General features: G+C 37.6%; 1 protein-coding gene across 2 annotated transcripts; it reads right to left on the bottom strand.

Moving 5' to 3' along the window:
• Positions 1 to 3,618: 3,618 nt before the first annotated feature.
• Positions 3,619 to 43,751, bottom strand: LOC113993828 (regulator of G protein signaling 7 binding protein). Of its 2 annotated transcripts, XM_027732339.2 has the most exons (6): positions 43,135 to 43,745; positions 40,274 to 40,440; positions 18,655 to 18,785; positions 10,688 to 10,832; positions 9,122 to 9,192; positions 3,619 to 6,554 (listed from the first exon to the last, which is right to left on the bottom strand). In XM_027732339.2, exons 1-6 carry the CDS (start codon positions 43,291 to 43,293, stop codon positions 6,463 to 6,465), a joined length of 765 nt encoding a protein of 254 aa, XP_027588140.1. In that variant the 5' UTR covers positions 43,294 to 43,745; the 3' UTR covers positions 3,619 to 6,462. The 2 variants fall into 2 exon arrangements, with proteins under 2 accessions (XP_027588140.1, XP_039240328.1); XM_039384394.1 differs by lacking the exon at positions 3,619 to 6,554 and having other exon boundaries at positions 9,118 to 9,190; positions 43,135 to 43,751.
• Positions 43,752 to 64,139: the final 20,388 nt, after the last annotated feature.

The following is a 64,139-nucleotide window of genomic DNA, read 5'->3' as shown; positions in this document are numbered from 1 at the left end:
ATCTGCAGGAAATCAGCAGGGAATTGCCTTCCTCAGCAATTACCAAAAAACTATTAGTTGGTAGCAACAGAAATATCCCTTAATTCTCCAATACTTTTGTCTTTTGTTGGAAGTTGTATGAAGGTTAAGTCACAATCACAGAAATGCTTAAATTGTAATACAGAAATGAAAGATGGGAAACCAGCAATAAGGATTATAGTATCAGGTATTAACAACGACGGTTTGGGTGAGTTTTTTTGTGCTGTGGCTAGATATCACCATCCATTTGCACTGAAAGAAGAGAATTCATCTGTTTTTTGGTATTTTTTTTGTGCAAACACTGATGGAAAAATACTATTGCAGACTTAACATTAGATTTTGCTCTTGATAAATGACACGATCTTAGAAATCTGTTATATTTGACATTTCTTCACTAGGAAAGTAGTACAGCACTAGGGCAGGTTGTTCAGGAAAGCTGAAGAGTTTCTATCTTCAGAGGTTTTCGGGACTCAAAAACAGTCACTTGGATTGAGAGGGCATATTAAATGGTGAGGTGCTACAAACACCTAGCTGCAACCTTTAGATAGTCCCTCTTTCCATCTCTATAAGGCAGAAGCATTTGTGTTTCACAGGAATACTGGAAAAATATTGAGTGATGCCAATTTGAATAATCCTATTCAGATGGGAAGCTTTAGGACTAAGAGAGTAAAATTATGTTGCTCTTTTTTGTTTTGTTTTTAATTTAGCTATACTGAGATATTCATTTGGGTGGTATTCTGTTTGTAATGAAATCATACATCAGCAGCATACTCTGGCATCCAGTACTTACTGCAATATTAATAGACAGTTAAACTGTCTCTCCTAGTCAGTTAATCAAATACTTAGTAAAATTCAATGTGCTGCTTCACAGTCTGTCATGACCAGGAAAGACTGATATTATACTTCTACTTGGGACTAGTCAAAGAACTCAAATCTTTTGCAGCCACGTTTCCCAAGTAAGCTCAGTATGGGTTAAGAGGCTATCTTCTGGAGGTTTTTTTTTAAAATATCTTGATCAGCTTTGACTGGGATTTGGATAATCAGCTGAGCGCCGCTTAGAGGGGATGTCACTCTGGCCATTGCTTTGCAAATTATATCTAATTTAGTAGTGACTAGGAGTCCCAAATCGAACATAAACCATTTGGTCCATTCTCAGATGTCTAGACCAGATCTAAAATAAAATTTAGTGGGTCTTAGGCAAATTGAGGTGTCACAGACCAAAACTTTTAATTCTGAAAATTCAAGACCTTCACCCTTTTACATTCATGATACTTGTTCGTGTGTAAAGAAGCTGGTGCCTTATTGCAAGTTTAATTTTTCTTGTTTGCATATTGATGCATTAGACCTGGGGTCTAAAAAAGCATGATGTGGGTGCTTATATTAGGTGTACTTGGAAGGGTTTTGGTAGCAGGGGCGTTACAGGGATGGATTCTGTGAGAAGATGCCAGAAGTTACCCCTGTGTTGGACAACACCAGTTCCAGCTGGCTCCAAGATGGACGCTCCATCTTGACCATCAGTGATGGTGGTAGGACCTCTGGGATAATATATTTAAGAAAGAGTGAAGGCTGCTGTACAACGGCATCAAGGAGAGAGGACTGAGAATATGTAAGAGTAACAAATTGCAGACAGCAAGGTCAATGAAGAAGGAGGGGGAGAAGGTGTCCCATGGTGAGGCAGCTGCCCCCCTACGGTCCACGGAGGTCCACAGTGGAGTAGAGGTCCGCCTGCAGATCATGGAGGATCCTGTGTTAGAGCAGGTGGATGTGCCCAAAGGATGCTGTGACCCCGTGAAAAGATGGTGCTGGAGCAGGCTCCTGGTAGAACTTGTGGCCCCATGGAGAGAGGAGCCCAAGCTGGACAGTTCATGAAGAACTGCAGGCTGTGGGAAAGACTCGTGTAAGAGAATTTCATGGAGGACTGTGTCCCACGGGAAGATCCCATGTTGGAGCAGGGAAGGAGTGTGAGGAGGAAGGGATGGCACAGACAATGAATGCCTGATGAACTGACCACAACCTCCATTCTCCATCCCCCTGTGCAGCTTGGGGGAAAAAGCTAGAGAAACCAGGAGTGAAGTTGAGCCTGGGGAAAAGGGAGGGGTGAAGGAAAGGTGGGTTTAGGTCTGTTCTTATTTCTTCTTATCCTACTCCACTGTTAATTGGCAATAACTTAATTTTCCTGAGTCAACTTGGTTTTGCCCATGATGATAACCAAATTGTTGAGCGATCTCAGTGTCCTCAACCCACGAGCCTTTCATCATCCTTTTCTCCCCTTGTCCAGTTAAGGAGGGCAAAGTTGATATATCAGCTTTGGTGGGCATCTGGTGGGCAGCCAAGGTCAACCCACCACAGTGCTCTCAAAAATGTTCCATTAAGCTTGTTGTGTTTTCTATTATATTTCTCATATCTTTATATTTTTGTCTAGTTTACTGTATTCCCACTGATTTTCTGTCTTGATGTCTGTGGAGTCCCTATACCTGCTTCAAAGACAATAAATTTTAGGCTATGTAGTAAACATCTCTTATAGTAGTCCATTGCCACAGTCTAAACAGCTCTTCAAACTTGTCAAAGTCCTTTAATTTATACTCATCTGCTTACCTTATATTGAAAAATGAATGGCTCTATATTGTATCTCATCCAAAATAAGCCTGCTATGGGATGAACAGTTAACAGGTCACAGGGACAATCTTCTATGTATTGTATAAGTTAAGATGCAGATTTTGCATGCTAATTTTTCATATTGGGTTAGCATGCAGCCTGCAATATGTATTTGCTCTCTACTTCTGTATGCTTGTGTTTTGCTTCTACTGTGAAAAATTTAGACTTTACATTGAACATATATATTTGACTTCTTAGACTGGTATTTTTTATGACATGAAATATCTGAAAACCTGGAGCTGCACAGGGTTTTAGTAAAGAAAGACTTAGTGGAACTTGTCATATTTGGTAGGTATGGGAATTTTTGCTTCTTGTTTCCTACCCTGCAAAAGAATTATGGTGCCTTTAACCTATAACATTTTCAACTAAACTGTTCAAACCTTTAGAAAGCAATTACTGCTTTCCTCTGTATTCTCCCTAAATTGCTTGTTTCCATGCATTCAGGAGGTCACCAATGTGAAGTTGTCTTTTTTTTTTTTGGTAATACTTGGAAAATAAACAAATAAAAGAATGGTTGTAAATCATCTCTTAAGTGATTTGCATATCATTTTATTCTGGGAGCTTTTAAACTTTGATCCCACATTGCCATGTTCCATTAAACTAAATTGTAGTAATATCATTAACTTTCTTTTACCGTTCTGCGGCTTAAAAAGAGTTTGTTGCCTTTTGAATTTTGGTGCTCTGCATTCCTAACTAAAGCAACTTATCCCTTAACACCTCTTCAATTCAGATACTTACCAGGCCTTGGTTCGCCACTATCTGTTAAAAGGTAACTGAGGACATTCCATTCACCCTTGATCACCAGTGTTCCTGAAGTGGCCATAAAGCTTGGGAATTACAGCATGTGTCCATTAGGATTAGTAGAAGGTATAATAAAGACGAAAGGCTTGAGATGAGCTGCTAAATTGCTTAGAAGTATAGAAAGGCTTCAAAATGAGTAAAGACTGAAATTTTAATAGTCTTTAATTCAAGAAGAAAAGACACTGCTGAATTTTCCAGAATAACAAAAGGTACTAGGATGCACATATTACTGTACACTTCAATACAGTGCAATGCAAGTCTATCCATCACAGAATCTGCTCAAGTTGTGCAACTCATTGTGATATGACTGATGTCAAGATTTGTAAAATGAATTAAAATGTTTATACATTTGTCTAATTTATGTATATTCCATTCCAACAGGCATGGTTAAAATACAGAGATATAAGCTGTCACCTAATTTGTTATGTTAAATTCTGTGTGATGATGTGTGAGCAGGTACTCAGCTAGACACGTTACTGCTTACTCTGCCCATCTTCCTTTCAAATTAATTGTTGAAAAAAGGTATCACGCTGACCACCTATGGGTATTTCTCTCTGTGTACCAATATTGCAAGACTTCTAAGTCTTGTGTAAAACTTTCTTTCTCCCTTCCTCTCATGGTATCGCTGCATATTCAGTCTTGCATTCATACCCCTTTTTTTTTGGCATTAATGTCTTTTTCACTTATGAACAAAAGTTAATTGGTTAATTGTAACTACTGATTGTATTCCTAGACAATATTTTTAATATCCATTAGACATCAGGAGTTGTTTTTCCAAAGTTTTAACAGTTGCAAAACCTAGCGTACCTGTGGGGATGGAGTCATGGAGCATATCTTGGTTTGAGACTCCTAATGAAAACATGTCAGTGCTGCCTATTACAGAAAACAGCTCTGATTAACGAGGACAACGTTAATGAGAAATGTGGAGAAGACTTTAAAGAATTAACTTTGAAAAAATACTGTGCTATGGATTTTAATTCCATTCTTCTTAAAAATGCATTTGTTCTCACAAGCACACAGTTTCATGAGTGCGTAGGGATCTCCCCAGTTTAGGTGCTTAAGAATATGTATGCTTAAGAATAGTTCAGGACCTGAAATCTTCAAACACATTGCAGTTACCTGTTTCTGTGCTATTTAAAGAATTTAGCCATGCTAAATTCAGATGGAATTAATTTTGGAAACTCACAAGTTCCATAAGGGCATTTTAAATTTATTTGTCCTCATTGCATTTAAAATATTTATTTCTTGGCCTGATTATTCAAAAATGTATTTTCTCTCTGGGAGAGTGAAAGGTGAACAGACCAGTCCAACCTGGAAAAAACTAAAAGACTCTGCTTTATCTGACTGACAAGAAGAATATCCTTCCAGAGAAATGCTGGAAGCTCAGTTACATGAATGTGGTGTGGCTCTTCTGGAAGAAAAACTCCTGCCTTCTGTTCCTGGTAATTAGATCTGAATTTTTGGTCTTTGGTATAAAGAGTATGTTAATATTTCTGACAGTGTGGGCTTTTCCACCCTTTCTCAGCAAACAGCAGGAGAAAAACTTGGTAGAAAAATGGGTCACAGCAAACTTTTTAGTTGCCAGATACAGTTCAGTGAACAGCTATCCCTAACAAACTGCCTTAGGGGGTGTACTAATATCCTACCAAAAAACTGACAGTGAATTTAACTGTATGGGTGTTTCCTGTGGCAAGGACACAACAACCTCCTTACCAGCACTAAACCTTTGTTTTGGTTCTTTTGACATGCTGGGTCATGGTGGAATAAAGGGCTATGAGTCACTATTATTGCCTACAAGGGTATGCTGACGTGCACAGCATTGACAGATTGCTATGGGTTTCATAGTGTTGCAGTCTAGCACAAGTTTATTTCTGGTGTCTTGCCTATCATCTTGAAATATCAGTACATTGAGTCTACCTATTCATATCTACTGCTTCTACTAGCTGTCATTTTAGTATTTATATATGCTCCATATTTTTTATCTTTCTAAACATACTTCTTGAAATGGAAATATTATCAAAACTTTGTGTAGTACTCTGACAGCAAAATTAGCAAAACATAGTCCAGCAATACAACTAGAAACAAAACAATATTTAATTAAATAAAAAACTTTATTAACAATGTAAATTGTTTAATATCTTACAGTCTCAGATGATTCTGGCATGCCTTATAAGTTTTAGACTTAGTGATATGCAGACACCATGCTTTGAATTCTATTGGAAACAAAATGGGTTGGTGTTGTGTTTTACATTGTTTATTTTAATACCTCCTTTTAATAAATTATTTATTTTTTCCAAATGCTTGTAGATATACTATTGACTTAAAAGGAAATCTGTTGCTTCTATGCATTGTACAGTATGCAGTTATTATGATTTCTCTGTATTTACAGTCCTATTTTCATTTATGATTTGTGTATCATAAATTAAGATACTTTTCTATGAAGCTTTTAAATTGAGATATATTGGAAGACTAAATATAAATGTGAGCACAAAAAGCAACTGGAGATTTTGACAAATTCTGTTACAATATGGTTTGAATGTTTTAGAACTTTAATACTTTTGCTGTTAAATAGTTTTCTATGCTTAAAGACTGTTAAGAGTATGACCAAATATTTCATTATGATACTAAGAATACTGTACTATGCACAAACTTTTAGCAGCAATTCAAACAATTAAAAAAACCTCTAAAAATTATCTATGAACCATAATTCATGTGTCTTCTTTGAGTAATTAAAAGTAAGCATGCAAAACATACTTTAAAAAGCTTTAAATATGCTAGATCTATTCCACAGCTGTTTTTTGATCACCATAATTTTACACTGTGAAATCCCTTATTTGAAGATGAGGAGGGAGCAGAAGAGCAAAATGAATAGTGTAGTGTAGAAAATGTACTTTATAATCAAGAGGAGCAATGTTCATCTTTTCAGTGGTCAAATAACAGTGGTTTAATTAAAGTCATGATCTTCTTGGTGCTTCTGTGCTTCATCTTCTAACTTGAGACAAGACAACACAATCCAAAGAATCTTCGCTTCCGTCTTCTTACCAATGGATATGGAGTCAAGTTTAGGAGGCTGCTATCATCTGTGATGAAAAATCCCACATTATAACACAAGCATGTAAATGCACAAAAGAGATTATATCATTTATGTGTCCTAGCAGCACCTACATATCTCAGAATCACAGAATCATTTAGGTTGGAAAAGTCCTCTGAGATCGAGCCCAACCTTTGATCAATCACCACCTTGTCAATTAGCCCTAAGTGCCACGCACAGTCATTTCACCTCTAGGGATGGTGACTTCACCACCTCTATAGGCAGCCTATTCCAATCCTTGAGAACCCTTTCCATGATGTAATAGGTCCCATAGTTCAAGGCATAGAGCAAATAATAATAATCCAATATTTGTATTTAAGTCTTACAATGCTAATTAACGGGATCTCCATAATAATAATACAACAGACATTTTGGCAAGAAGAACACCAGTTCAGTGATGAAACCTAAATGAAATCACACCTCCACCGCTGGGATACCTGAGGCACAATATTCCTGCATGGATTAATAATGTATAAGTAGCTTGAGATCTTGCAGACATGCAAGTTTGGAAATGTCAATCCTAAAGTAAAATTCTGGCTTAATTTAAACATAAAAATCTCCACTATTGAGTGGCCATTTGTGCATATCTGAGAGAATTTCCATTTAAAACTGGAACACAGGAACTTCTTGGCACATCGAGATACAAAAACATTTGCCTGGGACAGTTACCACTTGTTAGCTTTCTACCTTTTATATTAATTCCTTCTAAATTAATACAAAATGTATGTATTAGTGCCTATACATTAACTCACACAGTGTCAGTGAGCCACCTCACAAATTTAGAGTTCACTTTGAATTTGAGCCATCTTCAAGCGTGGTTTCAGGCTAAGATCTATGCCTCATCATATTCCTATACTGGTTACATCAGTGATGTGGATTGATTGTAGAGTATAGACACTACTGTAACACGAATACTTCACTACAAGAACATAGCTAAGAGATCATTTAATATTGTGACTCAGTCTTACAAACTACAACAGTAATTTTCCTGCTGTCACTTCAGAGAATTTCATACATAAAAACCTGGTCTGTGAGCAGTCAGTAACATTACGCAAAACTTTTGTGAGCTTGCCATCTTAACTCCATTCTGGCTGTCACCGAAACCAACAGAAAAATACTCATTTACTGAGAGCAGGATTGGTCATTTGCAAAGATCAACACATTCAATGGCATTCATTCATCTCATAATCAATAGTTGTGATTCACATAAATATCAAAATTGCAGTCCAGACCATATTAATTATCTATAATGTTGTTTTTTTCTATTTACTTGTACTGTTATCTAGCTTTCATTAATTACAGGTCTTGGATTATTTCAAAAATTTTAAGTACTGTATGAATAATGAGTATGACTGTCCATTCCTGAGGCATCCATTCTCAGAGGTCATCTGTAAACTATCATCACAGTTGGAGACTGTGAGAGCTGCAAAAACACCATTTAGGATTACCTGATTCTGGGGCATGACTCAGAGCTTTTAAACTCTAGGATGTTTCCTATCCTGCTGCACAGGTGGTCAGTGATATTCTGATCAGTGTTGAGGGGCAGCCTGGACACCAGGCAGCAGAGAATTCTGTGTGCCTTTATCTCTGTTCTGAACTCAGGTTCTCTATGCTTTACATCCCCTCAATTTGTCTTTTCCTTCCTTATTTCCAGCACACTCCTTTCTTCTAGGATAGGCATAGACTTTTTGTCACTTTTCCAGTCTCTACAGTGGTAAATACCTATCATGTATCATAAGCAATTGCCTTTTTCCTTTCACATGGTTTTCCATCAAGCCATCCTGCCGTGAACTCCTATTTGTATAATGAACCCAATTATTTCATATTCATCTATTACTGTATTACGATGAATGCAAGACTGTTTAGTTACTTGGGACAAGATCTGGGACGCATTAGGCATACGTCACTGTCTGCCACTGTGCAAAACTACATGGACTTTAAGAAATACCCATTTATCAAGAAGAAATCAAAAAGGGAAACCATTATCTTTTTAATGTCATTCTCACGAACAAAGAGAGTTCCTGCAGATGTGAAGTATTTAACACTGCTGGACAACAACATGAAGGCCCATCGCTAAATACATGCATAGGCTGGAGATCCTTACAGCTGGCTACTGGGAAAAGCAACTGTTAACAATCTCAAAGCAAGTAGCTTTTCTGCATAGAGTCAGTGGCATGTCACAGAATCTACAAGCCTTGCAGGGGTGAGGCAAATGCCATCACTCAGTAGGATCCCTTTAGATCTTCATTACCTTTGAAAAAGAAGAACTCCTTACACGGGGAATTAGTTGTGCTTCTGCCTTCATGTCACCAGGAAATGTCTATTATTTTATGTATAGATGCTGTTTCTATAAAATTCCGGAATACGCATGTGAAACTCGAGAGGCCAAAGACCACATACTAAATTTGGGCTCCAATGAATCAGTAGGGAAGAGACTTTGCCTAGATTTTTCTTCTTGTTATTTCTATGAAAAACTCCTAGATTTTTTGTATTTAACGGAAGTCAAAACCTTTAATTATCGTAATTTTCCTTACATGAAGAAAATTCAAAACCTACCTTGATTTTTCAGTGGTAAAGGCATAGTCTCCCTGAGTTTGCTTAAAAGGTTTTTCATTTCTCTCATATCTCTGTGGATACAACAGTTAAAAGAGAGACAATAGAACGGCAGTTGAAGACTGAATGGGGAGTGGCTCACAGTATAGCTTTATATGCTGAAATAATGGAGCAATAAATACAACAATCTTATAACAAACGTGGATAGAGCCTTCCTAAATCTTCGTTCGCGAAGCCTAGCCATGATGATGAAATACAACAATCAGTTGGGCAAGCATTCGGGTTCCAAACATATATCAGAAGATGTATACCAAAAGAAAGGGCAATAGATTTAATAAGGGAGCACTTTCACACTACCCTGATACTAAACTAGTTGCTTCTGATTCAAATTTATGATCTATTCTGACACTTGAGTTATTAAATGACTTGGTGGGCATGATGTGATCCCAGTGACAAAATACACAATATTCCATAAAATTATCACAAGCTAGTACTAATGTCAACTTTGTACTCCTTGTCAGCATTTTGTAGCTTATGCCATGAACGTGTTTCACTGTTTAGAAGAAAATTATAATACATGTAGCTAATCCATGATACTTCAGTCCCCTGCACATTAAATGACAATTTAAAAAACAAGGCTGTCACTCCCACCTATCTTAGGAGGACTCTGGCATTAATTTTTCTGAAAGGCAGATGATGGAAAATATTATAACAAAATATTATCTCCAAAGCAACTACATAAGGATATGTTTTGAATGTGGCCAGAAATTTCAAAAAGGTTCTTGTTTTACTGGTAGACAGCAGACCAGCAATTTTGTGTGCAAGCTTGTAATGTCTTAATGCTTTCAGGATTTAAAACCAATGTGGTCTTGCTTCATTCATATACATATAAAATAGTTCTTAGAAATGAAGCCATGTGACTAGTAAAAAATTGCTCAGTTCTATTCTCCAAGTTATGTTCTCAGTAGAAAAGAACTTTGTTTTACGTAAATAAGCATGATAACCATTCAAATCTCAGCATCAGATTAATATGCAAAGCCCTCGAAATAGGAATTTTTGCAAAGAAATGTTGGCCATCAAGGTTACTCTCTACTAAAGGGTCTCATTTTTGTTTTTCAACTGCATAGTTAAGAGGGTAACCTACGGATTATGTTCCTCTCCCCTCCTAAAGCTTTTGCACTCAACATTATGGGCAGAAATGAACTAGATTCAGTGCTTTTGAATTAGGAATGCAGAACAGGAGTCCAGCAGATTTCAAGTACAAAATCAGAAACCACTCAAGATGAGGCAAAAGCTGCTTCTTTTAGAGAGCCTGGCCCACCAGCAATATAATTTTGCCCTCTTTTTTTGACAGTTACCTTCTGGCAATTAGCCTAATAAAGCATGTCACTCGTCTTAGCCTTTCTTTTAGAAGTTGCTCTGAATTATGTTAAATGTAACAGAAATGTTAAGAGGTTATTTGATTTACTTATACTTTTTATAGTAGCAACACTGGCTGTCAAATTAAAAAAGACTAAATAAACCCTAGATGGAATTTTATTTTGTTCAGGAATAAAGTGCCACACATACCTTTCAGTGTTTTCAATATCTGTGGAAACCTGCCATAGATGCTGTTGAACATCTGTTGGTGATGACATGTCTTCTAAAATAGGTACTTCAGAACTCTCTTCCACTTTAATATCTAGAATCTTGGGTGGGCCACAAGGTTCTTTTCCTTTAAAATATTTAAATAAACATATATCCCCATTATTAATTGATTAAAATGGATACTCAGATTATATCATTGATGCCTTGAGGTTGATTTTGCACAATAAAAATGGAGAGAAAGAGTACTGAATGCAAGAACCGTTCAGAAAGAGAACAGACCACACCAGAATGCTGCCATATGTTACTCTTACCGATTTCAAGGGGTTCAGTTAAACTCCAGTGGCTCACATGCAACACAAACTAAGAGCCAGAGGACAAAACAGAACAAAGTAAAAGTAAGGAAACTACAACACACATTCTGGAAACAACTTCAGAAACTTTGACACTAAAGAACACTGCAATCCATGTCTCCTAGTACTACAGCAATACTGAGGGAAAACAAAAGACAAAAATGTGAAATTTTGTACTTTGTCATTTAAAATGACTACACAGCTGCCACCATTCACAGCTCAAATGCATTGTATTCTGAGTTTCCATGCTGATGCTTACCTAATTCATGCTCATTGTATGAAAATGAAATTCAGTGTTGAAATTGAATGGGGGCTTCATGACAGATCTTCCAGGGCTTTTGTCAGGGAGACGATGGGACAAAGGGTATGAATTGTGATAGCAGAGTATGCAAGAGAGTTAAGCATTGGTGGAATATTCTGGTATCCTTGCAAATCTCTTCTGGACTGTCTGATAGTGTTCCCCTTCTGTAGTGGCAAGTACAGTTCTGGCATCAAGTACATTTAAAGGAAAAAATTCACATTGCAGTGCATCCCAGACAAGTTATTAAGAAGTCAATTTTTTTCCCCTGAGTTCTCTCAGGAATGGAGTAAACAATCTCAGAAAGTAACAAATAAAACTTTCTAAAACTAGAGGAAAAAATGTCAATGTTTAAACCACTAGTACGTAACGTTGAGTAGGAAATGTCTTTCATTTCACAATTTTTGTAATTTGAAAAATTTTTACATCAGGACACACCTAAGTAATTCCTGAAAGGCTTAGCAAAGAACATGAAGAACAAGACCAGCTAGTAGAGCAGTGCTGACATAGCGCATTTTCCTGGGACACTAGAGACCAAGGCTGCATACCATGCTATACTGCTCTTCCACATCACAAGTATTCCTGCTATCAGGCATGTAACCTTCTTTTTTAAAATCTAAAAATTCCTGGATTTTAAAATAATTTTTTTGGGTAAGTTCTCTAAACTGTTGTATTCAGGTAAATTATTCCTTTGCTAAAAAAAAAAAAAAAAAAAAGTTGTTCTTAGCTACTTGCCTGAGATGTCAAACGAGATGTTACTTATGCTGCAGAAGACACTTGCTTCATGTTTTCATTAGTCTTTAAAGCCAGTAGGAAGCCCTTTTCCCAGCTTTCCTTCCAACTAAATTATCTAACTGAATCTAAGAGGGTGCATGACCTGATATAATAAGTTTACCCTCCATAAAAGAACAATATTCTGTGTCCTTTCTTTGCTGCTTACTTTGGCATCCCCTGCTAACTTGGGCTTTGCCAAGTCCTTCTGTGATCCACTTTAGCCCATCAAATGGTAGAAGATTACCCAAATGAAAAATAAAATGTGAAGTTTTCTGATGAAGTGGTTTAAGTCAGATCAGTCAAGAACCTTACATGTTCAAGAGCAAGTGCCAGAGGAAGATCATATGGCCAGAAATAGTGGAAGTGAAGTGAAGGCACTGTAAGGGAGGGGAGACAGAGAGGAAGGGATCAAGACCTTCCTGTTGGTTACAAGCTACAATGCTGAATGCTGACTCAGTTGCTTGTGGAACAGCAGACTAAGCCTACTTCCCAGATTACATGTTTTTCTCTGTATCACCCTGTAGGTATAACTTAAAATTTTCTTGTTCTTAACTGAAGCTTCTACTGTTATTTTAAGGTAGTTCTTATTGTACAGTTTTCAGTGTTCATTCATATAAGCTTCATTATTTGTTATTTTTTCCCATTACAGTAAGCCCATAACAAAACATAAAGTTACCAATATCTCACTTTTTGCTTTTTCATAAAAGAGGTTTCATGTAAAGCATCTAATTTGCCACCAATATCACAAGGCTGAAACTGGATATTAATGAATTGTCCCATTATTTTGAAGTGCAATGGTGGAACTCTGACCTGACCTTTGGCAACATACTCTCAAGAACAACCCTGTCTATAGATGCATCCTTCAGGGATGTGAAAGGTGTTTCAAAAGAAACAATAACACCAGATGAAAGCACTAGATGAAATAATAGTAAAGATTCTTTTTCACAATTTGAGAACAGAAGCACTGAGACTGAAATGTTCTTTTTGTTAACACAGAGGCAAGCTTTTGCAGATTTAGCAGAATGAACTGCACAGATCTCTTTTCCACTGAGAATAGCTCTTTACCAGTAATTCTGTTGTATTGTGAGCAATTCATGAAGTCTTTCTTGAATTTCAGATCATAAACTCAGTCACTTGAAAACAATTAAATAGTCAGCTAATAATAAAGGCTTTTCTTGAATAATGTATGACTCATGTTTAACATTCCTACCACATGTCACAGCCTACAGAGAAACAAAAGCTCTTTAATCTTCTCATCCCTCCTGTAGTAGGTAAGGATATCTTTTATAATACACACTTATGAATGGATGTAAACCGTAAATTTGACTTTCAACTTAGTCAGTGGAAAGATTTTTCAATAATTTCAGTTGCAATGATGTATTCTTCCTCTTCTTACCAGTAGTTAATCTCTTTTTTTTCCCCTTCACTTTAAGAAGCAGAAAATACTTTGGTATGAAATGAAATTAATTCAATTAAATAATGCTGAGGATCAAACTTGAGTGAGGGTAAATAGAAGAGCAGAAAATTATCAGTTCAGCAAGGTTTCATATATAACCTGTGACCACAGTGTTTTATGTGTCTTACTTGTTGTGCCTCTTACTGCTTCTGTGGTGACCTCTGTCATGCTACCCTATCCACCAACTCTTAGTCATCACCTAATTTGCACAGAAACTGTGATGAATGAAAAAAATTAAAAGAAAAAACCCCCTTATTATATGTCCCTTGGAGCTAGTTGGATTTCACTGCAGAGGAACTAAAAAGATCTTTGAAGGGAATATCTGCATTTAACAAAGTTGAAAGAATCCCTCTCTCAAAATGAAGGCAGCATTTGCATCAGGTTTCTAACTTAGCAACTAAGGAAAAATGTGCAAGCTATAAATCACAGCTTAAGTACATGAACAGGAGAACCTAAAAGGGGAATAGGAAAGAATTGTGTAGGAGGTAAAAAAAGTATTTGACAATATAGTTAATAGTCTGATGTACTTAATTCTTGAATTACACTTGGGACCTTTGGAACTTGGAGACTGTCTCACTGACTTATTCTTAAAGAATACACACAATATAGCAGGTTGAACAGGTTCTGGACCATAAGAATAATATATTCCTGTAACTATATATGAGCAGAGACTTATTCTTTTAAAACTCAGAATAAACAGCTACCAGTTTCACCTTGTACTTCTTTGACAATGTAGCTTTATTTTTACAGCATGTTTTGAACTCTGGAAAACACCTCCAGTTCATTTTAATTGTCCCATCTTGCCTTTGATTTGTTATATGGGCTTGCTCTCTTCAATATTGAAGTGCTCAAATGCTGCACAGCTAGCTAATATACAATATACAATATCGCAATATACAATCTAGGGTTTAAAAAATATTTTCTGATATAAGCAATTATATAACCCGACAAGTCAACTAGATCTGTAGATGATCCTAAGAAATTCCTGTTTTCTATGTAAACATGTACAGACATTAAACTTTGGTAGTGTGCACTTCCACAATGACACATTATTCCATTATTATAATAATGTTTTACAGTTCCTAACAATGAAAGGAATTACTGTTGTGGATATATGAAGTAGTAAAGATTTTTTATCTGTTATGCTTGCATATTAAAAATGCAATGAAAACCTTTGACCCCAAAGTATTTGTGGCTGTGTACACAATGTATGCTGAAGTGCACTTACGAACTCTGAGGCAGTCCTTGATTTTCTCAATGTGCAACCTTGACAACCTCCATGTTAATTTTGAAAAATGATAATCACATCCAGCAGCTTCCGTGGACAGAAAGTAGGCCAACAATTTTCAATAGCTACAGTAGAATTTGTTTATTTAATTAAAATTGTCAATAGGTACACATACAACATTTAAATGAATGACAACTGAATTTTGTAAATGCTTCAGAGAGGTACCTAAGTTTCTTCAGAGTATCTTACTTTCCATTAAATTCTAATTCTCAGATTCTAAATTAGCATTTTTTAGCTTAATGTCTCTTTACAATGGGGAGAAATTGCTATTTATGCAGTTCTGAAGATACACCTATTAGTGTGTGAGTTACTGAGCAAGGTCTGAGGAATAGAAAGATTCTGCCTTTAGAAGAGAATCGTGTGCAATAAATACAATGTATTATACTAAACAATTAGGATAAAAGAAAGATGTGTGTTCAAGTAGAATACGTGTATTAGTTAGCCAGGACTCTTGGGATTGTGGAAAGGAGTAACAAAATATATGATCAGGTAACCAAAACCTTAGTAACTACAAAAATCTTGAATTAAGGATATTTGGGCATGACTCCTTGTGCCCCTTGTAAACTTTCTGAATGTTGAACTGTTGAATGATAGTATATTTTCAAAACTGGGCTTTTGTGGCGTACGTATTTTTAAAAAAATAATTCTTAAAGAGCACTTACCTCAGTTTACTTACTGTATAACACAGCTGCAAATATTAATGTCTTTTGGCCCCACTGTGACAATTAAATTTCAAAGAAATAACAGAATATCTGATTTTTCTAGTAAAGGTTCTATGACAGCAGTAAGTTAATCTTGCATTGTAAATATGCAAGAAATTTCTGTACAGGAAGCTTGATATACACTATACAGTAAATAAAGGAATATCTGTTCAGTAGTAAAGAAAGATAAGGAGAGATGAGAAGATCTGTGCTGTAACAGATGAAAAGACAGAGCTCAGCCCTCAAATTGTTGTGTTGTGTTTCATTAAGAGCATCTGTTTCCTAGTAGGGAGCACTGGCTGAGCTTCTCTTGGGAAAAGAGCATCAGCCCACTGCCTTAGCTTTATCAGTTCTATAATTTGTTTGATGAATTTTGATTAAGGTACCAATACCCATAATTATTATATATAAGCTACAGGTTGCCAAGAACAGTCTGCATGTCATTCTACTTGATCCTCTGCTGGCTCCTGAGTAAGAACATAAATTAGTGAAATCTTATCGGAGACTTAAAAACCTAACAAACAACTTGTCCAACAGGTAAGAGGACTAGAAAATATTACATCCCAATAGAAAATATTATCTTCAGAAATGCTCTTCAAGATACAGCAAGAACATCAGACATACACATTTATGGATTAAACAAAGACTATAGGGGTAGTACTCTTAATACACAAGAATTTATTTTTTTAATATGGTCATTCAGATGATGAAAAACTGGTGAAAAAGTAAAAAAGTTATATACTAGCAATATCACAGGAACTAGTGAGGAACTAGTGTATATCAAAAGTACTGCCAGATAGGAACTAAATTGCAACTCATCCAACTTTAGACTTCTAACAGTTTGTTGTTTAGTTTAAGTTATTAATGTAGATTCTGTCCAGAAGCAAAAGGGAGAGACAAGACATGTTGGGATTACTCAAGTCACTTCAAGATATTTTCTTTCAGCAGTTACAGAAGATGGTTTGACAACTGTAACCAGTGCTAAGAAATGTAGTAAAATCTGTCCTAAAAAATGATGATTCATTGTGAAAGCTACTGGCATCTTGTTATACAATAGCTGTTAACTCTCTCTTCTTGTTCTATAGATTTATTTTGACTTGAAATAAATAACTGAGAAGCTCAGTTAAGCAGTTATAAACCTCTCATTCTTACTTCCATAACAAAAATACCAAATATCCCTGGCTCAATGTAAAAAAAATACATTACAGGACCTTTCGGTGTGACAGGAAATTCACAAGGTTCATTACAAGGCCTTTATCACAGTTCATAACAGAGTTTTGTCTTGTCTTTACCTAGTATATTCTGCTGAGATATTATCTAGGGAAAGAGTAGTTACAATCAGCACAGATACAGTCCTAATCAGCATGTGCCATCACTGATCAATGAGGTTACTAAGTAAACTATCCAGTAAATTATCAGCATTTCTACATCTTCCTTTCAGGAGGCTAATCAAATATGAAATCATTAGAGATGCATTTTCACTGAAGTGAGGACATCTCCTCTGTGTGCAAAAATACTCTGCGAGGTAGATTTCAGTTCCAAATCTACTAACTACTTCTATAAAAGTGGGCAGTTTTTTAATGACACTTATCAGTCTTCTGTTATTGTTGTGGTTCAGTGACCCCACTGAGACTGCCAAATCACACACCGCTCTCTCTCTCTCTCTTCCCCTTCTCTTTCCCCTCCCTGATGAGGTGGAATGGAGTTGAGAAACCAAGGCACAAAAAGTGAAGTTCACAGACTGAAATAAGAACAACTTACTGGAAACAGCAATGAGATAAGAAAATGGATGGGAACAGTAACAATACTATTAAGAAAAGTATGAAAAAGAGAGGGTGATTCACATGCAAAAATGCTCACCACCAACCCCAAGACAAGTGAAGTGAATGACTCCCTGCTCCCTGCCACGTTTTTTGAGCAGAAGCCATGCTCTCCTCCGCATAAGCCTGAGAGTCCCTTTCCCCTACCCCTGGCAGTGACATGAGGTGGTACTGAATAACATTAAGGTCCTGATGCCTCCCAACTATTGCAAAAAAATTAACCTTGTCCTGGCCAAAACTCAGACAACTATAAAATAGCATTGCTGGATAAATAAACAGAGATAGTAAGGAATCAGTTTAGTACTAAAACCATGCCATACAGCTCTATCATTGACCTCAAATATTATACCCAGCAAATACCTCTAATAAAATTACTAAGCTTGCCCACTGGTCTGACTAATGACAGCTAAAACTTCAGGGACTACTCTTTTTTAAAAAAAAAAAATCAGACTTCTAAACCGCAAGGACATTAGTGATACATGCCTGATAAGACACGCTTCTGCAAGAATAATGATAAAGAGAAAAAGAGCCCTTTTTTTAGTAGCTGAAAACCTATATATAGGTATAGTTCATTTTATAGTTTGGTGCTTGTTGTGGTTTAACATTGGCTGGCAACGAAGCCCCACAGAGCTGCTCAACTGCTCACCCCTAGTGGGATAGGGAGTCTACTGAAAGGGTAAAAGTGAGAGAACTTGTAGGTTCAGATACAGACAGTTTAATATCTCAGAAGACTCTGCTGTGCATGCAACCAAAACAAAATAAGGAATTCATTCACCACTTCTTATTGGCAGGCAGGTGTTCAGTCATCCCCAGGAAAGAAGGGCTACACTATGTGTAAGGATGACTTGGGAAGACAAATGCCATCCTTTGAATGTCCTCCCACTTCTTCATCTTCCCCCCTCTTCATATGTTGAGCACAATGCCATATGATCTGGGATATCCCTTGGGTCAGTGGGGGTCAGCTGTCCCAGCTGTGTCCCCTCCCAACACCTTGTGCACCCCCAGCCTTCTCACTGGTGGGTTTGAGTGAGGGGCAGAAAAGGCCTTGACAGCAAGCACTGTTCAGCAATAGCTAAAACACCCCTGTGCTATCAACCCTGTTTCCAGCACAAATCCAAAACATAGCCCCTTGCTAGCTACTGTTGATAAAATTAACTCTACCCCAGCCAAAACAGTGCTTTGTCTTTCATGAGTACCCAGATTGCTGTAAAATATTGGGTTTTTTTCAAAATCAGCATCTGAATATTTGTGCAATTCAATACCTTTCCGATGAAACTGCAGTGATCCTAGCAGACATATGGACTTCAGCATTTCTGTTGTGTACATTTCTAAGCAACACTGCAACTGGATGTACAGCCTACAGATTTCAGGATGAATTTCACCATCTTCTGGGCTGTAGCAAAAGAGAATAATTTAGTTAGGAAAGAGACTAGAAATATGCAAGGGTCATCAAATCCACTTACCTACTGATGCAAGCAACACATCAGAATCTGCTTCACAAACTATTAAGCAGTTTCTACTGAATTGTATTTACTAACAATTCTTTAGATCTATAAAGCTCTAGGCTTAACACAGCTAAAGCTGGACTGTCTTCAGTAAGATTACATGTCCTTATTGTCTCCTCTGCATATTTTCAGAAAAGGGGTAAATAAGTGACTATTTTCTCCTCTTTCAAAGCTTTGGATAAGTATTTCCTGTGAGACTGAAGAGTTCTTTTGCCATCCAATTTCAGTTACCCTTGGTCTTGATACAGACACAGGAGACACCAGGGCCACTTTAACAGTCGAGGTTAGAAATTCTGGATCAGGCATAATCAATCTACTTTAAAGACACTCTCATCAGAAACAAGTCAGTTTTAGTTCTATATATTCTGCCTGAATTTGTTTTCCCCCCATGTTTAAATTAGTAGTTATGTGATACTGCACTGTGAGGAGAATGGGATGCACAAGACTTTTTTTTCAGAGAAGTAGTAACAATCTTGAAAACAAAAACAGAAACCAAGAGTAATTGTACACCTCCAATTAATTGCTCAGGAAACTAAGAAAATAATTTACCCAGATCCAGGAACCAATTCTCATGCCTGGTTATAAAATCAGACATTAAATATCAATTTTGTAGGCTAGGTATGCTACACAAGTACAAACACTCTTTATTATAAACTATTCTGTAGAACTGTTTTGGTAAGTGCTAATGAAGTGATTTAGCCAGTAATCCCTGATAATTAGGTTTTCAATGCTCATTGTGAAGGTACCTTCAATAGGGCAGTAAGCAGTTAAGATTGACTGGGATTTCAAAGATTTCATTTTCAGACATTCTTACTACTCATTTCCTACATAGTGATGCTAAATGGCAAGACATCCCTCAAAACTGACTTTTTATAATAACTAGAGGAACCTACTTTTCTAACTATGCTGAACCTAAAGGTACTTCTGAATACTACTGCTAAAAAATAAAAAAAAATTCAGCACACTTACAGAATTCTAGCCTACAAATAATATAAAGGAAGCTTTCAAAATAAAAAGATTGCAAGCATTCTTTAAAGTGATTGCATTTCCTGTGGTTAAACTTACACTTCAAAAGATTCCCCTATATATGAAATAAAAGTAGATGTGAGGATTTCCTAACAGGAACCAAAGGAACTTATCTGATAATTTATTTGCAGCAACACTACATTGGGCTGATATGGTCAAATAATTTCTTAATACCAATCTAGGCCAAAGGCTTCGAGACCTACAGCAGACAATGTTTATTTACACTAGTGAAACGGGTTCTTTCTGACCTAAGAGATCATTATTTATACCTAGATCCAGGGTCCAGCCAAAATGATCAACATAATACATATTTATAATACATTATAATATGTGGACTGTTGGAGGTTTTTACTATCCTGATTTGTCCTACCTTTTACCTTACAGATAAGATTTTTTTATACACTTTTGTATCAAATATGCTTAAATTTTCAATGAACATTACTCCCAAGTTCAGTATCATGAATTGCAGTAGACTGATACAGCTGTTTCCCCCCTCCACCCCATTGTTTCCATCACTTACTGTTGCAGCCTTTTTCTCAATAAGCATATATACAGTAATTTCCTTTGAGCTGTCCTTACCAATACAGGGATTACAAAAAACGTAAGGAGTGTAGAATCACATTTGTTTTCCATCCTCAAGATCCAGGTCCAGAATTTTGGTCATCAACCCTATTGCTTACTTCATGTAATACCTAAGTCCTGGAGCCCCTCAAATATACACACAAGCACATTCAGTTTCTGTCTGAGTTTCCTAGATGCCCAAACTTTTTTTTTGAGAGCAGGGTTTCTTCTGTCCTGAAGCCATTGATTTGCCTATTCCACCTGAAGGTGATTCCTCCACGTTCTTGCGCAAAGTGGAGCCCACAAAAAATTATAGCCACCTTGGATGGTTATGATGACCTTTTTCTCCTCAGTGATAAGTACTCTCTCTGAAATGGAGATGCAGTTCTACTCCACTATCTCATGCAAGTCACGCTGAATCTGTCTAGTTCTTGTGAGAGTTAGTATTATTTAACCACAAGTCTATCACTAAGAGGAGTAATCACTACATTGATAATTTCCTTGTAGCAGACTTAGATAAAATTGGATTATGGCTGTCCTATTTTTCACTGCACTATTTAAAATGTTAGAAATACTCAGATCTTTTAGAAGTCATGGCTATTACAGAAACTCAGTTTGCAATGTTTATTTACAATTTGCAATGTTACTTTCTAGCTGTCACTGGCAAAAAGATTTCAGGATCTGCATGCCTCATATGGCTATCAAATTTCTATGAAGCAAAAATGGTGAAAACCTTTAAAACTTTTTTACTCTTAGTGACAGAATTTTTAATTGTGCAGACTAAGGCAGCAGCAATTATACATAAGATGCTCATGAGCCAATTCAAATTTTTCAGTGGCTTCCTATTTACAAATGAGCTGGAAGAGTATTCAAAAGCACAATAATACATATTTTTTTGCTCTTGTAAATCTAATGTCTTTTTCTTGCAAAGTACATTTATGAATAGAGTGAAGTACGACGTAGACACTTTGATGATATATGCATGTTCTGACCCATTCTTGTTTTCTCAAGAATATGGAGCATCTGTAATGGACTGCAGGCAAAATGTTTCTCTAAATTGCAAATCCAGAGTAACAGCAGTGACATCCAAGAAAAATATTTTTAATTATGAAAACTTTACACAACGAGAATTATTTCCAGGCCAGTACCCTCGCTGATTGTCTCAAACTATTTAATTAGTATCTAATTACAATAATGACCACAAGAATTCCTTTAGCTTGCAACCAAACAATTTTCTCCTATGCGTGTATATAGGCCTCATTTTCATGCTGATGTGAATGCACATAAAGATTTCTTTCACAATCCCTGAATTCTGTGTACAGGGCTTAAAATTTCTCTTTAAAGTGCTATAAATTTCAATTCTCCATATTTCTAATTCTGTATGTTCAATGTCACGTCATGAGAAATGCTGAATGGGGGACTGGTACAGACATAACTTTCAGAATGCTGGTTATGATATGTTTATTATTAACTAATAGTAATTAGCTATATACTGAATTAATATTTATTTACAAGTGCTTACTTTGGCAGCATTTATGCTAAAAAAATTTATTTACAAAGAAAAGTTCAAGCAAACTGATAATATCACCCCTCTCATCCCCCCCAGTCAGCTGCTTCAGTTAGTCTGGCTGATTTCTTTATGAAGACCAGTAAAGATTTTCAAGAGTAATCCCATATAACAGAATCTTATACAGTACTGTGCTAAATCGTGTTCTCAACAGAGCTGTTTAATAGCTTATGTGCAGGTGGGCATATGATAGCTAGCACAGCACTGACCGCTTGCACCTGAGACAAAGACTAGCACCTCACCATCGGCTTCCAAGCACAGCTGCCACAGGACTGTGAACAGGAACTGTGCTCACTTCCCACATCCATTGTGGAACAGAAATTTTCTTGCTTTTCCCTATCCACTCAGGTAAAATGAAGAGTTACTGGTAATTTTCAAAGGATTTGGATACACAGGTTGTGGCTTCTTGGAAATACTTCATCTGACAGGGAAGTGCTGCTGCCTTTCCTAAGAATGCAGAGAACAGCCCATGTAGGAAGGGACCAAAGACAGAATTTATGGAATTTCATGGCTCTGAGAAAGCCTCCTCACTTGCCAGTGAAGCAGCAAGACATGTCTTATGCATACATAAGAAGGGTGAACGGTGAGATGGGTGCACGTGTTATGCAAATGTTTTGCATGCAGGCTGAAGTCTATAGGTCCATGCAAGCTGCCACATTGCTTAACAACGGTCAGGTGTAACTCCTGCCTGATCTTCACGAGAGTACAGTAGGCTTTGATTTTCACATTGAACTAAGAGAACACGTTCCTTCCCACAAAGATTTTTTTTTGTTTTTAAGACTTAAAAACTGTATTAAAGACAGATAGATAGGTAGCTTATTACTACCAAAAACGTCGTGTTCCATCACAAGGTCTGTAGGATTACTTATTCAACTTAGAAACACTTGCTGATATCTAGGTAAAACAAGCAGATAATTTGGCTCTGATTTTCCTTTTTGCTCTCTCTGCTAAATTATGTTGATAGTTGTATATAAAATACTACTTTCAAATATCCTGTCTCTTCCTTACTAGGAATTTCTGTAGTTGTCACATGAGTACCATACCCATCAGGGTGCCATAAAAGGCAGAAGTCCTTACTGAAAGATGTGAACACTACTCAGTTTATGAGAAATTCATACTGCTGTGTGAGCCCTACTTCTGTAGATTGAGAGCTCTGATATCTACAGGTATTAAAGTAGTTACAAAAGTGAAAACGCTGTTTTGTTCCTTTATATAACAGTAGCTTACGTTATGCAGTTTACCACACTGCTATTAAAAGTATAATTTTTTGTAAAAATAAATAAATCTATAACATTACAGTCTCACATTTTGACCATTAGTAAAATAGACGGCTTTCTTTCTATAGAATACTACATTTAAAAATCAGGTCATGTTGGTCAAATGAATATGTTTACAAAGCACTGACAAGAAGTGGAATTTCCTTTTTATTTTCCTAAGCAGATACTTAAAATAAAACCTATAGGGGGAGCTCTTACACCAACCATATAGTACCCAATATCGTTAAGAGAGCTGAATGCAGTTATTTTGATAATTATTTTAAAATACAAGAATAAAAAGAATAAACATTATTAAAATGCTCCTTCCTAAATGCAAAGGTAAAGAGCAAATATTTTTTCCCCCAAAATACTTGACACATGATTTTACTGTACTGCCAAAATGTCGGTTACAATAAAGAAAATACCTTCAGATTTTTCTGAATTTCCACAGGTGTCCAGCATTCACAGTTCCATTAAAATGTGTGAAACTTAAGACAATAAAACTGAAAAAACAATTATAGTCTAATTCTGAATTTAACTTCATAATTTTAGTCACACATTTACAACAGAGCAGTATATTACTTTTACTATCAACAACATGAAAAATATATATATTGACGATCTCTGGTTAAAAGAGTAGTGATGTTACACGAAGGGTTTGATACATCTTTTTGTAAAAGCATTGTTTAGACAAATTCTATGCTTAACTTTAAGGAAAAGTATTCATAGTTCTAAAATACGATCAGCTGAAAGAACTATCCAGACATATAATGAAGAGTGTTTGTCTTTAAAAGCCAAAGGAAAATTAATTCATCAAATTCTGCCTTATGCTCCATATATGTATCTCTTATGAAAAAGAATGCAAGTTGCCTCGATGAGCTGTGGGAAATCACTGTCCACAAATATAACCCTGTAGATTGTACTTTAATTTAGTATCAAAAACACTTGCAGTTTAGAAACACACAGCAGCTAAAAAGATGATCTGGGAACAAGACCTACCTCAGACATATGGAGCTTCTGTTGCAAAGAAAAATGTGACAAATACTGCAGAGAAGATACACTTAACTGAGCACAAGGAACCCCTCTGACTATGGCTCAGGTGGAACAACCTACTAAACCTGCCTCTGCTTTTGTATCCTAAATAGATTGTTTATTTCTTTATCATGTAACTATGCAGCTTTGAAGGCAACAGAAGACTGGCTGATGCATTTTGAATATAGGCAGAAAGTCATCCAACAATGTTTTCTTCAAAACAATTATTAGGAAAACATTCTTATTTATGTTCCTTCCATTTGTTGGGGTTATTTTAAATGCACACAAACTGCTGTCAGCTTCAGTGTCGTGTGTTGTTTTTTGTTCTCTACTAATGCAATACTGTCATACAACCTCTATGCCACACCCCAGTCCAGGCAGGCAAAAAGCAGGGCTTTTTCTTTCTAGCAGAACCATAAATGATCGCAATGTTGTTTTTATTAAATCAGATTGTTGTTTTGAAGCAGTTACAACTGCACTCTCAACAACAAAGACATGTGATCAGATCTTGTTTAGTTAGACCAGTGTAAATCTCCAATAACTCAGATACAGCTGATCGACTCAACCTGAGTATATGACAGAAAAAGCACAATAAACTCACAATGCAGTGAATCATATAATAGAGACATTGCAAACTCCCAGGTTGATGGCAGTTTAGATACCTCCATTCTAGAACCATTTATAGGGCCATGTATGGTCTGCAAATAACAGTCATTTTGAATATGCTGTTGTTTCCTTTTCATGGAGGGCTCCCCTTTTTCAAAAATAACCCTCAAATAAAAAATATAGCATCACATATGTTACTGAAGCTTCCCTGGTTTTTTTTCATGTTAAAGTTCTAAAATTCTTTTGGAAACTCACTATATTAAATAATTACTACAGATGCAGTAACTTTACCATTAAAATGGATTAATTAATTAAAAATTAATTAATACTATGATTCTTTCACATCCCTGACTTTACCTTATCAGGCAAACAAGTATCATGCACTGGTTTTAAGAGCTGTGCATGTACTTTGCAGCATATCCACTATTTGAGCATGCTATTCAGAAAACATAGATTGTCCCTGCAGCCCGCAGAGAGGAACACACCAGAGCAGATGGATGTTCCTGAAGGAACTGCCACCTGTGGAGAGCCTATGCTGGAGCAAATTTTCCTGACAGGACTGCTGCCTGTGGATAAGCCCACACTAGAGCTGAGGAAAAGTGTGAGGATGTAGGAGAAGTAAAGCAGGTCAGTTATGGACTGACTGTATCTCCCCATTCCCATCACTCCTGCAGTGCTAGGGCGGTAGCGGTAGGTAGAGGAGCCTGGAATGAAGTCGAGCTTGGGAAACAAGGCAGAAAAGATGCTAGCTTAATGTTTGTCTTTTTGCTTCCCATTACCTACATTAGTAATTATTTTTATTTTAATTGTCAATAAATTAGGTTAATCTTTCCCAAGTCAAGCCTGCTCTACCCACAACAACAACTGTAAGCAAGGTCTCTTGTCTTTATTGCCACCCAGTCTTTCTCATTCCTGTTCTTCCTGTTTTCTCCCTACGTCCTGCTGAGGAGTGACTGAGCAAGCACTTGGGTGGGAGTTTGGCTATTGCCTAAGACTAAACCACCACCCTAACTAAGCTTAAAATCCCCAACAGGGTACTTTTAAGCACTCGGAATTCCAAATGAAATTGCACACGTGTCTTCAATTCTGCTTTTATCATAAGATTTAAAAAAAAAAAAAATGCAGCACTTGACCGCTATGTGTTTGCAGAAACAACTCTAAGCCCATTTTCCATCGTTCTTTCATTTAGCTGTCTGTCCCTTGCCTTTACTCTAGAAAAATCTGTAAGACTTTTGCACTAGCCAACCATAAGCTGAACAGGGCTTTTCTCTCTGCATATTATCAGATTCCCTGTTGAGAAGGTGGTGTCTGGTTAGATAAAAGAAATCTTTGGGCAAGCTCTCCAGTCAGCGTTGCTTAGCTCTAGCCTCAGCTGAACAAAAAATCTCACAGCCTCAAATTATATGATGCCAAATAACCGATAAACCCAAACCATGACACAGGCCTTCCAGAAACAATCTGTGATAAGCAAGGAGGCAGTCAGATTAGCTGTATATGCAGTAATTCCTAAGTTTATAAAAAAATTCCTATTCAGTACCCTGCCTTGTCATCATCCAAGTTGTTCTCAAATGAATTTCTCTGAAAAAAACTAATGACAGCACAGATAAGTTTGTGTGATCCAATAGGCTCAAGCCCAGTCTCTTTTAACTTGACTGCAGGCAGCTGAAAGTTGTGCTGCCTATGGATTTCTTCTTTGACTTTTGCTAAGCTTCTATGTTCTTTAAAATGTCCCTTAATCAGTTATTATTCATTAATAACTAATTTAAAAACTCTGTCTTTCAGAAGTCCACAAAACATAAATGGTAGGGATTCACACCTACACTCCTGTGCAGATTCTTTGGTTAACAGTTGTACAGAGATTTTATGAAAATCAAGCCAAGTACCTGATGTGGGGTCGTTTATGAAATTGGTTCTGATCTGTGTAGATGAATAAGGTCAAACTTTCCAGAAAGGCCTGGAAAAGAGTTAAATGCTTCAGCTATTTGATGCTGTAGGATCTAGGTCAGAACAAACTACTAACATACTGAATTCAGGAGGAACTCTGCTGCAGGCAAGTGATGCCATCTGCTGTTGACCATTCATAGGACACTAAACCAGATGTTTCCTTAGATTTATGACACTTCTTTTTTCCATTTTTCTTCTGTCTCTAGTACCTTTTTTGAATATAAATTTCAACATAGTTTTTCCAAAAGGCATTCCATAAAGCATTTGTGTGATCTAGGTAACTTTTATCTGTTTGTAACTTAGATTTCTAAATTTCCATATATCAGAATGAGAAAACCAGAGAAAAGATCATAGAATCATAGAATCGATCTATTCGGAAAAGACCTCTGAGATCATCAAGTCCAACACCGCTGTGCTTACTAAACTATGGCACTAAGTGCCACATCTAGACTCATCTTAAAAACCTCCAGGGACAGTGAATCCACCACCTACCTAGGCAGCCCATTCCAATGTCTGATTACTCTCTCTGTAAAAAATTTCTTCCTAATATCCAGCCTAAACCTACCCTGGCAGAACTCAAGACCATGCCCTCTTGTCCTACTGCTGATTGCCTGGGAGAAGAGGCCAAGGCCCACACGGCTATGACCTCCTTTCAGGTAGCTGTAAAGAATGACGAGGTCTCGCCTGAGTCCCCTCTTCTCCAGGCTGAACAGCCCCAGCTCCCTCAGCCTCTCCTCACAGGACTTGTGCTTGAGTCCCTTCACCAGCCTTGACCTGCTCCAGCACCTCAATATCCTTTCTGAACTGAGAGGCCCAGAACTGGACACAGTACTCCAGGTGTGGCCTCACCAGCACTGAGTACAGGGGAAGAATCACCTTCCTCTTGCTGCTGGCCTGATACAGGCCAGGATGCCATTGGCCTTCTTGGCCACCTGGGCACACTGCTGTTAGAATGAGTAGTAGTAAGGAACAATGTATTTGCTTTTCCTCAAAAATATAACATACCACATTGGTATAGAGACTATTTAAACTAATGGGAAAATATTCTGTAAGTTTTACTGTGATTTGGGTATGAGATTTACTGCATTAACAATTGCTGGAAAGTCTATACATTTTCATAATCTTTTTTTTTTCTGTTAGTCAAACAGTGTAACTACTGTAATTCTAAAGTGGAAGGAAAACAATCCACCAAGCAGACCATTACTAAGTTGCTCAGAATAAGTGTTTGGGATTCTGGATGTATCAAATGCTTCTAGGAGTGCTTTGAATATGGCAGAGTATTTTTTATCTTTTTAAAAACCCCAAATATCCAAATACCTCCATATAAAAGTATTTCAAGTGAAAAAGAAATTGTGGTATAGAGTCAGTAGAAGTATCTCACACAGCTCCACCAGACACTTCACAGATCAAATCTGTACGAGTAGTGAAGTTAAAAATCACAGCTGCAAGACTGAGAAAACACGAATGTGTCAAAATAAAAAAAAAAAAAAAAAAAAAAAAAGGAAAGAAAAAAAAAACAGATTAGCTTCCTGAATTGAAATTCATATATGGAGAAAGAAATTTTTAAAACCATCTGTTGATAAAATGTGTTCAGGAAGCAGTATTCTGGCATAAAGAACTTTGCATTTTTTTCACTTCAGATTTTTTAATCCTGCTTTAGTCTCCATTTGACTTTGTGAACTGGTATTGCTTTTGGTTTTTTCCTCTTTGAAATGCCCTTTTTCTGCACGAGAAACAAGGATTCCTCCACAAAGTCTTCCTTGGGCATCTAGTATCCTGTATGAGCAGATGCACAGACATACAACTCATTTCCAAGTCTTCAATGATGTAAAATGAATAGCAAGGCTGTACACATATGACACCTTGGGTAAGTCTGCAACTAAATTAAATGCCCAGACTTTGGAATGTCCACCCTTTGGGGCACTGGTGCTCTTCACACTGCATGAAGGGACTCCTACCTCAGCACAGAGCTTCCCATTGCTCAGCCTCATGTGATATGGTTGCAGTTATCATCCTATTCCAAAATACCAATCTCTGCTTTGTTGGTGATTCTTTGGGGAGGGGGTGTAAACACATATGGGTGAATAGTGCTGCTTCACCACAATAACAGCTCCAGAACTGCTGGAAATAATTAGAGGCTGCTGTATAAACATGGCACTTCTAAATACTTTGCCACCTAACCATTTGTTGTGCTGCCAAGGTTACCAACAGTATATTTTCAATGATCTGTCTTGCTGTGATAGACAGAGATATGAAGTGTCAGCTTCTCTGTGCTCACACAATAAATGCAAACTTGTTTTCTTCTCCAATGGGAAAGCAGCTTCTTCAACAACTTCAAGCACATAATTTAATATAATATGGCAGTATTAGCATTCTTACACCAAATCTGCTGCCAGGAAATCTTCATGCAGAAAGTACTAATATGAAAGATAGGAACGGCAAGATAAAAAATGAAGAGAAAAGGAAGACCTTCCATGAATAATTGTTTATATACAAATAACTCAGTGTAATATTTCTCTGATAGTTAAATATAATGTAGAAAATCTAAATGTAGATCTGCAAATGTATCCAGCAAGGAGAAAATGCTATTCAGTAATAGCAAGCACTTCAGTATATGTTTAATTTTAAAACATGAATTTTAAACATTACTTAACTTTTAATACTGCAAGGATTCTGGATTAAGGAATGTTAATTTAGTGCTTTGTCCAGATGAAAACTTAATGCCCAGATAATGTTTATAAATATTTAATTAATTGTTCTGAAACAGAACTATAAAGCCATTGGGAGCATTATAAGGGATGTTGTATGCCTTCTCAAATTTGGTTGGAATTTTCCCTGAGTAAGCTTGACAGAACTGGTATCTTCCTTGGCTGGAGGCTGATCTTGCAAGTTTCTGATGATGGTGTTGAGAGGAGTTACCATTTGGTACTTCATATCTTACTAGAGCAAATCTCTGTGCATCACAGCTCATGATAAATGTGAAGTCTTTTCTTAGATGACTATGCAGGAAGTCTAGCACTTGAAGGAGCATAACAGAACATGGGTCATGATAAAGACATGCCCTTAATTGCACGGGCCTGCACAATTAACTTGGCATATTGGCTGATTTCAGTGAGAGGCAGAGAATCTAAATAGTTCCTTTCTAATTAGAGAGCACTGTTTCAGAATGTTGAGAAATACTGAGAATTAGTAAAAACATTTCCATTAGCAGGCAATTTTCAGTCCAAAACTTAAAAAAAGACTTAAGAAATCAGAAACAAAATCTCAGTATATGTGGAATTCTAAGAGCCCATGCTGAAGTCCTCTTCTATGCATAACTTCATTATATCATGCTTTCAATTCTCTTAAGAAATATGAATATATTGCTAACATAGTCTGGATTTGTAAGATTCAGTGAGAATCAGAAATAATTTTCTGAGAAGAATATAAGCAAACCCAAACAGAACCAAGACAGGCAGAATGTCTAGCCTGGAAAATTGCAACCATGTGAGATTTCTTAATCAACCAGTATTTAGGAAAATTATTAGGAATGAAGCTCTTAAAACTCTTCATGAAATTCTCAGCTTTGGCCTCAGTAGTGTTTCAGTAGAAACCTACAGAAGAAAATTACTGGCATATGCTGTTGAAACAAACCTCAAAACAGTGGGTCTACTGGGGACAAAAAGGCACTCTTCTTGCCCATCTTAGTTACAGATCAGCACAACAGTAACTTTTAACTACATCTGTGAAGCTAGGCATGAATTTCTAGTATACTTTTTTCACAAATGTATTTTTTTTAAAATTCTGTCAATAAATAATTTTTTTTTCTCTCAGAAATACTACAATGAAAAAGTTACTTTGGATTTGTCTGACACTAATTTTGAACTATGTGTCTTCCCTGGTACCCCTAAATTTTGTGGGCATAGAAAACATTAGCATGACATGAAAGGTTCATAATTAACTGTACTTCTAAGTCTTCATATACTTTTTAAAATTTAGCTCTAAATCCCTTTGGGAAGCACTATTTGCAGACATAAATTAGTAGCACTCAGGTTTTTGTTCAGGAGCTTATTAACTGATTCCACTTGTGACATGCCAAGATATATAAAGGAGTTGCTATATGCTGTTACATGTTATCACCTAAAATTCCAGTAAATTGACATTTTAAATCAATTTCAAAAGAAATAATTTATGAAATCAGTATGATAAAAATGTAATATTCACATGCTTTATTTAGGAAACATTATAGCAATAATAAAATAGACTATTTGAAAACTATGCCTTCCCTTGAAATACTGAAATATGATGCAAAATCACTAAATATTTATTTTTCAGAGATAATAAATACAGGTACACCTATTTAATAAGTAATTTATCTGAAACATCAGTCAGAGATGGAACGAAATTTTAAGACTTTTCCCAAAACATAAAAAAGTTTGGAAAAATTATTATTTTTGGTAATAATGTTTACTTCAGTAATGCTGCAGAATTAAAGGTAAGTGGATTCCAGCAGGGTTGTTATAGGTACATTGAGGACTCTGCCCTGAAGAGTTCCCAAACACCAAATTAGATGTTAATTTCATTACTGTTTGGAGATGGGCTATGAGGAAAAAAAAGCAAGAAACAGAAACACTTAAAAAAAAAGGGGGATAACAAGGGAGAAAAGGGTATGAGAAAATCTGGAATGAAGCGAAGGTAATACTGGAACTGTCAAAACAGAGTCCACACTTAAGTTTTGCAGGCTTTTCAAAATCCCTACAGTTCCTGCTTCTAGAGATATATGTAAGCACTGGATCCTCCCCAAGAAAATTGCTTTCACAGAGAGAGTGTGAAAACTTTTGTATGTCCGAAAGTGAGAGCAGGACTTTTGAAAGTAAGACAAAATGGTGCAAGAGAAGTGTATGAAGTTATGAGAATGCCTGCAGAAGCACTGAATTTTCTGAACAAGGTCAGTTCTGATTTTGCAACATTTCTAAAGGCACCCTGCCAATGTAATTCAGTCTCAGAATCTCTCCCATTATGTATGTTGTCTTCCTTCAGTTTCTCCTGTAAAGGTTTGTATACTTCAAAATAGGAGTGTAAAGCAGTGGTTATTTCAACCATTGCTACAGATAAATAGGCTTACCTATGGCTGGAATACTCCATTATTCATGAGATACATTTAGAGAAACAACCTCTATAAAACCTAACTGTAGTGGAATGCTGCTTGTGCATAGCAGAGAAGAGCATTCCATTGACTGACTTGAAATACAGCAACACCTTGCTTTTTCGTATCCTCTTCCAGGCTGCAGTTCGGAAACCATACTGGAGTGATGAATGCAGAACACACGTCAAATTGGAAGCCAATACACACTAAACCTGCAGGCTACTCCAACCCTAGATCAAGGTACCATGTAGAATGGATTCAGAGTTCACCAGGTTGAAGATGCAGAATGCTGGAGAATACTCAGCATTTACACAAGTTCTGACTCTCTGCTCCCCTGGGTCTTTATGTGTTTTATCTGCTTAAAACATAAAAAAATTATGGGAGAAAGGATTAGAATACCACAAAGGAACTTCCTTTAGTTTTTAATGTTTACCTGCAATGGCACTGCTAGAAACCCAAGTACAGTGTAGACCTTGACACAATACTCTTTCCACTGGGTCAGATGACAGGAATGTGCCCTCTACTGCTTCACAGTCACCTCACAGCTTCACCTCATGTCTCAGAGGAAAAGCTACGTTGCTTTATGCCTGCCAGGAAGCATATTTCTGTGTGTTGCGATTCTCGAGCATGGGCAATGTCCCTGGCTGCTGGGCTGCCATGCAGCTTCTCTTCTGTTGCAGGACCCTTCATTCCAGTGGCAGGCTTACCTGTCTGGCTTACCCAGCACATGCAGTCCTTCAGTGTCTCAATAGTGGCAGCAGTGCACTGGAAGGGGCTGTGAATGTGCTGGTTGAGTGTAAACAGAAGACAGAGGCAAATAAGGGACTGACAAAAATGTGTCCGTTCTACTTTAGCATCCACTTTTCTCTTCTGTCTCTTTCCTCCCTTTTCTAGGAGGTAGGTGCAAGTAGTCTAGAAATTAAGTTGACTCACCTTCAGCTTTGCCTAAAGGGAAGTGGCAGGTGCCACTGTGTTTTGTGAGTAGTCCAAAATTGTCAGCGTGTGTCAGGCTGTGAGGATGCTCTGACAGCACCTCTGGGATAAAGCTTGTCAGAGCTTGGAAAAGCAAGAATGCTTGTCCTTCTGCCTGCTGATAAGGTTTATCATTAAGCAAGGTGCTTAGCTATTCTACTTTGTCAAAACTAAGTCATGCTGTGTTACTGCAGATGTAGAACTTCCAGGACTTTCAGAACTGCTGTTCTGAACATAGTGAAATAATAGTGATAAATTCATTTTAGGTATGTTTGCCCTTTACTGAATCTAGCCTCCAGTTATGACAGATAGATCTATAAAGGGAGATATTAACACCTTGTATCTTCAAGTCCCAAACACCTACTAAAGCACAGTTCCAAAGATAACAGTACAAAGAAAAAGTCAGTCTGTAGAGATCAGCTATTATGAGAATTATAACCTTAGTAAATAACCTTATTTCCTCCTCCATTATTTGCTTTCTGAATTCATGTATCAGAACTTGAGATATTTTACTTAAATGACTTCTTTTTCAATTTGCAACTTAAACTGAGTGAACAGATTTTATTCTTAACAACAGAACCCACTTTAGCTCTATTCCACAGAAAACAGTCTTATCTCTTCCTTGTCCCTTTCCATCGTTTTGGGTGCACATGGCTTGTATAATTAGAGAATTTTTTTTTCAAAGGAATCTACTCAGAACAATCCATGTGCACCTTATCCTCTTATGAAAGGAGTAAGCTATTTGGTATACTTGCTGCACTATCATGCTTTAGTTAGTCCTTAGTAAGTTTAGAGTCACTTCATTATTTAGAAATCAGGGAAGATGATCCAAACAAAGTAGAACAAACACTGTCAGAATTTGCCCCTAGAATTTGATATGCTTGAAATCACATGAAAATTTTAAGCATTTAAGAAAGTTACAGTAAATGTTTACAGAAGCTGAATGTAAAGATTGAGGGAAAATGAGACTTTACATGATAAGAATGCTTGGTAATGAACTTGCTCCACATCCTGAAAGCTCTTCTTTGGAGGGAGACAAAAAATCTCCCCGACTTTACTCATTTTGGACACAGTTAAATCATCAGAACAACTTGGTGAGTAAGGTACTATTAAACGATTGTAAGAATTGGGGGATCTAGCCTGCCACATTGAAATAACTTACTGAGATGCTTTCAGTATACCCTGAGAGTGCAAAAGGGAAGTTTTATATTTCCAACAGTTTTCAGAATTGAAAAAATCTCAACATTTTTACTTCATAGGATTTTAAGGTCAGATTTTTAAGCTGCTACTGTTTAAAATATCTGCAACATTTTAGCAAAAACCCCACATAACCTTGTATGGATTCGGAGGGTATTATGTTATTGGCATTATCATGTGTAACAGTTTTGATTCTTGTAGTGAATATTGACTGCTTTCCTTGTTTTCTTACATGTCGTATCATTATTTTTCATACTTAATTATACTTTTACCAGGCCACATTCTGGTTATCAGTTTCTGTGAAACTACCTTAGTTCTGTGACTACCTTAGTTCTTAACTTTCATCCGGCCGTTGGAACAATGATAACTCTAACAGAGGTAGGATCCAGCAGCAGTGCCTATGATTCAGAACTCCAGGACACTGGAGCCAACATCACACTCCCCACCTCTCACACATGCTTTTAGAGGAGTACCATGGCAGTGACTGTAAAGACATCCAGGGAGGACAGAGATCTCCATAAATGCTGCTCAACTGGTATCTAGCTGAGGCAGAGCTCTAGTTTATTGCTCTATCTGTTGGCATAACATTGGTTTTGAATCACGATTATAAAAATTCTTTCCTGCTGAGCTAAGCGTTGCTACTCTTTGTCTCTGCTCAGCTACACTGACTGCCAGCAGTGCTTTATTTAACATCTGAAGCTAAACAGTTAAAATGGTTTCTGTTATGCCTGTCTTAATGTAGCTTTTATTAACTTAGAATCTTGGAGTCTCCTTTTTCCTTAATTTGTAAAATATTTTGAAGGAGTCTTTTTAGTTTGCTTGCGTGCTTTAGAAAGCAAATAATAATTCTGAAGGGTCATAATTTGGGGAAAATTCAGATAAATTTCAATAAAAACTGGCCACAATCGTGTGTCAACAGAATGTTTTAACACAACCTTAGGAAAAGATCTAATGTTAATTAGCTCTTAATTAATTAGAAATTACTATTTAGTGCTTATCGAAAACATCAGAAATCCTACAGTATATTGAAAAGGAAAACAAAACTAAAAATTACATAAATTTAAAAACTTAAGGCAACACTATGGTATGGTAACATTTCTGTGCACAGGAATGCAATCAGGATGTGATTCTTAGGTCTACTTCCTCAACTTTTCTTGAATTCAGGGAAACTTAATTAACTATTTTATAAGAGTAACAGATGCACATGAGTGTCAAATAAGGAAACCTTAACTTTGCAGTTTCCCAAGGAGAAGATTTACAGTGATTTTTGTCACAAACTGGAAAGGACATCTAGAACTAATCTAGTCCAAGCCTCCTGCTCAAAGCAGTGTCAGCTAGAGTAGGTTACTGAGGGGCAAGTCCAGTTGAGTTCTGAGTATCTCCAAGGACAGAGACTCTATAATCTCTCACTGCACCTGTTCCAATATTCTACAAGCCTCACAGTAAAAAGGCAGTTTAAAAAAATGTTTAAATCAATTTCTTTTTTATTTCAGGTTGTACTTTCTGTTCTATCACTGGATACCACTGAGAATAGTCTGGCTATGTCTTCTTTACACTATCTCATCAAGTATTTTTATACACATCGATAAGATCCCCATCCAAGTCTTTTTGTATCCAAGCTAAATACTCTCAGGTCTGTCAGCCTCTTTGTTTGTTGGATGCCACTTGCTCCCAAACAATGGCCTCTTTAAGGCCATTGACTAGACCTGCTCTGATATGTCACTTTCTCTTTTCTAGGGAGCCCAGAACTGGACACAGTACTCCAGATACAGCCTCAGCAGCCCCGAGTAGAAGGAAAGGATGAGCTCCACCAACATGCTGGCAAGATTTCCTGAAGTATCATAGGAGGCTGTTGGCCCACGATTTGCACAAGGGCACAGTGCTGGCTCATGCTCAACTTGATGTTCACCAGAACCCCCCAGGTTTCTGCAAGGATGCTTTCCAACCGGCTGGCCCCTGTCTGCATTGGTGTAGGGGTTTATTCCTTCTTAGATTCCAGACATTGCAACAGCAGTCTGAACCACCGAGAAAAATCAATTTCAGAGTTATGCTCACACAGATGTACACCCTTGAGCTCGTCACACAATTTTGTTTCATGCAAAAAAGCCACTGCCAACATATATATATCAGACTGCCACAGAGATACTGCCAGTTCTGGTTTCAGTGTGCCAAGTGCACACATTATGTAAGCATATCAAGTGCTTAAGAATATGAAAGAATATTTAGAAAAGTGCTTGCACAGTTGTGCAAAACTGTATCTTAACATACAGTTCTGAGTTATCTTTCTATTGACATCCCAGACTTAGTGGACTTCACTTACAAAGCTGGCTCTCTATTTGATGAATTCTAAAATATCACCAGATTCCATAAAGCAGACTCCCAAAACACAGATTTGCTCCTTTTCCTCCTCCCATCTTCCTGTTGTTACAAGTATTTTCCCTTTCTTTTCTTTTGGAAAAAATCATGCTGATTCATTTTCTTGTTGCTGTACTTTCTCCAGTTTTGACTATGACAACTAATACAGGAAGGGTGCACAATGTAAATATTTTGAGATATTTAATTTCTGAGACATTAATACAGCAGAAAATATGATGAAAGGACCAAAACTTACTCACCTTCTTCAGAGGACAATTCATTAAAAATCACTAAGAACTTTTACTATGAAAGCAGGAATTTACCTAAAGTCCTCAGACAACCAACACTGAAAGAAAGGTTTACTTTGACTTGCATTCCTAAAAGACCATCAATTAAAATAGAATATTTCAATTTAGATTATTTTCATTTCTAATCTTTATTCTCCTTTGATAAAATTTCACTATTTCCCCCAGAAAAATATATAAGAAAGAAAGTTAAGAAGAGGATGTAACATCTATGAGGCCCTATTAACTTGGAGACTTAATTTGAAGTTTCCTTTTTCAACCTTATTTTTTTAATAAATTAATTTTAAACACATCACAGTGTAAAGATGTCCTTATTCAACCTCAGCATTTTTTGAGTAAAAGACATTCATACTTACACAAATCCTGAAATCTTCTGAGAACTCATATTTGTCAGACACAAATTGATCAGATGCAACCTTTGCTTACCAATTCCTACGTAGTGGCAAAAATATGAGAGAAGGCATCATTCAATGCACAGCCTGTTTTTTGTACGCTTGTTTATTTTTTAATGAAATCTCTGTTATGAGCAGCTGTCAGATTTGAGCTAGATGGGGGTGATATGGTCTAATTCATTGTGGACTTTATAAGGTTTTATGTTTCCCTGCTACTTCCTCATCTTTTTCACAATCTTGTTTGGTTTTATTTCTCTCAGTTTTTAAAATCTTCACCTCCATAGCTGAAATATAAGTGTGACTTTCGCTTTCTTCACATAGTTGAATCTCCTTTTGTTGGCATATCAGCGTATACTTTTTCTACAGGTAGACCTGCAGCTTTCTCTTCTTGTTCGCTGTCCTACTCTGATGTCTGCCTAATATTCCAGAATTGATATACCCACGATTAAAGTTTTTTTGTCCTCATGACTTCTATCCTGTTCTGTTCCTAATGCATTATCTCTGCCTCAGCATTTCTTTCCCTTCCCACAATTCCCAGATTTTTTTCCCAAAGCTGCCTTTCTCAGCACTAGTGGATCTGTTCTTGTTTGTTTCCTTCCAAGTCTTTACACCTTTCCTCTTTGTTACCTTCCTTTGTCTTGTAGAACAGATGAGTCAGTAAGGGAAACAGGTGTCTCTTCTAACTGCCTGAGTCATGAGTACATTTAGGAGTCTCGAGTGCACTGGTGCCTATAGGGGTTGGACTAGGTGATCTCCAGATGATTGCTAGAGGTCCCCTCCAAGCCTATTCTGTGAAATCCTGATATATTAAAACAAGAATTAAGGTGTCTGCTAATTTTCCAAAGGAAGACATCAGCACAAACAAGATAAATGAACTTACTGTTGTATTCTTACACAGTGATGCCAACTTCTTAAAATAAAGATTGCCTTGCAACACCTCAGGTAGGTCACTTAGAGACTAACTGAACATTACTGATGACATTAACTAATAGAATGTTGTTATGTCATGAAATGTTATCATCTAGTAGCATAAACAGCTGTTTGCTATTATTGTCTCTCAGCGGGAAAGCAATAGGCTTTCTTTAAAAAGTTTTGGAAGACAGAATTGGTTGTGTTACCCAGAAGTTTGCACAGTGCAGTGTTGTGCATTTTGAACTAAAGCAGTGAACTAAATGAGCCTTTGTCTCATCTGCTGACTACCAGTGGTTTCTGAGCAATACACTACCCTCTTGACTATTTAACAGAGGATGATTTAATACATTCCTGTCCCTAAGCATTTTTCTTCCTGATATTTTTTTCCTATTCAATTAGGTTCCCATTCTAGATCCTATGCCATAGGCACTACATCACTCCTCCTGCTGCATTAAAAACTGAATCTCTGAGACTATTTATTACTCCTCTCCTTCTAACTCTCTTCTACACTGAATCCTTGCTCTACCTTCATTTCCCACTTTCCTCACAAATACACCAAAAATGTTGTTTTATATGGCTTTCCTCAGCTGCAGGAGGGCAGAGATGTGAAGCACATCTTGTAAAATGTCTGTCAAGCCAAACACCTAATTTTCACGGTGTTTCTAACACCTACCAGTTGTTATGGATATGACATTATTATCACAGTTATTTAGAACAGTTTTAGATTAGCTAAATGTCGATCTCACAGCAACTGCACAACTTTCAGGACATATTCGTGTATATGGCAGACTCCCAACTGCAAAATGATTACTTAAAAAAAACCTCTGTACTTCTACATAAGCATATATCAATGGTTTTCTTTATAGGGAAAAAAAAAGATTAAAAAAAATTACAAAATAGGTTCAGCTACTCAGATGTATTATTTTGTTTATATTAGTTTTTCTTTTGAGTCTGAAAACACATAAGATAAATTTCACTACTGTTTGCTTTCACATTTTCAGTGTATGGGTTGGTGTTTTTTTAAAAATTCTCAGAGACTCTAGTATTTTAAAAGCATGCATTTTGTTTGAGGAACAAATCAGAGGTCACAAAAACAACTTAAGAGTCTTTGCACAAAGTCTTACTTGAAAATGTTGACAGTCCTACTAAAGCAATCGACCAGTTCCTTCTTCCGTTTAGTGAGTGTGGTTTTCCCTTATATACTAAACCTACGACAGATTTCTCATATATATATTAAAGTGACGAAAGGAATTCAACAGGGGTTAGGCAGAGCTGCAAAAAAAGAAACTCTGTTTTTTTCCAGTAGTACACAATGGCTTATGGCAGATAAGGCAGATGCAGAAAATTCTGACAAAGTGTAATCAGAGAGACACGACTCAGGAGATACGTGTAAATACAAATGCCCCAGTCACCATACTGTGAAGAACCCACACATAATTAGCAGTACAAATTTCCATTTTATAAGACACGGCTATTTATGCTGGTTTATCTTGTACTGAGGCATAGTCTCAAGTATGTGATAATATATTCTGTCACCATGGAAAGGCATGTATATAATGTAATACCAAAGAATAAATTAAAACATTATATGCTAGCAAAGCTTCCATTCTTATTTCAACACAAATAAGGATTTAAAAATGTACATGGAGAATATAAGTACAAGTTTTCAGACTAGTATTTGTATTCCCCTCACACAATTTTCACCTAATAGTTTTTGGTCTAATTTTTTTGAGTATCTAGTTGAGCTAAGCTAGTTGTCTTTAACTATTCAGTTAGGTATACTCAATGCAGGACTGGGCAGAAAGCTATTGCTATTCCACCCTTGAATGGCATGGTTTCTGCCCTGATCTTTTTAAATTGTGTAGTGATACACAGTAAAATCCTGTTTGTCTTACATAAAAGCATCCAGTGAAATCAGTAGGATACTATCTTTGTAAAGGGACCTGGATTTGAACCAAAATTATGCTATCGTAAGGATATAAGCATTCTGTAGATTTCTAGTCATGCACTTCTATGCCTAAAACAGAATAACAAGTTAATGCTTTTGCTGAAAGCTTCCATAATGCAGTATTTCACAAAGATTTACACATGAATACAGTTTTAACTAAACATAAGTTGACTCCTACCCAGAAATTGCTGCTAGTTTTTGATGAGCCTCATAGGCCATCTCACATCCCCGGGTTCGAGTTTTGTGCAATTCTGCATGCAGAGACGGACAGGTGACAGAGATATCCCCAATAGAAATGACCAGCTCCCGGTAGAGAGCCACCTGGGTATTGAACTCCTGGACAATCTGAAAAACAAAGAGGATTCACATACATGAGAATTTTTAACTACGGTGGTAAAAGAAGTCAAGTTTTTTATAAACATGCCCAATCCAGGGCTTGTTCCTGCAGCTCACAATTTCAGGGCATACAAAATCAAGAGCCCAAGATTTAGTAAATGACTAGGGCCTTTGTGGCAGCTGCTTGTTTTGTGGGCTATAAATTTCATCTGTAGGAAAGCAGTGTTTCTGCTTTTAAGATCTGAAAGTGTTTAAGCTAGTAGTATTAAATATTAAGCAGATGAAAAAAATCTGTTTTACTAGTAACATGAGGTTATTTTTTGCTATCATAAAAGATAAAAATATCTCCAGAAATTATTGCCTTTGCTCATCCTGCTTCCTGATTTACAGTACATTTAGGGATTGGAATGTAGCATTTGCTTTCACATTGGCAATTTTGCCAATTTATTTTGTAATGATTTCTGTTCTGTCACTTGCCTCCAACCCAGATTTTAGACTTAAAACTGATCTGCAGTTATTGGCTGAGAAGGCGTCTCAGACAAGCATTTTCCTGTTAAAATTCCATAAAACACTTTTTCTAACGTGTGTGGGAAAAAGAAACAAAAAAGTAAATAAACAGTTCAGCCTTCACAGAAGTTCAATATCCAACAGATACATACAGATGCTATTGGATACATGGGTAATCTTACAGATGGAAAGATCATTATTGTTTAGTTTCAGTGATCACATACATGGGATTATATTTTAAGGAAATGAAGCATTTGCTGTCTTCTGAAAGAAAGTGCATAAGACCATTTGCTCCACTTAGTGGCAGGGGTGGAAGGCATGGAGTAAAAGAACAGAATATTTATTTATCTGTGTTTTGACCTCAATTTCCAAACTACATAAGAGTAATTGCTCATAATTCTGCAGTCATATTTACCACCAGAAGTACAACTTAACTAACATACACAAGCATGCTAAGAACCTGGAGTCTATGAGAACTACCAGTATTTAAAGTCAAGCCCCCAAGTTCTTATGCTCAGGAATAAACGAGTCTCTTCTCCTGCAGTATCACATTCTGATCCTTCATTTATCCCACTGCAATCACTCTATATAGCTGGGAACTGGTATCAGGTTATTGTTTTGGCCACACTTTCTAAAATTTCATTGTAAGAATAGCAAATAGGTTTCTCTGCTTCTGAAGCAGCACATCAATCGAAGTGCACTTCAGTACATCTGCACTCACCTGCCCCCAGACAAACCAAAAAGCATACAGCAAACAAAGCCCTAGGCAAAATATTTGCTAAACAGGTCTTCAACTCCCTCATTACGTAGATTAAGAGAATGCATAAAGGCAATGGAGACAAAAACAATTGTACTAAGTTGTGTCATAGTATGATTAGGCTACATAAGGAAAAAGAGAAAAGCATCGCATCCTGCAACTGGTAACTGGTTGCACCAGCCACATTTTGCCTGTTCTCACCCAACATCCCTTGTCCACACAGACTCATTCTGCCACCTCAGCATCAGCCAGGAAAATCAAACCACACAGATGTTACTGAATCGAGACAGAGAACAAGAAAGAAACATACTGATTTTACCTCCTGAATCTTATTGCAACTTGACAACCCATCGGTAAATTATATTTTATTTCTAATCAATGAATTCTACAAAGGTAGCATTTCTCTGTAACTAACCACATTATGCTGTCAGGAATGAGAAAAAAGGCAGAACCCAGTAAGATCCACTTGTTGGGTATATTTATAGACCTACTGTGGCAGCTTTTGTTCCACTGTGCACTGGGAATTGCTCCCAATTTTGAAGTATCAGAGTGGGTAATCTGCCAGCACATTTTTCAGTTCTAGAGGGGAAAAAAAATTGTCAGAATACAGCAGAACAGAAGTAGCAACTCCATTTCCAATGCTACTGGACAGAGCTTCAGCATGGTTCAGATTTTTCATGTTAAGTAGTGGCAACTTCATTTGTTTTCTACTCCTCTCACCAGCTAGAGGAGCAATTCTGGGGTCCAATGTCAGGCTGACTGTAGCTCAAGGAGCCATAAAGGGGGTATATGGCACTCATCTGGAGGAAAGTGTCATGATCCAAGCATTTTAACATGAATGGAGAAAAATCTCATACTATAATGTGACAGTCCAAAAATTAACACGGATGCAGGTGTTTGACCTGAGGCTTTACAACGACAATCAGCTACTCCGGGAAGACTAGTAACAGTTACCACATATGCCAGGGACAGAATTTCAGGGCCTCAAATTCTGAGTCCTGTTTTAGAAGGATTTTACAGCGAGAATGTGGTTGCTGAACAAAACAGCAAGGAGAGAGTGAGGTGATTCATTGAAGGCAACTATTTACCCATTTAGGCTTCAGCGAGCCCAAGTCTGGGGACAGATTTGGACGGTTCTAGGAAAAAGCAACGCCAGTGCTTCGCAGTGTGTGTTCTGGGGCTCGGGCTCCTGCTCCCGCAGTACTGCCAAGGCGGGCGACCCCGACCCCTGTCCCGCCGCACCCAGCACGATCCCCGCGCGTCTCACTTTTGAGCCGCCGCGAGTTGGGGTGCAGGGCAGCACCCCGACGGGGACTGAGGCTCTAAAAACAGTGCAACTGTACGTGATGGGAATAGCCAACGTGGAGGGAGGAGCGGCACCGCCGCTGAGGGAGCTCGGGAGAGGTGAAAACCATGGCAAGCCCGCCGGCGGTACCCACCATCTTACAGTCGTCCAGGACTCGCTGGGTCTGGTAGGCGCTATCGGAGCCGCTGCCCCGGCGTTCGCTGTCGCAGCCGTGCGGCGAGGTCTTGCCTCCCTGGAAGATAGAGGCGGCGGAGCGGGGGCGCTTCCTGCGCCCGCTCGGTGCCGCGCTCATGCACACGCATCCGCCGCGCGGAGCCGCCCGCGCCTGCGGGCAGCACCCTCCTCGCCGCCGCCGCCGCCGCCGCCCCGCCGAGGGGAGCGGGCCCGCGCCGCTCGTCGCCTCGGCCTGGCCGGAGCCGCGCTGCTCACAGCAGCGAGCGCGGCTGCTGTGGGCGATCGCCTGGCGCCTGCGGGAGAGCCCGGGGAGCGCCCTGCAGCATCGCCTCGGCTACCGCGGGGAGAGACGGAAGGGCTGGCACCTTCCCTCCTTCAGCAGCATGTCAGTCCCCGCGGAACCGCCCCGCCGGTGGCATGCTCCTCCGTCCTCCTTCCCGCAGCCGGCGTGAGGGGGCGAGCGCAGCAGTGCCCGGCGGGAAAGGGTTCCCCATCCAGGAGCCGCCGAAACGCGCCCCGGTGCTCCCGGCGGGGAAGCCCGACCCGCCGCAGCGCGTCTCGCCGAGCGCCCGCCGAGAGCGGCTCGGAAGAGCCGGTGGAGCCCGGCGGGCTGACACCATCAGCAGCACCGCCCCCACGGGGCCGCAGCACCGCCCCCCGCGCCCGCTGTGGCCGCCCCTCGCCCAGCTGGGTGCCACCGGAAGAGGGTCGAGGGCCGGAACGGGTTTGATGACCGCAGCTCCACCTAGAGCTGGCCCAGGGCGCCCGGGGACGGTGAGGGCGCCGCCCGCCCAGCGTTTGCCGAAGTTAATACCGATGTTCAAGAGGCGTGCTTGGAAATCTTTTTTCTGTTTAACAAAGACTTGGTTCACTACTCAAATTGAGTAGTCCAAACTAGGGCCACGGGGATGGTAAAGGGTCTGGAGGGGAAGCCGTATGAGGAACGGATGAGGTCACTTGGTCCGTTCTGCCTGGAGAAGAGGAGACTGAGGGGAGACCTCATTGGTGTCTTCAGCATCCTCATGAGGGGAAGCAGAGGGGCAGGTATTGATCTTTGCGGTGACCAGTTACAGAAGATGCATGGAGGGAGGTTTAGGTTGGATATCAGGATATCAGGATAGCAGGAAAAAGTTTTTCACCCAGAGGGTGGTTGGGCACTGGAACAGGCTGCCCAGGGAAGTGATCAACAGCACCAAGCCTGGCAGAGTTCAAAAAGTGTTCAGACAATGCCCTCAGGAACATGGTGTGATACGTGGGGTGTCCTCTGCTGGGCCAGGAGTTTGACTCGATAATCCTGACGGGTCCTTTCCAACTCAGTGAATTCTATGATTATATGAGTTAGTTTCTGTTACTAAAAACCATCGTACTTTGGGGCTCTATGAAAATGTTTGGTGTGTGATGCAACTAGATTGTATTTGTTCATTGTAGAAAAGATTAAATAATAATCAAGTGGAGGAATTGTTTACTCTGTGTGCCAGTACCACAGAGTGGTTTCAGTTCACCAGGCTGATGCTCTCAGTCCTCCCAGACCTTGGGCACCACCTCTTCCAATGCAGAAGGCCATGGGGCTGTGCCTGTGCTGAGTCTGCAGCTCCCTACCCTAGGGCTGCTCAGGGACCCCAATGCCCAGGGCTGAGCTATGGATTGAGCCAGCTTCAACTCCAGGGCTGGTCCTGTTCCTCTCTGTAGCCAAGTGGCTAGAACCGTATAGCTAACTTCTGATAAAATTGTGTTTCTTCGGGCTGTTGAATAAAAGGTTTTTTGTATTTTGGTGATGTTCTTGAATCCAAAGCAACATCAAACAGATCACACAGAGTAACCTAGTCTTGCCAAGGAGCTCGAATATGCCAGTGATGGCACTCTGGCAGGTTGAGGGACTCTTTTCAGGCTGTGCTGACAATTACTGTAACATAGATAACTGATAGCTACCTTAATCTGAACATTGTCTATTAATCTACTCTGAAACCCTTTTTAGACATTTCCTGCTATTTTCACAGAAATTGAATCTGTTGGATGTGAGATAATGTTGATGGGTTTGCATCACTTGAAAGTGATGCAAAGTTACAACTAAAATGACCTTGTAATTGTAATGTTACCTTTGTAAACATACTGCTAGATTTTCAGCATTCAGAACACTTTGCAAGTACTATTTTAGGGACATCATATTTTTTTCATAGATAATTCTATTACTCACAGGAAATAAATGCATGAGCACAAGCTTTGAGTCAGGACATCATATTGCTACGATATACAGAAAAAACATTTCCCAATGACAAGAAAAATATTTTTAATACTGCCAAAAAGCCAACTGAACACATCCTCTCCTAACATCTATACTGATAAGAACATATATATATATATAAATGGAAATTAAAATATAGTACTATGCTAGTTCTAGTGTTTTAATCGTTGCTCATGTACCATTTTAGTCATATGTTCTAGTCTTATTTTATTCTATTTCTAGTCTTATTAAGAACTACTGCAATAGCAATAATGAAAAAATGCTAATACTAAAACCAACAATAACAATAAATCTACCAAAGAATGCAGCACTTTTGCTTTCACATTACCTGCCTTGGCTGAACTTCTTGTCCCTTGAAGTCAACGCCAAAGTCCCACTGGCATTTAAAAAATATTGGAATTTAGTTCCTGGTGTTTTATCTGCTCTATATAAAGCTGAGTCACAGCTCAGGCTCAGTTTTGCCCTTCCGCCAACATCTGGAACAGTTTTGAAGTCCCAGTTCACTCCTCATTGTTTGTATATTCAGTATGTCCACATTTTGAAGTAGGTTTGGCCTCTGAAGTCATGATGGAATGCAATGAATTTGATGGCATCCTAGAGTTATGTTGAAGAAGCAGGAGTGAGAGGAATCAACTCAGGCTGGGATGCATAAGAAAAAATGATTTTTGTAGGCATCCCCATTCTTGGGATGAGGGAAAGATCTCCAAGCTAAGCCACCAAATGCTGTCTCAGGGTGGGCAGACTGGGTTTGAAAATATGTATCGCCAGGAAACAAAATGGTCTCTTGAGAAAACAGAGGTATGTATTTTGCAAAACTGTCCTGAAAAGTGAGAGGCATGATTCTTTCCTTTGTCTGAATTAGAGTTTTGTCAACTTTTCCTTATTGTAGCTTCATTTCCTGGTGTTTGATGGGTTGCAAGAAGCAGGAGCTTGTTGCTGCCTTCCATGGCATCCTCTCAAGACCACAGGTAGGTGACCTTGAGATAAGTTTAGAGAGTACATGGCCCATTATATAGTCAAATTCTTTGCAATTCTGCAACTCATAATGAACTAAGAGCATATATGTAGGCTTTCCTCTGCCTAGCCTCTATGCTAAATCTAAAAAATGAACTCAGATGAACTTTTTTTACTTGTGAGTTTGTCTTGTTCCATTTTGTTGTAATCTTTGTCTAATCCATTTTTTGCTCTGGTTGTTGGCTTCTGGTAGTATTTCCCAAAGGTGAGTAGAACGTAATGGACTAGATAGGTTATGAAAGAGACACTGCTTATCGGAGAAATGTGAAGAGATGTCTTCGTAGGAAAAAAAAGTGAAAGAGAGGCATGAAATATAGGAGGAAAAAGGCCATTTCTGTAGAGATACTTAGAGAGAAGGGGAGACAGAAACAGGTACTGAAGAAAATAAAGGAAAGTATTTCTGCATGATCTTCTCAGGACAGAAAAATAAAATGTAAGCTTAAAGTTATATTTAAAATGAAAACAATAACAACACAGACTTTTCCATATTTCTTTGAAAAACTTGTTTTAAGGAGTTGAACTGACTGTCTTTCTACGTAAGTAAGGGTACATTTTAAACAAAGCACAGGTTTATTCTCTGGAAATGCAGGGTCAGATCAGTGTCTGAAGATAAAGTACTTGATTTTTGTACCAGGCTTCCTGTGGAGTAAAACTGTTTATCACAAATAACAATGTATAATGCATGTGAGAATCACAGCTTCAATGGCCATTTCTGTTTTATGAATCATTACATACAGGCTGGCATGTTAGAGAAAGGAGTGCCATAGGAGATAATACTGATTCTATAAATAAGTCTTTCATGTATCCAAAGTGTTAGCCTTCCTGACTTCAGAAATCCTCCATCAGTGACAGCTCCCCTCATCCTTTCTCTTCAGCCTATGCTCAGTGCAGGGCTTACCAAGTCAAATTACTAGTTTGACTTTGTAGCAAAGATTGCACATTGATGTATTCTAAGAGTCTACCAGTCTAATACCAAGGTATAGAAAAGTATCATATTTAGTTTCTTCACAGAAAGACATATCTGTCCTGTGAAACTTATAGTCACAGTTCAACAAATACAGGCAATACATCAGTTGAGATTGTTAAAAATCCAGAAACACTTTCCTAAGATCTGTTGTCTTAGAAGTCTAAATAATTTCCAAATTCACTTAGGAAACTAATGTCCATACACTGTATTAGTAGAGGAGATGCTGAGGAAGAGGCTTTCTTTGCTTGTCATCACCGCAATTTCTTTAAAAATGTAGCCATTAGAGAGTCTGTCTGTATCTGTCAGCCCAGTGTAGGCATGTTGCTCTTGGTTATGAATGCATGAAACAACATGCTTAAGCTAGCAAAAATGTAAAAATGGCTAAGTCTGCTTTATTTGCCTTCTCTGTAAGTGTTGCAAAAAATTGTTTATGACACATAAGTCGTGTCTTGAAGACTCTAGAAGTTGTTGTGGTAATATTTTTGGCACTTAAGAAATATTGTGGTTTTTAAAATCAGGGAATGAAAGAAATTCTAAGTCAGATTGTCTAGGATATGTGCCCACTTTCTGTATTTCTTTTACCACATATATTTACATATGTAAGTCCAACATGAATTTGTATGGAAATACCTATGGTAGCACTCAGGTAGCTAGCCATCGAACTATTTCAAATTTAGCTGGATTTACCCAACATAATATAAGATTTAATGACAAGGAAGTCCAAGAAAATGGCCCACAGAACCAGATATTTTTTGCTTTCACCTCTATAATTTTTTTAAAATATAGTATCATTACTAACACAATGTTAGTGACATCAACATGTCCACTATTAAGAGGAAAAGAGGGCCTACTTTAAAAAGCCAAACATTAGCATAACAAATCTTCAAACTGCAGAAATTAAGAATTATTTCTGAAACGAAAAAGGCTAATATGAGTTTCTCATTATGAAAGTATCAATAGAATAATTTACTTTTACCTTTAGTGTAGTTGATATAATAGGGAATGATTGCAATAAATGAATATAAATTTGCCTTAATATTATATATTTTTTTATTATCAGAAAATCTGGCATAAAACGAAGCCACCCTAGAAATGGAAGATAAAAAAGATCACTGATAAATCTTCCTGTAAATATCTGTAACAAGAAAAATTACCTTTAAGATCATAGAACACAAAGCCCAAAATTTCTAAAAAACCCTTATAAGAACTAACAATTAAAAGCTAAGTTTTATAATATATTTTCTTATGAAAATAATCACAATTGAATCACAAGTCCCATGACAAATTTAATAAACTACCATGTAGTAAAATATTAGAATAAAGTCTTGCAATAAATCTGTACATTATTCATGGACTAGAGAAGATTAAACTCTCAAAGATTGCTATTATTAAAGTAGAATAGGAACAGCTATGAAAAAGAAAACACCATGGAGCTGTTAGACGGAGGACTGAGAGAATAGAGTGCTAGCCAAATAGATAGTTTAAGTAATTAAAATCTATAGATGTATCAGTGCTCTGCTACTTAGAAAATGCAATGTTTGGCATAGTGGTTTAGAGACTGCTTGATGGATGCATAAGAGAAATATGTGGGGCTTGTGTTTTTAGATTAAATGTATAAATTGCACTATTTTATGCATTCAGGGAACATATATTTAATTCAAAAAAACACGTATAGTCTTTTGAGAATCTGAGAATGATGCATAAATACCAAACCCAAGTACTCTTCATCCTATTTACTTCTACAGGAAAAAAGCCTGGAACAATGCCCTCCACTACATCTTCACAAACATTTTAAAAAGCCATGTTCTTTATAGAAGTCAAAGAGATGGCAAAATTTGCAGTCATTATCATGTCCATGGCTGTTCTGTAGTGGTTACTAGCAATAAAAGGCCTATACAAAATCTCTGGTTTATTCAGTATGGTTTTCCACTGTCTGTGCTGTCTCCTGGTCACACAGTTCCAGTACTCAGAAATGGAATAGCAAGCAGCATAAATTACACTGACAAGAGGAGTCTTGCTGGTGGGCTACATGTTTACATTTTTAAAATGAGTAGTATTTATATAAAATTTTGACTGTTCTCTTTCAAGATTTTAAAAAGCAAAAGTCAAATTTAAAGCACAAACATTTTCAGATGACAAAGGCAAATGAAGAATAGTAAAACTTCACTGTTGTATCTAATGTAAATACAGCACAAGAATTGTGCTGTGAAAAGGAATAATCCAAATTTATGTTTCAGAGCAAGTGACCTAATGAAAGTCGGAAACTAAATCAGACTGGGCACTGAGGCCAAGTCATTTTGAAAAATTTCTGTTTATGTTATAGAAGATGAGAATACAACTCAGAATTAGTAAACTCATCGGAAGCAGCAGTGCTCTGAAACCTCTTCTGTTTGCCATCTGAATTTGGCCTCTGTGAATAAGCTTAACTGGCTACTTCATATCTTCATTCCTCTGCTTCTCCTGATAACTATTCACTAGCTACGTGTTTGAAAGACAGATTGTAGCCCTACAAAGTAATTTTTTACATCAATTTCAGTTATTCTGTTGTTGTATGTATCTGTTTACTGGTTGGAAGTGATTTTTGAAATTATCGGTATTCTACTTTGGAATTAATGTTTTATTTAAAAGAACAGAAATGGATCACATCTTCTTAAAAACTATCATCTGAACTCTTACATTGCAGGTTAAATAAACTTTCACATTTGAAAAACTATTTTAATAACCACATTTTCATATTTTCTTTAAATGAAAGCTTAAATCTCATGGGAAGTTATGTGTTTTCCGTGTAAGTGTCATTACAGCACACCACAGTGACTTAATCTACTTTTGGTACATGGCAAGAACAGCATAGTTCATTTTTATATGAAATAGCAGTTTGGGTTGAATCAAATGTTCAGCGGGGATTTCAGGGGGAAACCCGAGCTCTTATTTTGCCATACAAGATTTTTAGCTGTGTTGCTCTGAGTAACTGCACTGAAATCAAGACATTCTTGATAGAAACATATACTGCCAAGTGCCTTTGTTGTTCTTGTCCTTAATCAGTTATCATCCTGCTTTCAATAAGCTCATCCACCCACTAAATTCCCTTTCATGGGAATTTCATCAGTATAATTTTGAACTCAAAACAGGCAGACAAAACCTGTCATTGTTCTTGGTCAATGCTGTGTACTTCTGAGAATCTGGCTGTGCATGTGTGACATACAAGGACAGTAATGAGAACCTTCCTTTTCTGTTTGCCTCACTTTTAAATATTATATTATTCTTCTAAAGATCTAGAAGAAATTTGAGAGAGAATGATGGTGCTGCTTTGTGTTATTCCAAGAACATTCACTGAAAGCAGGGAAAGTTTTAAGGAAATCTAGAACTGAATAAACCAGGGCATTTCCAAATATGAAGATCAACCAAAAAATAAACAAACAAAACCAAAACAACCCCCAAACAAATCATACTTATCCATATGAAAGCAAATTAAAGATTTCCTTCATCCCCCCTCCACCATGTTACTTTAGAATGGTAGAATGGTGGCTTCTCAAAAGATACTCTCCAGAATTTCCAGGTTTGTTTTTTCATTATATGCACAATTCTGAAAACCATAGTGAGTTGAAGATTGCCCTAATTTTATCTCTTTACCTGTGCAGAAAGTTTGGTAATCATTATTGTGGTGTGGGTGTGCTGGTTTGCTGCTGTAGGCTTCCAGTTTTACTTTGTTGGTTGGTTATTGAGGCGATAGAGAAATTCATAGTAAGAGAAGTGTCCTTGTGCTTGTGGTGGCAGCTGCATTGCTTGGAACCCGAGAAACATCCAGATGAAGGCTCTGCCTGGCAACTTCCTTTTCCTTGAATTCTTCCTCCTTCTTTCTTCTTTGCAGATGACAGAAACAAGAAGAGCCCTTTTGAATATTTCTTCCTTGATCTTTATATGATAATGAAATAAATAGCTCTGTAAGAGTCAAAAAATGACTAAATACAATCATGAATTCTGAAGAGGGAAGGTTTAGGGAGATATACACACAAAGACCAATGTTTCTGACAATGCATTTCAAAGGGAAAAAAAAGCATCTCAAGTTTTAATGAATCTTACTTAGATTGAGAAAAGGACATAGCATGTGGGAGGACCTGAAGAGATCCAGAAAGACATAGCACATCCTTATCTTGAAATATGTTCTTAAAATCCTGACTGAGGCTGTTGTGCTGCCAGCAAAAAGCTAAAGATCTGAGAATGTATGACTACTCTCCTAAAAGATATAGGACTGATTTATTGTATAGAGGCAAATAAATAAGTGCCTGGTTGTTTTATGGATTTGCATTTTTGTTCTTATCTTTTTTTCTTTTCTTTTCAACTTTTTCCTGTTGTTTCTAAGCTTTATATTCTTCATGGGATATGCCATATGTTTTAATTGGCCTGTTTTCATCTTCTGCTTCTAGTCATATATTATCCTTCTACTCGATATTTTGTCCTTATTTTTCCTGTTTTGTTTCTCACTCATTTCTCTGTTGTCCACAGTCCCATCTGTTTATTCTGTGTGATAAAGTACAGTTTTGTATTTTGTTCCTCTAAATGACAAGTGAAACTATAGTTCTAAGATTTAGCATGTCAGACCTCCAAATATGAGCAAATTTCAAAGTTTACCCTGCTTACCCTTCATGATGAGAGAGGAAGATTTATTATACAAATGGATTTTAAAAATTACATAAAAATTCATATATAGACATAAACTACACTACATGACAGACTTACAGGGCCAGAGCCCTAGTCCTGTTCTTTGTTCACCACCTAACCACAGGGGACCAGAGAAATCCTATGGAATATATGCTACATATATATAGGATATATATACTCTGGATTATTGTTTGCTTATAAACCGTCTCTTCGCCTTCTCTCTGGGGAGTGCCAAAATTAAGGAAGGTCAAAGTAGTTTGAACAACAGCTTAACACGGAGCTAATGTGACTGGGGCTCAGCAGATGTATGCTGAGAGTCCAGCTCTGTTCAGTGTTTTCCATGTTCCCCAGATGGTGGTATTTGGAATATGATTATTAATTTAGATGGCACAAATGTGAAAGGGACAGGTGCTGGAACTCAGTTGAGAAGTGAACCTGACAAATTGAAGATACTATCTTTAAAAGTGTTGTGAAATCATGTAGGGAAATGAGCAAATACTGCACTTTGGTAGAAGTTATCCATCATATGAGTGTGTAAAGCGCTGCAGAACATGAGCCAGGCATTTTTGTTGTTGACATGAAGATGGAGCTATTAATAACAAAAAAACCCCAAACAACCAAAAAAACAGAAAATAAACAAACAAAAGCTACTAAAACCCAACCCCTATTATATCAGGAGGTAGAATTAGTGTTATCACTAGTGAGATACCTGAAATAATAATTCCACTTAATACTTACTCAGTCTTGGGTTACCAGTTTGTTAAAACCTATCCAGTCTTGTACCTTGCACTTCAAGCAAGATGTGGGCTACTTGGAGAGAAGGCAGATGTAGAAAAAATTATAAGATGTGATGGAAAAGATGAACTCTGTAGAGACTGAAAGACCTGGAAGTAGATGACTGAGGGAAAACAGCAGTTCCCAAGTACACAAACTGCTACTGAGTGTGCTGGTTTAAAGGTAAACCGGCAGGGGAAATGAACCCAACTCGAACTCAAACTCAAAAGAGATTATAAGCCAGAATAACAATTTAATAAAAATAATACAATAAATACAATTATATAGACAAACAATTGGTTTTAGACCACAAAAAGCCCAGATGTATAACCTGGCACCATGGGACATGAACAGAATGTTGTTCGTTGGCTTCTGTGCTGAGCCCCCTGTGGTCCCCTGAGTCCGAAAGTGAAAAGAGAGGAAAAAAACCCGTTGGTGCAAGTGATGGTCACAGTCTGGTCGAGAGTGGTGATCGCAGTCCGGTTCAGAGTGGTGGTCGCATTCTGGTCAAGGTTCTGGTCCTCCTCTGAATCCCACGAGTGGTACCAGAAGTCCCAAGACCCCAAGATTATACATCCTCGGGTTCAGGCAGGAATGCCCAGTACCTCCCCCAGGGCGGGGAGTTCCACAATGGGTGATTGTGACTCGTGAGTGTGAGGACAGGGACATCCTCCTATCTGACAGGCCTCTTAACACCCAGCTTATAGCCTGAGGGTTCACGTGTGCTTTGGGCAGCTGCTGCAAATGGTCTGTTGTTAACAGGGAAATGACATGGAGGGTGTAGAATACACAGTTTGGGTTACACCCACACACTAATGAACTGGTCCCAGCTGTTCTAACTAGGACACAGATTAAGGAAAGGAATTTTCCTCTCCTGGCATCATAGAAATATATAATAAATTTCAGGAAGGTTAGATTGAAAATTCTTTTTAAAGTTAAGATAGATTAGTTTTCCAAGGAGATTTTAATTGAAGGGTTTTAAGAAAAGTATGAACAATTTTATTCTAGAAGCACATATTTTTAAACACCTCTCGGGACAGAAATTATAGGACCTCCTCAAGGTCCTTTTCAACTTTATTCTTCTAGGATTTTAGAATTACAAAAATATCACATAAACTTCGTAAGAAATATTAACTCATAAATTTTCCTATAGGAGGTAAAAACTCCTACTTCCCCAACATTCCATGATGTTATGAAAGGTTTTGTAAATTCATGGAAGTTTATTTGTCAATTCATGAGACAGAGACTTTGTTTGCCACTACTTCATCATCTTTTCAAGTTTTCAAATTTAGTACTGCTGGAAGCAAAATTTCTAAATATTCAGTTACTAGAAATGCTCTTCCCACTAGATCACTAGGGAAGTGATTTAATGATGGCAGTATCGGTGCTATTTAATATTCCATAAATTTGTACAGCTTTTAAAGACAAGGGTAAAGAAGAAGCGGGAAAGAAATGAAGGGCAAGAAAAGGAGAAACATACATTAAGAAACAGAGTAGAAAAAGCTCAGCAGCAACAGGGAATGCTTATGCAAAAACAAAATGGAAAGTTGTAAGAGAGCAGTTATTTAGGGGTGAAGGTCTAGTGAGAAACACTACTCAGTGGGACACAGAAAAAGAGCAAATCCACATTTTGCCTGTAGCCTTTTTCTATTTCCCCCTATGTTTCTATTCAGAGAACACCTGCTATTCACATTTGAAAAAGAATGCAGTGTTCTAAACATTGTTAATCTGTTTAATTGTAAATATTTTCAGTTATTTTGAGGAAATGCCTCAAAATGAAAGCTCTGCCAAAACATCAATGCAAAGGAGGCTACAAGTATGGATGAACAGCATGATGAGTAAGAGAAGTGGGCCTGTGGCTTTTCCTTTTTTTTCTTTATTTTTTTCCTTGTAGACTTGCAACAAATATAAAAAGATTGCCTGAATCCACTTAATGTTTTCAGAGTAGACTGCTTAAATCCATCAGCTTTATGTGTAGCAATAGTGTGTGATTTTTGCCAATGTGCTGCCTATTTGATGTCTTTAAAAAAGAAATCTAAGGTAAGTTGAATTTCGTAATACCTGTGGTTGGTTGGTTTATTTTTCTTTGCATGTATTCATCTGTGGTTTTTTGATTATAAGTTGTCTCAGGCAGGACTTTGTGTTCTTGCCTTTATTGCAGACTGTGGTGTTGGCATTGTCAATACTGCCTAAATTCTTCATGTGATGGGTAGAAATATATTGTTTTTATTCAGTGGCTAAAGTAGTGCTTTACAAGCCTCAGAATAGCCCTTGTCACAGAAGGACAGGCATACAATTTGTCTAGTGGTACCATCTTTGTGGCTCTTCTAGTCCCCAGGAACCACTACTTCAGAGGAGAAGTAAATCCAAGACCATTTAAGGCTATGTAATATTTTTGGTTGGTCTACAATCTGCTTCAAAAAGAGGCAAACCACGTAAAGTGTGTCTTGGTAAAGAAATACTTTTTAATAATAAATATCTTGCATTGGCTGCAAGATATGAAGCCTAGCCATGATGACTTTTTAATAAATAGAGTAATTGATTCTAAGTTGAAACTGACTTTTGCTTTTGTTGTGGGCAGCAAGTTGTGGGCATCATGGCTGGGCTTCGTGAACAAAGATTTGGGAAAGGTCTCTACCCACGTTTGTCACAAGTGCGCTGGTGGCTAAAAAGGCCAATATGAGACAGGCATGTCTGATTGCAAAAGGCACAGCAGAAAGACTCCTTAGGTGGTAAATTCTGCAAGGCACGATTCTTTCTGCATTGCCTTTTCTCCTCAAGGGTGATCCTGCGTGCTTTCTCAAAGGCATCAGCAGTGTTATAGATGGTGTGTCTCCAGACCTCCCAGTTGGAGGCCAGAGTAGACCAGTTATGATGATCAATATGGCCAAGGCTGAGATGTTGTTTCAGGGAGTCCTTGTATCTCCTCTTTGGGGCTCCTCTCATGTGGCAGCGGGTGGCAAGTTCACCATAGAGCAGGATCTTAGGGAGGCGGTGGTCCTTCATCCTGGAGACGTGCCCTGCCCAACACAGCTGTGTTCTCAGTAACATGGCCTTGATATTTGTGACTGCTGCTTGTTCTAGAACAGATGTATTGGTCACATAATCTGACCAGTGGATGTTTAGGATTGTACAGAGGCAGCGTTGATAGAAGCGTTCTAGAAGATGCAGGTGGTGGCGGTAGATGACCCATGATTCAGATCCATATAAGAGAGTAGACAGCACTATGTCTAGTTTCAGAGCTAGAAGACAACAAAACAGGCTACTGAGAACAGCAGTGCAGTAACGCAGGGACTATTAAAGCACAAGTTAGTTTGTTTGGCAACTACTCATCAGTAAAGCAAAAGTCCTTTAGGGTTGTTAAACCAGCACAAGATTTCTTATGAGGCAAAAAGGGAAAGCAGAAATATGTTAAGTATTTATTTTATTGGGCTTTTTTGTTTGATTTGCTTTGTGTTTCCAGACATATCTGTCCTTTCAGCTATGGATTTAGTTCATTGGAAGGATGACATCAGCTAGTCTTTTTTCAGTCCCTACTGTTTTTGGTTACTCTTTTGCAAGGCTCAGAGGCTAGTTAATTTTTAGGAAGTAAATTTAAATCCTTCTAATATATTTGGTTTTCTGCTCCTGTTTTACACATACTCCAAAACAAGGATGTATATGTGAGTGAGTATGGCCACTCTTCACGAGCGAAGATTTGGGAAAGGTCATTACCCTTCGAGCCTGCACAATGGATTTTTTAGGTGAGACACAGTGTGCGCTGAACTGAGCCCACCCTTTAATCCTGAGGTTCATCTGCCGGGGCCGAGCAAGCTTGGACGGTGGCAGTGAGGTCCTCGGGACGTAGGTTTGTTTAGTGACCTTCTCTTAGATGGATGGCCTTACAGGGCTGACGAGCTCCATCTGCCCCGGGGGAGTTTCCCTGACCAGGAATCAAACCTGGGCCACAGCGGTGAGAGTGCTGCGTCCTAACCACTAGACCACCAGGGGGCCCGGATGTATATGTATGACACATGAAAACATCATATTTTTCAAAGAAAAGTACTGTAGGTGGTTGTATCCATAAAAATCTGCCTGTGTACTTACTAACAGTTACTTTCACATTAAATTGTCTTTCTGCTAATACTAGTATTGTTTCAAGTTTAATATGTATGTTGGATTTTTCACCTTAGCAATTATATCCTCTGCTAAAGCAGCTTAACACTCAGAACCCTCTAGGATAATACACCAAAGAGGGACATTTTCAGGTACTACACCAGTACTCCAATGTTTGAACCAAAAGGCCACTCAGTGCTGCCTTTATGTAGAATTATGTAGAACATACACAGATTTGAAAATACTGTGGTCAGTATTTCTTACGCCTACTGTTGTCCTGTTTTATGGTTTTTTTTGTAGACTATAATGCTCAGTGCAGAAAATAATATCATACTAAACTGAGATTTTTTTTTACCTCAGTTATCCATCTCAACATTAAATGTAAACTTTTTTCTTCAGTCTTAATAAAAAATGCTCCCATAAATATGAAATGGATGCAGTTATGTGTTTAGAATAGATACAAAAAATATATTAAATTGATCCAGCTTTTCTTGCTGTAATGGATAGATTGAATAAACCTCCCTATCAGGTTTATTTTAGAGACAAGGCAAAATGTATGTTTCCTCAATCTCTATCTCATGGTATATGATACGTAAAACCAGCATTTGGCTAAAATGTGCAGTTATTTTTTTTACATTGAAAAAAAATTACTTCCTGAACTTAAGTTTAGGAAACGATGAATTTGGTTTTAGCACTGGATATCCTGGAAGAATATGTACAAAGGCAGTTTTCCAGGCTTCCTCTGCAATGTATGTGACAGATTAACTTGGAAATTAACAGGTCACAGTACAGTAAAAAAAACAAACTCAAACCTAAACTTAAATGGAATGTATAAAAACTGGGTTAACAGGCTAGATACCATTGCTACTATCAACAAATTAACCTAGACTATACAGAAGATAACAACGTCTTCAAAATTTAAAGCAGAAGAGGTCAAGATTATCACAATTTATGACACAAATACTGTTGGATTTGCCAATAATATCCAAGGAATTGATCTGATGCTAGTTGGCCATGAAAATTATTATGAAATAAAAAAGATGAATGGAGCATGCATTATGGAAAAAGTCCAGTTTTAGAAATTTCTGGGGAAAAAAAAAGACCCCCTAGAAACCCCTGACTTTGTTTTATTCTTTCAGTATGATTTTCAAAGAACTAGGATTTTGGGAAATTCAGAAAAAGATTTATGTATAAAATCAGTGATCACTGAGTATACTCTGAATCTTCAGTTGGTGTGGGAACGAGTTGAGCCAGCAGCACCTGCATGCAGTTAATTAGGATCAAAAAGGAGCATTTTGGCCTTGACTGGTGTTTTTGATAAAGAGAGTGCTGTGTTCTCATAGCAAAAACTACTTTGAACGATCTGCATAATAGCATGTTTTTCTCTCGTGGCTGAACACAGCCACCACATGACGTGAGGTGAATGTGTGTGATCAAGGCACTGGTTTAGGACGATCCTGGGAGTTCCAGTTAACTAAAAGACAAACACCAGATGCTGTTTGCGAAGGAACCCTAATAAAAGGGGAAAGCTGGAAAGATTGGCAGATATATCCTGAAATCAAACTCTGTGTGGTGGCAGCCTCATTGCTTTCAGCACCCATATTTGCCATAAGGTGGATGTGATTTTCTTAATGATTTGTTTAAAAGATTAACAGTTAATAAGAATTACATTAATTTTTTTTAAAAACCAGCTGTTTTCAATGTCCATATCAATAATACTAGAACAGGCTCCCTAGGGAAGTGGTCACAGCACCATGCCTCTCTGAGTTCAAGAAGCATTTGGATAATGCTGTCAGGCACATGGTGTGACTCTTGCAGTGTCCTGTGCAGGGTCAGGAGTTGGACTCGATGATCCACATGATTCTATGAATACTGGGCCAGAGAGCAGCTCCATATTCCTAGATGTAGAGTTTTACTATGTCTGCATCCCGACTTCCTATCCAAGCATGAATTTAGGTGATGGGAAGCCTGTTCCAGTGCCCAACGACCCTCTGGGTGAAAAACCTTTTCCTAATAGCCAACCTCCCCTGACACAGCTTCTTGCCATTCCCTAGAGTTCTGTCACTGGTCACAAGAGAAGAGATCAGTGCCTGCCCCTTTGCTTCCCCTCATAGACCATGACAAGGTTCCCCTCAGCCTCCTCTTCTCCAGGCTGAACACACCAAGTGACCTCAGCCACTCCTCATATGGCTTCCCCTCAAGGCTCTTCACGATCTTTGTTGCCCTCCTTTGGGCACTCTCTGAGAGCTTAACACCTTTCTTATATTGTGGTGCCCAAAACTGCACACAGTATTCAAGGTGAGACCGCCCTAATGCAGAGCAGAGCAGGACAATCCCCTCCCTCATATGGCTGGTGATGCTTTGCCTGATGCCCCCCAGGACACGGTTGGCCCTCCTGCCTGCCAGGGCACTCACTGCTCATATTCAACCTGCCATCGACCAGGACCCCCAGGTCCCTTTCCACAGCACATGCTTTCCAGCATCTCATTCTCCAATCTGTAGATACATCCAGGGTTGCCATGGCAGGTGCAGAATCTGGCACTTGCCCTTGGTAAACTTTATATAGTTCGTGATTGCTCAGCCAACATCACACTATAAAACTTAGTTTTAAGCTGAACTATGAAAATGGGATTTGGAAATCTTGTAATTTATGCAATTTGATTCTAAAATATTACTTTATCTGCTTATGGTAAAAAACCAGTACCCTTGACATCTCTGTGTGTTACTTGCTGAATTCTTGAGAGAATATGTTGGTAAGAGTATATGAATTATGTGGCATAGGATTTACGTGAATGGTATATGGATTAATATGAATTAATTCATTCTTGACATAGCTAGTCATTCAACAGTTAGAAACAATGGCAGAGTGAAAGACTGCATCATCTAATAACATTCTGTTTTATGTATTTTGGGGCATTCTCATTGAAAGATCACCATTCCTAAGGATTTTCTTTATTATAGTTATGTATCAGTAATACATACCCCAATCCCTAGACCTTTATACTTATATCACCTAGGTGGTTATTGCTCTTGAGTTGCATTGTGCATTCTTACTGTGAATATTTCTTACATAATATTACATTTAAATGACCTATTTTATCTGATATGCAGCACTGAACCACAGGTACATTCCCATAAAGCAGTCTTTGACCTGCTGTGCTAGCATGGCCTCTGTTATATTCTCTGCTCCTGAGGGAACTCTGGAGAACACAAGACAATTTTAATTAGATCATTAATATTCACAAGAGATGCTAAAACCCAGCAAGCATTACAGTAAAACTTTAAGACTGTTAGATTGGCTGTGGAGTTGTTTACAGTTCCTGATCTTAAACCCACAGAAATATTTCTGTTGTTGACCACAGGTGAATTTGTTTTGAACATTTCATTGGGAGAATAGTTAAGAAAATTGCTCAGGAAATGCTCATGGGTAAGGATGGTTCTAAAGCAGATTTAAGCATCAGGTTACAATCTGTTGGTTTGATGCACATGGTTATCAGCTATTTTCATATATCCTCAAGTTTTTTCTAAATTCTTCTCAATTTTCTTCTAAGATTTATTATCGTAATTTGAATCCTTTTATCTTCCTTTTGAAGAGGCAACATCAAATAAAAAGTAATTTTGACTTTTCAAAGCTCACAAATAAAATCCCAGACATACTTTGTGTTGCAGATTCTCTGCATGAGAACAAACTCCTCTAGTTCATTTAACTGCAGACTAGTCTCTCGCTGTCCAATCAAGCTTTTTTTCCCAAGTACAACAATGGATAGAACTGTATTTATTACTCTTGTGGGAATGTCTTGGGTTTATCATCTTACAGCAGGTTTCGATCACTTCTACTGTCCACTATTTTTATCTGCAAATCAATTATATCAGATACAGTAAGAAGAAATGCTAGACTGTAATTTCCTCTGCTTAGATAAACTTGAGTGATGTATTTTGTAGCTTTGTTGGTAATGATAAACTTCTCATAAGTGTGGGCATAGAGTGTAGGCTAGGTGGCTTCAGAAGTGTTGGTATTAATTAAGGACAAAACTAATGATGCTTTATATGTTTATTGAGATTTATAGGACTGAAGGGATAATCCATATTTTTCATGATTTTCTGCTGAAACTTAAAACAAATCTGCTTTTTGAAACAGGTTTCTAGAGTTACAAAATGTTTGTTGTAAATAAGTATATTGGAAATCTTATTATTCAGCATCTTTTGGAAGTAGTTCTTTGCCCAGCTGAGATGGTTGTATAAATGCTGTGGGAGCAGAAAGCGGTCTAGGAAATTCTATGGCCAGTGCAATACTAGAAGCTGCTTATGCTGATGATGTAGCAGTAGCTACTTCAAATCATCATTTAAAATGCTTTTGGAAACACAGAATCTTCTGAATATATTAATATTTAACCTCAGAAGTGTATCTTAATTATTTTGTTTGGAGTAGTCCTTCCAAAATATCTGAATAAGAGCAAATCCAGAAGTCAGGGAGTTGTAACACAAAAGGAAGCATTCAAATGTAGTTATATTAAAAGAAAAGAAATCTCTGAAGAAATTAGGAACTTAAAATTAGCAGAACAAAAATTAAAAGTAAATCTTAATGCTTCATGTATCAATACATATACTGAATATATCAGCATGTTAACTAAACACACAAGCTATCTGCTTGCTTATTGTCCTTGTATGGCAAATATGGTCGGAGTGAATAATGATACTGTGTTAAAGTACAGCATACTGTAATGAGACAAAATAGCTTGAGTGAAATCTTGGTTCTAGTCTTGAAAGCAAGATTTTCCTGATTAGTCCCATTCCTCAGTATGAGCAATTTGAGAACAAATTTGCCACATATCTTGAAGTGAATCAGCAGAGCAATTAGTTTTGCCAAATATGCTTTAAACCAAAATGCTACCAAACTGTTTAAAAAGTGAAAGTTTAACAAGTCTTCATATACAATCAGTTTTGATGGTATTGCTATCTCCACTTACCTCTTCTTAGCTAATTACTCTATACTCTTTTTATTGTAGAAGGCATTGTGATTGAGATTCGGCTTCTCCTTCTACCCATGTATGCAATATTTTAGAACAACATGGAACATAACCTTTAAATATACAAGTCATTAAGTCAAGGTCTTTGCCTAATTTTCTAAGACTGTTTACTGCACATAAAATTAAATATGTGTATACATATTTGCAGTATTGACTCCTACATCATTATTATTTGAACAATTTTTTAATACACATTGCCTCTTGTTTAGAATAAACTCAAACCACAGCTAACTTCAGATCTTTCAACATGATAATGTATTATTTAGTCAAATGTTTATGTAAGAAAAATCTTACTAGAAATTTCATTATTTTCTGTTTTCATTTTGTATATACCCTGTGTTTAAACTGAGTATACCCTGCAGAAGATTTTACTATGGATTGTTCTTTCTGTTATCTTCCCTGTTCTAGATCTACCACTAGTACTAAAAAATCCAGTGAAACAACTATTGGAAAATTTTTTAAAGGAGTTTTACAGGTACTCAGCTTTTGATGGAAAGTCTGTAGGGTGATCATCCAGTCTGTTCTACCTATGTATAAAAAAATATTAGTTGTCTTAGATATAGAAAATGTTTCATACAGTTTCACTTAATGCTGAAAATGGTATCACAAAACTTGTAATATACTTTTAGAAAGTATGATGATTACTTTTCTATAATAAATATATATAATATTATTACTGTATAATGCTATATAGTGCTATATAAACAGTGGGATAAAAATGTAGACTCCTTTCATTTGGTAGTATATAAACAGTGGGATAAAAATGTTGACACCTTTCATTTGGTAGTGCCTTAACACAGATGATCAGTTCTGGACTGCTGGCAAAAAGAAGTAACAGCTGCTGATTCAAATATCCTTGTAATATTAGCATATTTGATGCAAGTATGATCATTAATCTTATTTTAAGAGTAATGTCTTTTTTGCTCTGAGTCTGCCCCTTACTGCATTGTTCTGAATGGTTCATTAATTTGATTTATTCCTTTTTCCTATCCAGTACTGGTCTTCTTAACTTCCAGATTTCCTCTGGTAGCAGGAATAGAATTTGGACTCCATCCAGACACAGAACCAGGGCACAGAACTTTAGGAGACTCAGTAAAAAAATCAAGGACTGTATATGAAGGAAAGCAAGGTCTACCAACTTGCCATTACCAAATATTTGTCTAATGTAAGTTGTGTTATGTTTATTGTTATTATTTGTGCTTGTGAATCAAGTACATTCTGATTGAATGCTGAATTATGACAAAATATTGGATTATAATTTGATTATTTTCCTTATTTTCTCTTCATCAGTTTCTAAATTTAATTTCCTGATACTCCTATGTGTCTTTAATTTGGTAAATATTCCTGTCATCCTGCAGAAGATTAGAAAACTCAAGCTTGTTTATAAAACTCTCTTACTTGTCCTCTAGTAAAGTTCACACATGCAAATACTATTTTTGTATATTCAAATTAAGTATAGCTATTTGTAGTCACAGTCTCTATCTTATTTGCATGCAAAATGTACACGTTCAGTCTGAAAGTTATTTAAGAAGGCAGCTCCAAGCAATTTCAACTCACTTTTCAAACCAATAAATGAAATTCCTACTAAATAAAATTGAATCATTTTATTCCTAATGCTTCTGAAACTGATTTTGAAATAGACATTTAAATGTGTACATTTACAAAACTGTCATATATGAGAATGGGACTTCTTATTTCTCTCAGAGACTTGTTTTTTATGGTCATCTTTTAATTTTCCAGTGCACTGGGAATTTGAATACAGCAAATAAAGATACATAATACAGAAAGCAGAAAATATTTGGGCATCAGTGTATGGAACTTTACACACTTTTTCAGAGTATAGCTGAGAAAAGGCAGAAAAGATCTGTGACAGCTTTTGAGTACTCGACTCACTAATCCACAGAGCTGCTACTTTATGAATATGGTAATAATTTCTCAGATAAAATCTGCTTCACAGGCTTTTCACAGTTGATCATTTTGGGGTGATTAATCCTGAAGGCATGTAGGGATGGGTTTCTGAAGGGACATGAAAATGAAGGAGGTAGAAATGTAGTAAGGCAGCTTTGACCTTGAGCTACAGCTGCGGCCTGGCAAAGGAACAAGTAAAACCTCATTAAGGAAGAAAGTGTGAGAAAGAGAAGAAAAACAGCTGCAGATAGAGGAATGTGTTTGGACATGAGAAGAGA

The sequence above is a fragment of the Pipra filicauda genome, unplaced genomic scaffold, assembly GCF_003945595.2.
Source record: "Pipra filicauda isolate LSUMZ 115617 unplaced genomic scaffold, ASM394559v2 scaffold34_size3990699_pilon, whole genome shotgun sequence".
NCBI classification, from domain to species: domain Eukaryota; kingdom Metazoa; phylum Chordata; class Aves; order Passeriformes; family Pipridae; genus Pipra; species Pipra filicauda.
The sequence above is the reverse complement of the archived record's forward strand: the minus strand, read 5'-3'. Positions and strand labels throughout refer to the sequence as shown.

Excerpts from the sequence above, each read along its gene's own strand:
- LOC113993828 (XM_027732339.2), bottom strand. The coding sequence starts at position 43,293 with ATGAGCGCGGCACCGAGCGGGCGCAGGAAGCGCCCCCGCTCCGCCGCC. Across the intron at positions 40,441-43,134 it reads TCCTGGACGACTGTAAGATG|ATTGTCCAGGAGTTCAATAC; the intron begins GTGGGTACCGCC and ends TTTGTTTTTCAG. Across the intron at positions 18,786-40,273 it reads AAACTAGCAGCAATTTCTGG|CCCAGAAGATGGTGAAATTC; the intron begins GTAGGAGTCAAC and ends CTTTTGCTACAG.